Below are 72,089 nucleotides of genomic sequence, written 5' to 3'. Positions count from 1 at the left end.
TGGAGCCCTTGTTGTCGACTTTATGAAGGCTTTTGATGTGATTGATCATTCTCTCCTCCTGAAAAAACTAAAGATTTATGGTTTGTCTTTGAATACATTAGAACTTATCTCATCTTTTCTCTCTGAAAGAAAACAACTTGTGTCCACAAATGGTTCAAAATCAATGTTATTACCAATTAACTATGGTGTACCTCAAGGTTCTGTTTTGGGACCTATCTTATTTTCTGCATATATTAACGACCTACCCTTATCTATCAAGACACCATGTGAAATGTTTGCTGATGACACCACCATTCATACTAGTCATACTAACCTATGTATCGTATCTCTTTCTCTTCAGGAAAGTATTGACCGATTGATTGAATGGTCCGAACTAAACCACATGTGTCTCCATCCTAAAAAAACAAAATTCCTAATAATCACAACAAGACAAAAACGTCAAAATATATCCATAAACTGTTCGCCTATTTTCATCAAAGGTGACAAGATTGAAGAAGTTGACCACCATAAAATCCTTGGCATCACTATCGATAATAATTTGTCATGGTCACATCATATTTCTCTGTTATGCAAACAGGTATCAAAAAATATCTATCAACTGTCTAGAATCAAACACTTTTTGGATCTTCACTGCCGAAAACTATTTGTCAGTACTTATATAGAATCACACATTAACTATGCTTCGACAGTGTGGGATTCGGCGAGTGACAGTATTATAAAACCTCTATTGAGTCTGCATAGAAGAGCTGTAAAATTGATTCTTTTAAAATCTTCATCATTGACTGTATCTGATTATAAAGCTCTCGATATCCTCCCACTGAAAACAAAACTTCTATTTAACAAAGGTCTATTTATGTTCAAAATCATGTCTGGATTTGCTCCCCCCTCGCTGAAGAATAAATTTGTAATCAACACTCATCGTCATCTTCATAAAGTTATGGTACCACTTCCAAGGATCGATCTTTTTAAATCTAGTCTGTCTTATTCAGGGGGCTGTTTATGGAATGAATTATTATCCTGCCTCAATGTAAACACTGTAAAAAGCATCCCTAACTTTAAAAACATATATCGTGCACATTTATTGAAAAACATGTGATTATGTGACACATATCAATTATAAACAAAAAATCATGTATAGATTGTCAATATATATACGCCTCTCTCCTCCCCTGTCAGTCTCTATGTCTCTCCACTGTCACTGTCACTATATCTGTCTGTTGTCAGCCTCCCCTGCCTTCTTTACTCTTCCTCTTGTCCATTCTTCCTTCCGCTCTCCACCACGCCCCTACCCTATTGTCCTCGTTGTTATTCATCTATCGCGATATTGTATTGTACATACGTTCTATGTTATGTTTGCACATGCTTATGCAATTTTGACGTTGATGTTGTGAATTGACTCTCGCTTTTTTTCTTTTTTTTTTCTTTTTTTTTTTTTTTTTACTTTGTTGCTTTTTTTCCAATTATTATTCATGCCCAGAGGGCTGGATGTAAAAAAGTACTTTGTGCTTACTCCTTTACCCTCGTAAAATAAAATTTCGTTCGTTCGTTCGTTCGTTCGTTCGTTCGTTCGTTCTCTCTCTCTCTCTCTCTCTCTCTCTCTCATTATCTATACTATCTAAACCGTTAGAGAATCATTTAAGGCGGAAACATATACTCAACAATTTCAATGAATTTAGTCTGTTTCACCCAAATCGATCAGGATTTAGGCCTAACCACTCCTGTCATACAGCACTAACCAACCTCGTCGATCAGTGGCTTACTAATATTAACAACGAAATAACAGGTGTTCTTTTTGTAGATTTTGCAAAGGCATTCGATGTTAATCGCACTCTTCTTATCAGAAAACTAAAAGCATATGGGTTATCTTACAATACTTTAAAGCTAATGTTTTTGTTTTAGTCTGACAGAAAGCAAATGGGTTCAGTTGATAGTCAAATCCCAGCTTTTACCCATAAGTTACGGTGTTCCCCAAAGTTCTGTTCTAGGACCTTTTTTATTTTCAATTTACATCAACGATTTACCCCTATTTATTGAACCACCTTGTGAGTTATTTGCAGATGACACAACGATACACACTAAGCATCATAGAATAGAAAGAGTATCATCATCCTTGCAACAAAGTATTAATGATATCGTAACATGGTCTGAACTTAATCATATGCGCTTACACCCGAAAAAGACGAAATACATTGTCATTACCACAAGACAAAAGCGCCAAAACTTTCTGCCCACTCGTTCTCCATTGTATATCAATGGCGTAATGATTGAGGAAGTCAGTCATCACAAAGTACTTGGTCTCATTATTGACAATAACTTGTCATGGTTTCAACATGTTATGATGACTTGTAGAACTTTCTCCAAAACGATTCAACTTTCTAGAATCAAGCATTTCTCAAGTTAAACAAGCATTGCCGTAAATTATTTTTCCATGCTTATATCGAACCACATGTAAATTATGCCTCAACAATATGGGATTCTGCCAGTGAAAATGTTTTAAAACAACTTATGAGTCTACATAGAAGAGCCTTAAAGCTGATACATCTGAAATCTTCGTCATTAACTGTCTCTGATTACAAAGATTTAGGTATTCTGCCATTGAAATGGAAACTCATTCATAATAAGGCGCTTCTCATGTTTAAGAAAATGTCTGGTTTTGCTCCTCCATATCTAAAACAGCGATTCTTTACAAGTACAATACGTAACAAGAAGAAGATCATGGTACCACTGCCACGAATTGATTGATTTAAATCGAGTTTCTCTTACTCTGGCGGTTGCCTCTGGAACAACATCTTAACTAGTTTTCATGTTCATACAAGTTTCACTGTGTTCAAGAAAAGGTATCATGAATAGCCTGATGGAAAAAAATAGTAAATTCTGCCTAGTATACCATATTATGTTATGTCATAGATATTGTATTTCACCACATCTTACTCTGTCTCTTCATCTCATCCTCTCTATAAATATCATCTCCTCTCTCTTCTGTCGTCTTTTCTTTCCCCTCTCTCTCTTGCTCCGCATTTTTATGAAATACGTGTTGTTTCTTATAAATATGATGCTTATTATGATGTTGTTTCTCTTCTCGTTTTTCTATGAATTTGTTAACATTTACTCATTTCTTGAGTTCTTCTTCATACCTTTTCTTTAGACATTTTTCCCTTTCGAGGGCTGCCAGGGGAGAAAGTGATTGTTTGCTTACTCTGACAGAAATAACATTCATTCATTCACTCATTCATTTACTCTCTCTCTCTCTCTCTCTCTCTCTCTCTCTCTGTCATTACTATATTCATATACATTGTTGTCATGAATGCAGGTATCATCAGTGATTATGTACTTGTAAATGCTTACTGTGCAGTTGAGTGTATTTGAATGTCATGTACTTATTTCTATATCCTTTTGTTATCTTGTGAACATTTTGATTTCATTTTTCTTTGCCCTGAGGGCTGGATGTAAAAAATATTTTTAAAAAATTTTAAGCATATACATGCTTATTCCACTTCCCTCATCAAAAAAGACTCTCTCTCTCTCTCTCTCTCTCTCTCTCTCTCTCTAATATTTTCCTTTTCTTTTCGCAGAGCTTGAGAGGAAGCTGGAAAAAGCAGAAAAACGTCTGCTGAAAATCTTGTTTCGAGACGGCAAGTCCTGGAAACTGTCACGAGACGAGAGGAGAGTGCTGCGACGTCTCCAACGCGAGCAGAAAGCGGGACTGCTCATGCGCAGAGACCGGAAGTTCCTCGTGCAGACGATGACTCGAGAGCGAGGTCACCTGAAGAAGAAGTACAAGAAAACGTTACGGCGCTACAAGAAACTGCTGAAGAAAATGAGAAAGGCCAAAGTGCCCAAGAAACCAAAGAAACGAGCGTTCGTCTAGCGAGAACCATTGCATCGGACAGTGTTGAAAAACGAACAAAAAACAAGGGAGTTGGCAGAGAAATCCAGTTGTCATGGAGACGTGATGCGGGCATCCTGGAAATGTTTTGTTCTGCATATCTGACGACGGAAAAGTCACCATGAGGCCCTGCTCTGTTCAGCCTAGTCTGCAGAATGCAAGGATCGGGTGGAGAAGAAACACACCTATTTCATGAAAGCAAAAGCACTCATGTGAAAGACTGTTAAAACTATTGGTTGAAAGCGACACTTGTTGCTCCCACCGATGAGTTGGTTGAGGACTGCTGGAGAAACGTCCAGTCTGATATGTGATTGAGGTCACAGCTCATTCAGCAAGAGGGTCAGGTTTCCATTTCTTAGTTTGACAATGACTGACTGTACATTTTTTAATAGACATTTTCGTCATTGTTTTGTTCCTTTCTTGCATATCTTTTACGGAAAGATAGGATGTAATTGTTCATTGCTTTTATGAGTACAGTTCATATGTACTGAGAACGCAATAATGTTTCATTTCCGTCATTAAAAAAAATCTTTTTTTCTTTTTTTCTTTTTTTTTTTTTTTTTTTTAAGACGTTATTCTTAACACCATTTTTAAATAACCTCTATAAACTTTATTACTTTTTTGCTTTAAAATGTTTTTAACAAGGAATAGGTGTTATTACTCATTATAAGACAAAAGTACATAATTCAAACCGTCATTGCCGAAATTTCTGATGTTGGTAACCAAAGACATAATTTAATGACCTGGGATGTTGTGTGGTCTGTGCCAGACACTGACAGACACTGTTCAGACGTGTGCCAACAGCTGCAGGAAACCGGAGTGGCTGTGGATACTGTCAACTCTGTTTTGAACAAATCAATCAATCTTCTTCATCAAAGTCGGCCACCACCTCTGGTTCGCAGGCTGTGCTGATGCCAGATATTTTTTGGCAGGTTGTTAGGAGTGGTACCAACATAGGTTGTTGGAAGAACTGTGGTGACATGGTACCAGACACACCCCAGTGAGCGGGGGGGGAGGTTCCAGTCCCAGTGGGGAGTGAGGGGGGCTTGTGGACATCGTTGACTGTGTAAACTACCTCTTCACCAAGCTTCGTGTGCTTCTTTTGCTTACTATTGCTACTACTACTATTACAGCTACGGGTTTGTGAGACCTTGTGCAAGGAGGAGAGCAGGGGAGGGGGTATGAGATAACGAACGTCAAGCACCATGTGTTTTGGGGATACTGGTTTGTTCTGTGTGTGTGTGTGTGTGATTTAACCAGGCAACTAGTTTCAGTTCTCGTTGGTGTTCGTGTTTGTGTCATGACATAAGAGGTGTCAATGCCTAGTCTGTTATTGATCAGCTCATATTGATTTATTTCTTAATTTATCAATTTATTTATTTATATTGATCATGCACTTGGCACGTAGTTAATGTTTGTGTTGGCCCAAAGATGCAGCCTGTTGTTAATGAAAATAATTACATTTCTTTTGTGGGTTTTCTCTTTTGGTGGGGCGGGGGGGTCTTTCTCTTTAACATGATAGACAAACCTCACATCATGCATGCAGTCTACAGCAGTCAAAGCTTTTTTTCTTCTTTTTTGTCCTCTCTCTTTTCTTTTTTAAATTGGCCATGGTGACAGCTTGATCCTTTTGAAGTTAAAGATTAAAGTTTAAGGATTCAAAATGGCATTAAGCAAGGAACTTGTAGGTGTAATGGACCAAGCTTTGGGCTTCTTCTAGCAACCACATCTTCATCAAACTTTGGTAAGCAATTGGTTATGGTGAAAGCAACAACAGCATAATTATGAGATGATAATGATGATAAAAATAATAACCATTGAAGTCAAGGTAAGAGGTTAGAAGTCAAGGTCACAATACAGCCTGAAAATGTTTAGCCAATTATGATAGAGCATTGGTTCTGTACTAATGTTACTTTACCCCTCTCTCTCTCTCTCTTGGCTTTGCCTAGAACACTGGTGCCTTCCTGACACAGTCACAGGTGAAAGCTGGAAGGTCCACAGTATATGCTGTCATAGATACCCTGCTCTGAAGATATTCCTTAGCTTTGCAGTATCACCAACCCCCTCACCGAACCCCACTCTTTAAAGTCTTTTGCTGTTGTTGTTGCTTAAGTTACTTGCTTTCAGATGCACACTTTTCATGTGGGACAGGTTGTGAAAGGTTTCTGCAGTATTGCTTCTGCAGACCATCATGAGACTTTAATTATTTCCATGTGTGTGTAGCTTTTCCAATGGCACACATGGTGGAAATAGTTTGAACATGCCAGTAACTTGAACCTTAATGAGAACATTTTGGTTTAAACAATTCCGTGGGTGGGGGGGAGGGGAGGGGAGGGGAGGGGGGAAATTTCTATCATACCAGTACCCTGAACCTTACTGAGAACATTTTTGTTAAAACAATTCAATTGGGGAGGGGACGGGGTGGGGTTTGTTCTTACATGCCCGTAACTAAACCTTACTGAGAACATTTTGATTTCAGTAATACAATGGTTAAGGTGTGAGATTGATAAGATCTAAAAGAGAGAGAGTAAAGAAAACCTTCGCTTTCTGTTTGCATCTTTGACATCCCAATCACAAACATGGCCTGTGGAATCTGGTGAACACAAGTACTAACGACAGCTGAAACTGTTGCCATGGAATCGATGTGATAGAGAGAGAGAGTGTGTGTGTTTCTCAGTTACACATAGAGACTGCACTGGCTGTTCTTGTATTACTGTTGTTGTCACAGACCATGTGTGTTACTGCTGTTACTGTTGTTGTCACAGACTATATGTGTTACTCTTGACACATTGTCACAGACCATGTGTGTTACTGTTGTTGTCAGAACCTGTGTGTTACTGTTGTTGACACAGACCCTGTGTGTTACTGTTGTTGTCACAGACTATACATGTTACTCTTGACACATTGTCACAGACCATGTGTGTTACTGTTGTCACAGACCCTGTGTGTTACTGCTGTTGTCACAGACCCTGTGTGTTACTGTTGTTGTCACAGACCCTGTGTGTTACTGTTGTTGTCACAGACCATGTGTGTTACTGTTGTTGTCACAGACTATATGTGTTACTCTTGACACATTGTCACAGACCATGTGTGTGTTACTGTTGTCACAGACCATGTGTGTTACTGTTGTTGTCACAGACCCTGTGTGTTACTGTTGTTGACACAGACCCTGTGTGTTACTGTTGTCACAGACCCTGTGTGTTACTGCTGTTGTCACAGACCCTGTGTGTTACTGTTGTTGTCACAGACCCTGTGTGTTACTGTTGTTGTCACAGACCATGTGTGTTACTGCTGTTGTCACAGACCCTGTGTGTTACTGCTGTTGTCACAGACCCTGTGTGTTACTGCTGTTGTCACAGACCCTGTGTTACTGTTGTCACAGACCATGTGTGTTACTGTTGTCACAGACCCTGTGTGTTACTGTTGTCACAGACCCTGTGTGTTACTGCTGTTGTCAAAGACCCTGTGTGTTACTGTTGTTGTCACAGACTATATGTGTTACTGTTGTTGTCACAGACCCTGTGTGTTACTGTTGTCACAGACCCTGTGTGTTACTGTTGTCACAGACCCTGTGTGTTACTGCTGTTGTCACAGACCCTGTGTGTTACTGTTGTCACAGACCCTGTGTGTTACTGCTGTTGTCACAGACCCTGTGTGTTACTGTTGTCACAGAACCTGTCTGTTACTGTTGTCACAGACCCTGTGTGTTACTGTTGTTGTCACAGACCCTGTGTGTTACTGTTGTTGTCACAGACTATGTGTGTTACTGCTGTTGTCACAGACCCTGTGTGTTACTGTTGTCACAGACCCTGTGTGTTACTGCTGTTGTCACAGACCCTGTGTGTTACTGTTGTTGTCACAGACCCTGTGTGTTACTGTTGTTGTCACAGACTATATGTGTTACTGTTGTCACAGACCCTGTGTGTTACTGCTGTTGTCACAGACCCTGTGTGTTACTGCTGTTGTCACAGACCATGTGTGTTACTGTTGTCACAGACCATGTGTGTTACAGACCCTGTGTGTTACTGCTGTTGTCACAGACCATGTGTGTTACTGCTGTTGTCACAGACCATGTGTGTTACTGTTGTTGTCACAGACCATGTGTGTTACTGCTGTTGTCACAGACCATGTGTGTTACTGCTGTTGTCACAGACCATGTGTGTTACTGTTGTTGTCACAGACCCTGTGTGTTACTGTTGTTGTCACAGACCATGTGTGTTACTGTTGTCACAGACCCTGTGTGTTACTGCTGTTGTCACAGACCATGTGTGTTACTGTTGCCACAGACCCTGTGTGTTACTGTTGTCACAGACCATGTGTGTTACTGCTGTTGTCACAGACCATGTGTGTTACTGTTGTCACAGACCATGTGTGTTACTGTTGTTGTCACAGACTATATGTGTTACTGTTGTTGTCACAGACCCTGTGTGTTACTGTTGTTGTCACAGACCATGTGTGTTACTGCTGTTGTCACAGACCCTGTGTGTTACTGTTGTTGACACAGACCCTGTGTGTTACTGTTGTCACAGACCCTGTATGTTTCTGTTGTTGTCACAGACCCTGTGTGTTACTGTTGTTGTCACAGACCATGTGTGTTACTGCTGTTGTCACAGACCCTGTGTGTTACTGTTGTTGACACAGACCCTGTGTGTTACTGTTGTCACAGACCCTGTGTGTTACTGTTGTTGTCACAGACCATGTGTGTTACTGTTGTTGTCACAGACTATATGTGTTGCTGTTGTCAAAGACTGTGTGTTACTGTTGTTGTCATAGACCATGTGTGTTACTGTTGTTGTCACAGACTATGTCTGTTGCTGTTGTCACAGACTGTGTGTTACTGTTGTTGTCACAGACCCTGTGTGTTACTGTTGTCACAGACCCTGTGTGTTACTGTTGTTGTCACAGACTATATGTGTTACTGTTGTCACAGACCATGTGTGTTACTGTTGTCACAGACCCTGTGTGTTACTGTTGTTGTCACAGACCATGTGCGTTACTGTTGTTGTCACAGACTATATGTGTTACTGTTGTTGTCACAGACCCTGTGTGTTACTGTTGTTGTCACAGACCCTGTGTGTTACTGTTGTTGACACAGACCCTGTGTGTTACTGTTGTTGACACAGACCCTGTGTGTTACTGTTGTCACAGACCCAGTGTGTTACTGTTGTTGTCACAGACCCTGTGTGTTACTGTTGTTGACACAGACCCTGTGTGTTACTGTTGTTGTCACAGACCCTGTGTGTTACTGTTGTTGTCACAGACCATGTGTGTTACTGTTGTTGTCACAGACTATGTGTGTTACTGTTGTTGTCACAGACCATGTGTGTTACTGTTGTTGTCACAGACTATGTGTGTTACTGTTGTCACAGACCCTGTGTGTTACTGTTGTTGACACAGACCATGTGTGTTACTGTTGTCACAGACCATGTGTGTTACAGACCCTGTGTGTTACTGTTGTTGTCACAGACCATGTGTGTTACAGACCCTGTGTGTTACTGTTGTTGTCACAGACTATATGTGTTACTCTTGACACATTGTCACAGACCATGTGTGTTACTGTTGTTGTCACAGACTATATGTGTTGCTGTTGTCACAGACTGTGTGTTACTGTTGTTGTCATAGACCATGTGTGTTACTGTTGTTGTCACAGACTATATGTGTTGCTGTTGTCACAGACTGTGTGTTACTGTTGTTGTCACAGACCCTGTGTGTTACTGTTGTCACAGACCCTGTGTGTTACTGTTGTTGTCACAGACTATATGTGTTACTGTTGTCACAGACCATGTGTGTTACTGTTGTCACAGACCCTGTGTGTTACTGTTGTCACAGACCCTGTGTGTTACTGTTGTTGTCACAGACCATGTGCGTTACTGTTGTTGTCACAGACTATATGTGTTACTGTTGTTGTCACAGACCCTGTGTGTTACTGTTGTTGTCACAGACCCTGTGTGTTACTGTTGTTGACACAGACCCTGTGTGTTACTGTTGTTGTCACAGACCCTGTGTGTTACTGTTGTTGACACAGACCATGTGTGTTACTGTTGTCACAGACCCTGTGTGTTACTGTTGTTGTCACAGACCCTGTGTGTTACTGTTGTTGTCACAGACTATGTGTGTTACTGTTGTTGTCACAGACTATGTGTGTTACTGTTGTCACAGACCCTGTGTGTTACTGTTGTTGACACAGACCATGTGTGTTACTGTTGTCACAGACCATGTGTGTTACAGACCCTGTGTGTTACTGTTGTTGTCACAGACCATGTGTGTTACAGACCCTGTGTGTTACTGTTGTTGTCACAGACTATATGTGTTACTCTTGACACATTGTCACAGACCATGTGTGTGTTACTGTTGTCACAGACCCTGCGTGTTACTGTTGTTGTCACAGACCATGTGTGTTACTGTTGTCACAGACCCTGTGTGTTACTGTTGTTGTCACAGACCCTGTGTGTTATTGCTGTTGTCACAGACCATGTGTGTTACTGTTGTCACAGACCCTGTGTGTTACTGTTGTTGTCACAGACCCTGTGTGTTATTGCTGTTGTCACAGACCATGTGTGTTACTGTTGTCACAGACCCTGTGTGTTACTGTTGTTGTCACAGACCCTGTGTGTTATTATTGTTGTCACAGACTATATGTGTTACTGTTGTCACAGACCCTGTGTGTTTCTTTTGTTGTCACAGACTATATGTGTTGCTGTTGACACAGACCATGTGTGTATTTGTTGTTGTCACAGACCATGTGTGTATTTGTTGTCACAGACCATGTGACATATTGAATAGTTTATTTGTGTATAGATTGAGATTTCATTTTGTATGGTGTTGACCTCATAGTATGTCGTTTATTTGTTTTGATTAATAATGAAAATATAATGGCAGTGCTATAGCTAAATGTGATTTATATATGTCAGTATATTTCAGTGTGTCATTTTTTTCCCTTCAGTCGCACATGGGTGAAGAAGGCAAACTAGTTTAACATGGAGGAATGAAAAGACAGTGTAGTGAGGGTGAGGTTAATTGTTCTTCAAAAAGTTCAGCCTTTCACACATCGTGTGTGATGATAATAGTTGCTGTGGTAGTGATCTACTGAGGGAGTCTCTGAGAGTTACAATTTCTGCTCAGTAATTTACTTTTCGGTCACCATTTTTTGTGACAAAGATGTTTTTCACTGTTAGATAGTAAAAGAAGAAATGAGATATTTTGTCAAAATTAACCAACATTAACTTCTGGCCAGTTAAGAATTTGGCACATTTCACAGTTGTTGTTTTTTTGTTTGTTTTATTTAGGTTTTTCTTTTTTTAACATGTGAATAATTAACATGTATGTAAAGAGCGACCATGACTACATTGATGAGGCTGTTGGACTGAATCATACAAAATGAACGGTCGTTAAATAAAACAATTTTTGGGGGGATAGCATGAACGTTAATGATCATTGGAAACACGCAGTTCTTGTTTACAGCAGGTTGTGTGGGGAGACTTAGCGGTTTGGTTTGGTTTCTTGTTGTTGGTTTTTTCTCCTTTTTTTTTTTTTAATTTTTGTTATTTTTTTTGTTTTTTTAGTGTGGGGGTGTGAGGGTGAATGAAAGAAGAGGGGCAGGATGGGGTGTGTTGAATACACAGTGAGGAAGGGGTATCCAGAAGCTCGTCATCTTTTTGGAATATACCTATGGGGAGTTTTCATTTGTTTTGGCGCCTTTCCGTTTTGTGCTTTTTATAAAAATTAGCATTTGTTTTTGTAAAAATTAACATTTGTTTTCATATTTTTTAACAATGCAACCACAACCTGGTTGTGACTTATTTTCATGGCTTTATTTTTGACTGCTGCTCATGTATGGTAGACAACTGACGTGTACAGTTAAGTTTTATGTCCTCTGGAGTTGTCTCCCATGAATCATGTTTTGCGGATGTTGTTCATGAAGAAGCTAGTGAAACCAAAGATGATTGATATTATGGACTAGGAAAGTGTCTGATGGTGAAAGTTAATTCTTAGTGATGTGTACGACGTCTTGGTTACATGTTTTCTTTTTTTTTCTTTCTATTTTGTTTGGGGTCTTGTGTTTGTGTGAGGAGGAAATTATTCAAAACTCTGGGGGTTTTTAATATAAAATTATCTGAATTATCCAGCAGTCTTTAGTAGTACTGTGAGTGTCTATTTATTCATCTATTTATGATTTCCTGCATTTGCCATCTTTGGAATACCAAAGTAAAAGAAAAAAATGCAATTTCCGTATCCTCAGAAATTAGGTTTTACTTCCTGAGTGATGGGTGTGTGTGTCCACATGCTCGTGTATGTGTGTGTCGTTTGTGTGTCTGCATGTTCGTGTATGTGTGTGTGCGTGCAAGATTTTTTCTCTTGCACAATCAACTATAATTTATCTTATGCATACTATCGTTCATGCACGTAATGTATAAACTGTTGGTCGAACATAATGATCCATAATGTATATACCTACAATACTTAGATTTGAATCACATACCTCTGCTTGTTTTTTGCCAAATGCAGTGAATATACAAGGATAGTGTTTACAAGGTGTTTACTGTAATGTGTTTTGATGTGTTGTGTTTTGATCTGTGTTGCTTTGTGCTAGCAGTTAACTATCTGTGGAGGTGGGGATGGGGGTTCCAGATGGGAAACAAAATACATGGTGTATTGCTACCTCAGCTTGCCAGGTGAGGTGTGTGCGCGTGTGTATACATGCATGATTGTGTCTTTAAGAGTACATTTGAGTACAGGAGTGTGAACGCATGCACATGTGTATGTATGCATCGTAGTATATGCGAGCATTTTTTTTTTTTTTTTCATGTAATGAAATACCAGCTGATGCTATTTGTTGATGTGAAAAAGCCTTCATTAGCAGCTTCACAATTTCTGGGGGGGGGGTTTCTCTCTCCATCCCCACCCCTTTTCCCTCTGTCTTTCTTTTCTTTTTTTTTTTTTTTGTTGCTATCCTTCCCTCTTCCTGTGGTCCCCCTCTCCATTCTACTCCCCCCCCCCCCACCTTCTCCCTCTGTCTGCCTATTTTGATATCCATCTTCCTGTTGCCCCCCCTCTCCATTCTGCCCTCACCCCCCACCCACCTCACCCCCCACCCACCTCACCCCCCACCTTCTCCCTCTGTCTGCCTATTCTGCTATCCATCTATCTTCCTGTCGTCCCCCCTCTCCATTCTACCACCCCCCACCCCCCACCCCCTCCACCTGTCTGCCTATTTTGCTATCCATCCATCCATCTTCCTGTCATCCCCCCTCTCCATTCTACCCAACCCCCCCTCCACCTTCTCCCTCTGCCTATTTTGCTATCCATCTATCTTCCTGTCGTCCCTCCTCTCCATTCTACCCCCCCCCCCACCCCAACCACCTTCTCCCTCTGTCTGCCTATTTTGCTATCCATCTATCTTCCTGTCGTCCCCCCTCTCCATTCTACCACCACCCCACCCCCTCCACCTGTCTGCCTATTTTGCTATCCATTTTGCTATCCATCCATCCATCCATCCATCTTCCTGTCGTCCCCCCTCTCCATTCTACCCAACACCCCCCCCCCCCACCTTCTCCCTCTGCCTATTTTGCTATCCATCTATCTTCCTGTCATCCCTCCTCTCCATTCTACCCCCCACCCCCCCCGCACCACCTTCTCCCTCTGTCTGCCTATTTTGCTATCCATCTATCTTCCTGTCGTCCCCCCCTCTCCATTCTAACCCCCCCCCCCCCCCCCAACCTCACCCCCTTCTCCTGTCTGCCAATTTTGTTATCCATCTGGCAGCCTGTCATCCACTTCTCTATTCTGCCCTGTCTCCTCCCTTTTCCCTCTCTACCCATTTGTATGTCTATCTTTCTGTCATCACTCTTTCCTTCCTCTGTCCATCTGGATGCCTGTCCATTTGTCTATCCAACTTTCTATCTGCCTTTAATTCCCCTCTGTCCTACTCTCTCTCTCCCCCTCTGTTCAGTCAGACAAAATGGCATTTTGACCAGTCTACATACACGTTCATCCTAATCAAGTGGATGGGAAACGTAACTCAAAGAATTTAAGATACTGTACCGGCTTGCATTCCCAAGAATAGAAACATGAGGTACTACATAATGCAAATCAACCCATTTGTGCATGTTTACCGTTAGTTTCAAATTAATATGAATTTGTTTCCACAATTTCACATGGTGTGTAACGAGCAAAGTATTGGCATGAAAAAAACGAAGAGTATAGCCCGTTTCAAAACCAAATTTATTTCCATTTTTAAAAAAAAAATGCTTACATCTTGCTTTTCATCAGTTCAATCAATGCCAATCAATATACATGGTTAATATGTCAGTGATGACTTAAAGAAGGTGACAACCACTTCCTAAAATTTCAGAAAAATCATTGCGTGCATAAGCCTTATTTCTCCCTCAAATGACTTTTGTACCAAAATAAAGCACACACAATATATAAGCAGTTTCAACTTGCACACTGTTTATATATATTATATATATGAAGCATTTAACATCATGAAGTCTTTTTTTTCTTTTCTTTTTTTGTGTGTGGATTTTTTTTTTTTTTTTTTTTTTTTTTTTGGCACAAAAATAAAAACTGATCTAAAGATCTCTGCTACTGCAGCAAAAAGACAAAATTTCCAAAAATAAGGCCATGAAAAAAGTGTTTGACATTTCCCTTTGTGCCGTTCACTTAGATGCATACCAAAAATTGTTTGTGGGCAATCATAAGGGAGAAAAAATGAAAATTACAAGGCTGTCTTGTTTTGAAGATGCTGGCACACAATCACGAGGGCAAGCTCTATATACATCACTGAAATGGCCACCCACAGAAAAAAATCGACATCAGGTGGCCTTCCAAACTTTTCACACCGTTCATCCGTCAAGCTCCTCCTCTGCACAACTTGATAATACCTCTTTTGATTACTTATCCACTTGTTTCTCTCATCCTAGTTTTCTGGAAAGACATGATTTCCTTTCTCTCCCCAATGACTTCATCCCACCTTACTCCCCTCCTGTCTTCCCACTGCACAGCTCACACCTCAACATGGAGATCACAGTGAAACAGAAAAAGAAAAAACTCTCCCAGGATATCACACACTATCACAAGAGAGATTCTTTCTCTTCCAACAGCCCCCCGCCACACCCCCACTCCTCTGAACACTCCCGAGTTCCATTCCCACCACCCTGTACCACAACCCCACCACCTTTCCCTTCTAGTGGCTCATCATGATGGATTCACCTGAGAAGAGGTTTATGATTTAATACAGGATGCAAAAAAAAGTTTTCTAAGGAAAAAAGAAAGGCACAACCAACCATCCATCCTAATTCATTACACATGTTCAGAGCTACATAGTTTGAGAGCAGATTGCCACAACCCAGTACATCCTCAAAATAATTAACATTTTATTTCAGTAATGCTTGTTCTCAGTCCCAGCACTATCACAACAGGCTATCTTTCAAAACTGAATCATACTTGTTTTGTTGTTTTTTTCACCCTCCCACATATGATCAGGACTTGACAATATGATTTAAAAATCTGATTAAATTTATGACCTTACATCTTTCCACACTTTGTTTTTCCCTCAGATTGTTGACTGTGATTTAAAATCAGATTTCATTCAGAACTTTACAAATCTCATCACCAGTGGTATACAAAACTTCATTACTTTTTCTTTCCTCCCCACAGCTTCACCTGTATACACTTTCTAACCATTTTCTTCTTCACATGGAGTACAACACATCAAGGAATCATACACATGTGAGACGTTGAACAAGCATGTTACCCTTCAGCAGCAAAATCAACATAGGTTTTTCCCTTGATCATTTCATTTGCATTCTAACCTTCCCTCTGTCTCTCTCCTCTTCCATCCTCCACCTTTTTTCTTTTTCTTTCTGGTGTCAAATCAATAAATTCATGCCAACTTACATTTGTTAGAGCTATACAACATTTGTTTTAATTTTATATTTCATCTTTTTCTGGGTCAGCACCCGAGTAGAAAGATTAAAAATTCATAATAATGAGCATTACCAAACCTGATCATTCCATGCCCTTCACCACTTATCAAGAATCTACATCACCTCACTATCACCTGGCCTCATCAACTTTCAAAAAAGGACTTTTTTTTTCATAAAATTACGTTTAACTAACGTACTTACCGTGACCCACTGGTGCAGACTCCAGCAGGGGTCTGGATTCCTGTCCTGTCCAAACTACTAGTCTGCAGAGAAATCAAGAGAAGCTGCGGCAAATAGCCTCCCTTGGTGGTTACCTCCCTTGTGTTAACGGAAGCATCCTCCTCTGACGGCAGTGTAAAATATAGCATTGTAGCATCCGACACTGAGAAGCGGGGAGGGTGTGTAATGTGGGTCACGGTAAGTATGTTAAACGTAATTTTAGGGAAAAAATTTCCTTATAATTACGCATACTTAGCTGTGACCCACTGGTACAGAATCACACAAGGTGGAGGGTTCGCCTTCTCTATTTTTAGGATGTGGTAACCGTAATGGCCTGCTAGAAAAACACTGTGGCCCTTTGGCCAACGTCCCGCAGGAGTTGTCTCTGAGGTTTCTGCATCTGAGTGTGGCCGGGTTTATTCCAGAGGCCTCGACCCTGATCTGTGGAGTGTTTCTGAGCATGATCAGGTGAATGAATAGGACCATGATCTGAAGCCATGAGCCCTGAACACTGTGTTGTAAGTTGACAAAACTTTAATAGCATACACTGTCCTTCAGGACAGATCACAGCTGCACGTGGAAAACATGACCAGGGTTGCAAAGGACAAATGTGTATCATTTGGGTGATCTATTCTGGGAGACACTTGGGGACCTGAGAAGGCAGAGACGCTGGTGTAGCCTGAGACAAGGAGGGTGGGGGACCAGCTGAATGATCCATACTGGGGCAGTGACTCTGGGTATTTCAGACAAAACGAGGGACAATGGAGATGTCCTGCTAGAAGAGAGGTCCTCAGCGTTATGTCCCACTCTGACCAGCGACCCACTGTGAAGGATAATACTAGAGTTTGATGGCATCGAAGGCTAGGCAATGGGCTTGGCTTGAGCTCAGGGGACTATTGGAATCCAACAAGCAAGGTTCACGCTAAGGGGTCTGAGTTTGAGTGGGTGAGTTGGCGACACCACTCGCCAGGGGCAATAGGGCTCGGAGATAGGGTGTACTGCGTCACCGAAGGATGTTGGTGCGGGCAAAGAAGACTGAGGCCCACAGCTGTATTGTGGGAGAGGTCTGTGGACCACAGCTGTGCTGATAAATGTAGTGCAAAGAGAATCGGGTCAGTGTGTTGAAACCACACTTATTGAGAGCCCTTCCAATCAAAGGAAGGGAAGGAAACACGTACCCTATAGGGTTGCCTCACTTGAGCCTCAATGCAAGGAGGTGCACATGTGGCTTGATCTGATGATTCCACATCGGTTGTGGGCCAATTGGGAAAGTGATCACAGAAACGCACGCACATATGTAGAGAGGAATGTGCATGCACGGATTTGTGTGTGTTTCCTTTTTTTTTCTTCTTTTAAATACACCTTTTTTTATGGAATTATAATACATCATTAATAATAACAAATGTATTATTGTTTGTTTTATTTCACTGTTATTGTGTATATGAAGAAAAGAATGGTAAGTGGATCGGTTCCTTGCAGAGCAATATATGTCTGCAAGTGCTGGGGTGTGAAGAGCCCAAAAGGCTGAGTGGCACACAGCCTGAGAAACAGAGGAAGGAGAACAGAGGTTGTCAGTTGCTGATAGAAGCTGCTGCATAAAGCCCTCAGGTGGGCAGCAAGGTCCTATGAGAATGATAGAAGCTGCTGCATAAAGCCCTCAGGTGGGCAGCAAGGTCCTATGAGAATGATAGAAGCAGCTGCTTAAAGCCCTCAGGTGGACAGCAAGGTCCTATGAGAATGATAGAAGCTGCTGCATAAAGCCCTCAGGTGGGCAGCAAGGTCCTATGAGAATGATAGAAACTGCTGCATAAAGCCCTCAGGTGGACAGCAAGGTCCTATGAGAATGCAAAAGAACATCGCTAATGGTCAGTAAAGGGAGCTGGTGTGACTGGCTGTGTAAGTGCAAGGGAAGTAACTGCATTGCCAACTACCCAGGTCTCAAAAGCGTAGCTGCCTCCCTTGGTGCTGAAAATCAAAATGGAGGGGGCCTCTTCAGTACATATCTCCTTTTGTTACGTTTCCGCGCTGCAGAGGGTGGAATGTCATGCTGCGTGTGGGAGTCTGTGGCCGTAAGGGAGGTAATAATAACATCCCTTGGTGCCGTGGTCGATGCTGAGAGGAGTGCAATTTTTGTGTTGCATGTCCCCCTAGCAGACCACCTTCCTCCCTGAGTACAGGGAGGGCTTCCCCAACCGAATCGGTCGGCACTGGACGTGAGACGGTTGAGGTCATGCCACATGACGGAGCTGCTATCTGTGGCTGTGGACGTCATGTGACAAATATTGAGGGGGGTGCAAGTCCGTCGGCTTGCCTTGGGATGTGCGTCCCCCTGTCGCTGAACTGTGGTCCAACCTCACGAATTGTTGCTCCGAGTGGTGGACCGACCTTTGTGTGTTGACGGATAAATGGATAAACAAGAGCGGCCCGAGCACTACCAAGTGGCAGGCTCACGTTACAACGAAGCACTCCGACGCAATAGTGCCAAAATCAGTCGACGAAAAAAAATTAAAATGAGTAACGTGCTGACCAACCTTTGTGGGGATTGAACCTATCAAGGCTTTGTTGGAGATGGTGCAGGGTACATTGGGAATACACAGATCAACTTAAGTGTCGAGGTGGTAGAGCCAAGGCCATGGTACTGGCAGTGCCCATGGTATGAGGACTACTTGTGCGCTGATCGAGTTCGGTCTGGGCTTATTTTTGGGCCGAGCACCCAAACGATCAACGCAGTCGTGTATCCTGTTTGAAAACATGGTTACATGCAAAGACAAGGAGTCAATGAAAGGACAGAAACGTATAAAAAGCAAAAAAAATTTAGCCGCAAATGCAGGACAGGTCAGGAAATCCAAGATGGCTGCCGGAAAAGAGGACGCTGCTTCCAGGAACACAAGGGAGGTAACTACCAAGGGAGGCTATTTGCCGCAGCTTCTTTCGATTTCTCTGCATAGCAGACTGGTAGTTTGGTCAGGACAGGAATCCAGACCCCTGCAGGAGTCTGCACCAGTGGGTCACAGTTAAGTATGTGTAATTAAAACCTAAAAGAAAGAAAAGGTCAATCAGGATGGGCAGGAGGGCTGACAGTCTGTTCAGTGGCTACCAATGCCCTGCAAATACTGGGATCAAAACCTTCACTGCCTGGCATGTCTATGCTGCTGCATTTAGTACATAAAATAATCTGTTCAGGTCACAAATTAGACATAATCAGAGACCGGGATTCTTTCTCTTATATTTACACACATACACTTTTTGTCAATTAATATGCTCTAAAAATAATAATAAAATTAAAATTTAATATATATAAATAATGTAACCTGAAACAACACGCATATTACCATCCATTCATGAGAAAGAACTAACACACCACAGCATCTGTCTATCACTCTCATCTGTCTATCACTCTCAAACAGCCAATCTCTTACAGCCAACAGGTCAGTCACACATTTTTCACTCCACAATATCTATCACTCTCAAACAGCCAATCTCTTACAGCCAACAGGTCAGTCACACATTTTTCACTCCACAATATCTATCACTCTCAAACAGCCAACAAACAGGTCAGTCACACATTTTCCACTCCACAATATCTTTCACTCTCAAACAGCCAACAAACAGGTCAGTCACACATTTTCCACTCCACAATATCTTTCACTCTCAAACAGCCAACAAACAGGTCAGTCACACATTTTCCACTCCACAATATCTTTCACTCTCAAACAGCCAACAGGTCAGTCACACATTTTCCACTCCACAATATCTTTCACTCTCAAACAGCCAACAAACAGGTCAGTCACACATTTTCCACTCCACAATATCTATCACTCTCAAACAGCCAACAGGTCAGTCACACATTTTCCACTCCACAATATCTTTCACTCTCAAACAGCCAACAAACAGGTCAGTCAAATATTTTCTACACCACATGATCTGTCACAAACTCAGCTATGACGTTTTTATGACAACAGTACCCACATGTCTCACACACACAACTGACATTCTGACAGCACTCACTATTTACACCCAGCTAACTGTGTACACAAGAAGGAGCGCCCAGAGATAGGATGACGGGGCAGGGGGCAGGGGGAGACAAACCACCTCAGACCTAGGGGTCCAACGGAGGTCAAAAGCCGACAACAACAGAGCGCTTGTCACGGTTCTTTGCCCTCGATTGTGTCCGGGCCTTTTCCGCCAGACTGTTGTAGTATTTCTGGAACACACAACGTCAGATATATCTAATGTAGGACAAGGCCTGTAGTATTTCTGGAACACACAACATCAAAGATATATCTAATGTAGGACAAGGCCTGTAGTATTTCTGGAACACACAACGTCAGATATATCTAATGTAGGACAAGGCCTGTAGTATTTCTGGAACACACAACGTCAGATATATCTAATGTAGGACAAGGCCTGTAGTATTTCTGGAACACACAACGTCAGATATATCTAATGTAGGACAAGGCCTGTAGTATTTCTGGAACACACAACATCAAAGATATATCTAATGTAGGACAAGGCCTGTAGTATTTCTGGAACACACAACGTCAAAGATATATCTAATGTAGGACAAGGCCTGTAGTATTTCTGGAACACACAACGTCAAAGATATATCTAATGTAGGTCAAGGCCTGCAGTTCTATCTGGAACACACAACATCAAAGATATATCTAATGTAGGACAAGGCCTATAGTATTTCTGGAACACACAACGTCAAAGATATATCTAATGTAGGACAAGGCCTGCAGTTCTATCTGGAACACACAACGTCAAAGATATATCTAATGTAGGACAAGGCCTGTAGTATTTCTGGAACACACAACGTCAGATATATCTAATGTAGGACAAGGCCTGTAGTATTTCTGGAACAAACAACGTCAGATATATCTAATGTAGGACAAGGCCTGTAGTATTTCTGGAACACACAACGTCAGATATATCTAATGTAGGACAAGGCCTGTAGTATTTCTGGAACACACAACGTCAAAGATATATCTAATGTAGGACAAGGCCTGTAGTATTTCTGGAACACACAACATCAAAGATATATCTAATGTAGGACAAGGCCTGCAGTATTTCTGGAACACACAACGTCAGATATATCTAATGTAGGACAAGGCCTGCAGTTCTATCTGGAACAAACATCGCCAAAGATATATTTACTGGATGATAAGGCTTGCAATGGTCTTTGTCATTATCAGGGTTCATTTCAGTTTTAAGTCACAAAAACCAGCCGTCACAGCATACCATGAACTTATGATGGCCATTTTCTTTACCTATACTGTATACACACCTTCTCTCCGCAGTACACATGTACATCACTGTCACTCTGGCTGTTACCAACATAGCAGCAGCCACCATTAAGTGCCCACTGACACGAGCTGATGATCCTCCCATCCCGAAAAAGATTGCAGTCACCTGTCCTGCACCTTGGACACAGGGAGGATCAACAGGCTATTTCAACTGATTTTCTATATTTTACTGACGACATGCCACACCAATTCTATATTTCAGGACTGGGAGATGAGATATGCTTACCTGTGTGTGTGTGTGTGTGTGTGTGTAGCAGTGAAGAACTGATGATGATGTGCAGCATTAGAGTGACCCTCTAACTGCAGTCGGGACCCTGTAGAATTACAGTATAAGAGTCCCTGAGACACAAAAAGTTCTCAACTGATCATAAGCCCTGCTGGAAGGAAGGGAGAGAATTGTGTGGGCCAGATTATGTCCCTTGCATCATTTGCTGCATGGATGGGCACTGCAGATGTGATCCAAAAGACACAACTGGATCAGTCTCTTTAATAAATATTTTGCTTTTAAATCTAAATTCAGGTGGAACCTTCCACTGCTGTGCCATGACCAAAACCACTGGTGTTTTTCACTGCTGTGCCCTGAGTGATGACCAAAACCACTGGTGTTTTTCACTGCTGTGCCCTGAGTGATGACCAAAACCACTGGTGTTTTTCACTGTTGTGCCCTGAGTGATGACCAAAACCACTGGTGTTTTTCACTGCTGTGCCCTGAGTGATGACCAAAACCACTGGTGTTTTTCACTGCTGTGCCCTGAGTGATGACCAAAACCACTGGTGTTTTTCACTGTTGTGCCCTGAGTGATGACCAAAACCACTGGTGTTTTTCACTGCTGTGCCCTGAGTGATGACCAAAACCACTGGTGTTTTTCACTGCTGTGCCCTGAATGATGACCAAAACCACTGATGTCCAAAACCACTGGTGTTTTTCACTGCTGTGCCCTGAGTGATGACCAAAACCACTGGTGTTTTTCACTGCTGTGCCCTGAGTGATGACCAAAACCACTGGTGTTTTTCACTTTGCTGTTTTCGTCATTTCCTGTTTGGTTTTTCAACAAAGAAAGCCAAAACAACCTTGGTCATTTTTTAACACTTTAGATGACTTTAAAATGGCAAGTTATTTTTTCAAAATTTTCTAAAACTTTCAAAACCTATAAGAACCCTTGACTTAAAAGATGCTTTAAAACATGTCTTGGTGTCAAGTCTTAGAATGAGATAAAAATAAAATTATTATTAAAAAAAAAAAAAAAATATATATATATATATATATATATATATATATATATATATATATATATCACTATCAAATATTCAACTTTAGTATAAATTAAATTGTGTGTCTCACTGCAACCTGTGTCTGTCAGAACAGTCCAGCAGACATGACGGTGTGCAGTGACAGTGGTTCCTGTTCCTCCCATCCCGAAAAAGACTGCAGTCACTGCTCATGCACCTCGGACACAGGGAGGGTTCCACTCCACAACCATCACTTACTTTCACATGAAGTCACCCACATAATGTAATCACTTTCTTCTGCTCTCAGCACTGTAACATGTGCATTACCGTAACTCTGGTTGCTACACATCACAACAGACATAATCAAGTTTACAGTGTCACAGGAGTTCATATTCCTCCCATCCCAAAAAAGACTGCAGTCACTTGTCCTGAACCTTGGACACATGGAGAACTGACACACATCACATGGCACACAGTACACATCATCCTGACACACTCCATCAGGAGGGAATAGGACTGACACACATCACATGGCACACAGTACACATCACCCTGACACACTCCATTAGGAGGGAATAGGACTGACACACATCACATGGCACACAGTACACATCATCCTGACACACTCCATCAGGAGGGAATAGGACTGACACACATCACATGGCACACAGTACACATCATCCTGACACACTCCATCAGGAGGGAATAGGATTGACACACATCACATGGCACACAGTACACGTCACCCTGACACACTCCATTAGGAGGGAATAGGACTGACACACATCACATGGCACACAGTACACATCATCCTGACACACTCCATTAGGAGGGAATAGGATTGACACACATCACATGGCACACAGTACACATCATCCTGACACACTCCATTAGGAGGGAATAGGACTGACACACATCACATGGCACACAGTACACATCATCCTGACACACTCCATCAGGAGGGAATAGAACTGACACACATCACATGGCACACAGTACACATCATCCTGACACACTCCATTAGGAGGGAATAGGATTGACACACATCACATGGCACACAGTACACATCATCCTGACACACTCCATCAGGAGGGAATAGGACTGACACACATCACATGGCACACAGTACACATCATCCTGACACACTCCATCAGGAGGGAATAGAACTGACACACATCACATGGCACACAGTACACATCATCCTGACACACTCCATTAGGAGGGAATAGGATTGACACACATCACATGGCACACAGTACACATCATCCTGACACACTCCATTAGGAGGGAATAGGACTGACACACATCACATGGCACACAGTACACATCATCCTGACACACTCCATCAGGAGGGAATAGGACTGACACACATCACATGGCACACAGTACACATCATCCTGACACACTTCATCAGGAGGGAATAGGACTGACACACATCACATGCATGGCACACAGTACACATCATCCTGACACACTCCATTAGGAGGGAATAGGACTGACACACATCACATGGCACACAGTACACATCATCCTGACACACTCCATCAGGAGGGAATAGGATTGACACACATCACATGGCACACAGTACACATCATCCTGACACACTCTATTAGGAGGGAATAGGACTGACACACATCACATGGCACACAGTACACATCATCCTGACACACTCCATTAGGAGGGAATAGGACTGACACACATCACATGGCACACAGTACACATCATCCTGACACACTCTATTAGGAGGGAATAGGACTGACACACATCACATGGCACACAGTACACATCATCCTGACACACTCCATTAGGAGGGAATAGGACTGACACACATCACATGGCACACAGTACACATCATCCTGACACACTCCATTAGGAGGGAATAGGACTGACACACATCACATGGCACACAGTACACATCATCCTGACACACTCTATTAGGAGGGAATAGGACTGACACACATCACATGGCACACAGTACACATCATCCTGACACACTCCATTAGGAGGGAATAGGACTGACACACATCACATGGCACACAGTACACATCATCCTGACACACTCCATCAGGAGGGAATAGGACTGACACACATCACATGGCACACAGTACACATCATCCTGACACACTCCATTAGGAGGGAATAGGACTGACACACATCACATGGCACACAGTACACATCATCCTGACACACTCCATTAGGAGGGAATAGGACTGACACACATCACATGGCACACAGTACACATCATCCTGACACACTCCATTAGGAGGGAATAGGACTGACACACATCACATGGCACACAGTACACATCACCCTGACACACTCCATCAGGAGGGAATAGGACTGACACACATCACATGGCACACAGTACACATCATCCTGATACACTTCATCAGGAGGGAATAAGATTGACACACATCACATGGCACACAGTACACATCATCCTGATACACTTCATCAGGAGGGAATAGGATTGACACACATCACATGGCACACAGTACACATCATCCTGATACACTCCATCAGGAGGGAATAGGATTGACACACATCACATGGCACACAGTACACATCATCCTGACACACTCCATCAGGAGGGAATAGGATAGACACACATCACATGGCACACAGTACACATCATCCTGACACACTCCATCAGGAGGGAATAGGATTGACACACATCACATGGCACACACAGTACACATCATCCTGACACACTCCATCAGGAGGGAATAGGATTGACACACATCACATGGCACACAGTACACATCATCCTGATACACTCCATCAGGAGGGAATAGGATTGACACACATCACATGGCACACAGTACACATCATCCTGACACACTCCATCAGGAGGGAATAGGATTGACACACATCACATGGCACACAGTACACATCATCCTGACACACTCCATCAGGAGGGAATAGGATTGACACACATCACATGGCACACAGTACACATCATCCTGATACACTTCATCAGGAGGGAATAGGATTGACACACATCACATGGCACACACAGTACACGTCACCCTGACACACTCCATCAGGAGGGAATAGGATTGACACACATCACATGGCACACAGTACACATATTCCTGACACACTCCATCAGGAGGGAATAGGATTGACACACATCACATGGCACACAGTACACATCATCCTGATACACTTCATCAGGAGGGAATAGGATTGACACACATCACATGGCACACACAGTACACGTCACCCTGACACACTCCATCAGGAGGGAATAGGATTGACACACATCACATGGCACACAGTACACATATTCCTGACACACTCCATCAGGAGGGAATAGGATTGACACACATCACATGGCACACAGTACACATCATCCTGACACACTCCATCAGGAGGGAATAGGATTGACACACATCACATGGCACACAGTACACATCATCCTGACACACTCCATCAGGAGGGAATAGGATTGACACACATCACATGGCATACAGTACACATCATCCTGACACACTTCATCAGGAGGGAATAGGATTGACACACATCACATGGCACACACAGTACACATCATCCTGACACACTTCATCAGGAGGGAATAGGATTGACACACATCACATGGCACACAGTACACATCATCCTGACACACTCCATCAGGAGGGAATAGGATTGACACACATCACATGGCACACAGTACACATATTCCTGATACACTCCATCAGGAGGGAATAGGATTGACACACATCACATGGCACACAGTACACATCATCCTGACACACTCCATCAGGAGGGAATAGGATTGACACACATCACATGGCACACAGTACACATCATCCTGACACACTCCATCAGGAGGGAATAGGATTGACACACATCACATGGCATACAGTACACATCATCCTGACACACTTCATCAGGAGGGAATAGGATTGACACATATCACATGGCACACAGTACACATCATCCTGACACACTCCATCAGGAGGGAATAGGATTGACACACATCACATGGCACACAGTACACATCATCCTGATACACTCCAACAGGAGGGAATAGGATTGACACACATCACATGGCACACAGTACACATATTCCTGATACACTCCATCAGGAGGGAATAGGATTGACACACATCACATGGCACACAGTACACATCATCCTGACACACTCCATCAGGAGGGAATAGGATTGACACACATCACATGGCACACAGTACACATCATCCTGACACACTCCATCAGGAGGGAATAGGATTGACACACATCACATGGCATACAGTACACATCATCCTGACACACTTCATCAGGAGGGAATAGGATTGACACATATCACATGGCACACAGTACACATCATCCTGACACACTCCATCAGGAGGGAATAGGATTGACACACATCACATGGCACACAGTACACATCATCCTGATACACTCCATCAGGAGGGAATAGGATTGACACACATCACATGGCACACAGTACACATATTCCTGACACACTTCATCAGGAGGGAATAGGACTGACACATATCACATGGCACACAGTACACATCATCCTGACACACTCCATCAGGAGGGAATAGGATTGACACACATCACATGGCACACAGTACACATCATCCTGACACACTCCATCAGGAGGGAATAGGATTGACACACATCACATGGCACACAGTACACATCATCCTGATACACTCCATCAGGAGGGAATAGGATTGACACACATCACATGGCACACAGTACACATATTCCTGACACACTTCATCAGGAGGGAATAGGACTGACACATATCACATGGCACACAGTACACATCATCCTGACACACTCCATCAGGAGGGAATAGGATTGACACACATCACATGGCACACAGTACACATCATCCTGATACACTCCATCAGGAGGGGAAAACAGGTCATCCAGAAAAATCAACTTCAATGTCATTACAACTATGTGTTGCACATGCAATGATAATTTTCTTCAATTTTTCTTCACTTCTCTCTGCACTGTAACATGTATGTAACAGTAACACTGGCTGTTACACGTCACAATAGACATGACCAAGGTGCACAGTGACATAGCACATCATCTCCCTGTGAATGAACCTGGTCATGCACTGAGGATTATCCCAGCAAAACTCCAGTCACACAGGAATATCCCAGCAACACAATGCCTATCAAATGCAAGAGAATAAAAAATCAATCTTGACAGACAACTTTTTAACTTGCAACATGTTTTGTTTTTTGCCACTCCAATTTTTGCTTTTATCTGTGACCAGACATTTACATGTATAACTATTTCTACTGACATTTTGGCAGCCATATTCTATATGTTCAAGGTTACGCACGCTGGCTATGTTCACAGTATTTCCACAACCTGCACTAAACATTCAGTGATACTGATTACCGGATAACCTGCATGTTCAATCTTCTGCATGCGTATTCACACAAAGGGGGTTCAGGCACTAGCAGGCCTGCACATCAGCTGACCTGGGAGATGCGAAAATGTCCACAAGACAGGTGTGTTTCACTATGCCTCAGCTGACCCGGGAGATGAGAAAATGTCCACAAGACAGGTGTGTTTCACTATGCCTCAGCTGACCTTGGAAATCAGAAAATGTCCACAAGACAGGTGTGTTTCACTATGCCTCAGCTGACCTGGGAGATCAGAAAATGTCCACAAGACAGGTGTGTTTCACTATGCCTCAGCTGACCTGGGAGATCAGAAAATGTCCACAAGACAGGTGTGTTTCACTATGCCTCAGCTGACCTGGGAGATCAGAAAATGTCCACAAGACAGGTGTGTTTCACTATGCCTCAGCTGACCTGGGAGATCAGAAAATGTCCACAAGACAGGTGTGTTTCACTATGCCTCAGCTGACCTGGGAAATCAGAAAATGTCCACAAGACAGGTGTGTTTCACTATGCCTCAGCTGACCTGGGAGATCAGAAAATGTCCACAAGACAGGTGTGTTTCACTATGCCTCAGCTGACCTGGGAAATCAGAAAATGTCCACAAGACAGATGTGTTTCACTATGCCTCAGCTGACCTGGGAAATCAGAAAATGTCCACAAGACAGGTGTGTTTCACTATGCCTCAGCTGACCTGGGAAATCAGAAAATGTCCACAAGACAGGTGTGTTTCACTATGCCTCAGCTGACCCGGGAGATCAGAAAATGTCCACAAGACAGGTGTGTTTCACTATGCCTCAGCTGACCTGGGAGATCAGAAAATGTCCACAAGACAGGTGTGTTTCACTATGCCTCAGCTGACCTGGGAGATCAGAAAATGTCCACAAGACAGGTGTGTTTCACTATGCCTCAGCTGACCCGGGAGATCAGAAAATGTCCACAAGACAGGTGTGTTTCACTATGCCAGTGCTTACCCTCTGCACCTTGGACATCTTGTGCACGGGTTTGGTCCCCGATGGGATGGGAGCCCCCAGGTCAAAGAAGTCACGCAGCATCAAGTTTTCCTGCAACAGTGTGGACACACATCATCCTCAACTCAAGCCACATCAGCCAATCCTGCATTTCTTACCTTTCAAACCTTATTCCAGCCATGAACAGCAGCGTGGGGACATGATACACGGCACAAAGACAACAGGGGAACTGGCCACATCACATTTCCTATTTCCTATTTATTTTGCATATTCCTCTTTATCCGTGTGAATGTAAAAAATGCATACATCTTAGCTATGAGTGATAATTGAATCAAATAGTTCAATGGTAATGTGTGCACTGTATTTTGCATTTTATTCTTTCACATGTAATCTGTTTACCTCCCTTTAGTTTCTGTTCCATGCAGTGTGGATGACTGGACACAGCAGAACATGGGTGGTGTGACCTTTGCTGTGTTGGCCTTGTCTCTACCATCAGTGGGTGGTGTTGGAATGTGGGGTGTGGACACACTTTGTGTTGTTCTGTGTAGCTGATGCATGTGTGGCCTTCATGTCAACTCTTTCTCTCGAAGAGATAAAGGAGTACTGTTGTGTGTTGTACCTTGAGGTGTTAACTCTCTAAGAGATAAAGGAGTACTGTTGCGTGTTGTACCTTGAGGTGTCAACTCTCTAAGAGATAAAGGAGTACTGTTGTGTGTTGTACCTTGAGGTGTCAACTCTCTAAGAGATAAAGGAGTACTGTTGCGTGTTGTACCTTGAGGTGTCAACTCTCTCTCTCTAAGAGATAAAGGAGTACTGTTGTGTGTTGTACCTTGAGGTGTCAACTCTCTAAGAGATAAAGGAGTACTGTTGTGCGTTGTACCTTGAGGTGTCAACTCTCTCTCTAAGAGATAAAGGAGTACTGTTGTGTGTTGTACCTTGAGGTGTCAACTCTCTCTCTAAGAGATAAAGGAGTACTGTTGTGCGTTGTACCTTGAGGTGTCAACTCTCTAAGAGATAAAGGAGTACTGTTGTGCGTTGTACCTTGAGGTGTCAACTCTCTCTCTCTAAGAGATAAAGGAGTACTGTTGTGTGTTGTACCTTGAGGTGTCAACTCTCTCTCTCTAAGAGATAAAGGAGTACTGTTGTGCATTGTACCTTGAGGTGTCAACTCTCTCTAAGAGTTAAAGGAGTACTGTTGTGTGTTGTACCTTGAGGTGTCAACTCTCTCTCTCTAAGAGATAAAGGAGTACTGTTGCGTGTTGTACCTTGAGGTGTCAACTCTTTCTGTCTAAGAGATAAAGGAGTACTGTTGTGTGTTGTACCTTGAGGTGTCAACTCTTTATGTCTAAGAGATAAAGGAGTACTGTTGTGTGTTGTACCTTGAGGTGTCAACTCTTTATGTCTAAGAGATAAAGGAGTACTGTTGTGCGTTGTACCTTGAGGTGTCAACTCTCTCTCTCTAAGAGATAAAGGAGTACTGTTGTGAGTTGTACCTTGAGGTGTCAACTCTCTGTCTCTAGAGATAAAGGAGTACTGTTGTGTGTTGTACCTTGAGGTGTCAACTCTCTCTCTCTAAGAGATAAAGGAGTACTGTTGTGTGTTGTACCTTGAGGTGTCAACTCTCTCTCTCTAGAGATAAAGGAGTACTGTTGCATGTTGTACCTTGAGGTGTCAACTCTCTCTCTCTAAGAGATAAAGGAGTACTGTTGTGTGTTGTACCTTGAGGTGTCAACTCTCTCTCTCTAGAGATAAAGGAGTACTGTTGTGTGTTGTACCTTGAGGTGTCAACTCTCTCTAAGAGTTAAAAGGAGTACTGTTGTGTGTTGTACCTTGAGGTGTCAACTCTCTCTCTCTAGAGATAAAGGAGTACTGTTGCATGTTGTACCTTGAGGTGTCAACTCTCTCTCTCTAGAGATAAAGGAGTACTGTTGCATGTTGTACCTTGAGGTGTCAACTCTCTCTAAGAGATAAAGGAGTACTGTTGCGTGTTGTACCTTGAGGTGTCATCTCTCTCTCTAAGAGATAAAGGAGTACTGTTGCGTGTTGTACCTTGAGGTGTCAACTCTCTGTCTCTAGAGATAAAGGAGTACTGTTGCATGTTGTACCTTGAGGTGTCAACTCTCTCTCTAAGAGATAAAGGAGTACTGTTGCGTGTTGTACCTTGAGGTGTCAACTCTCTCTCTAAGAGATAAAGGAGTACTGTTGTGTGTTGTACCTTGAGGTGTTAACTCTCTAAGAGATAAAGGAGTACTGTTGCGTGTTGTACCTTGAGGTGTTAACTCTCTAAGAGATAAAGGAGTACTGTTGCGTGTTGTACCTTGAGGTGTTAACTCTCTAAGAGATAAAGGAGTACTGTTGCGTGTTGTACCTTGAGGTGTCAACTCTCTAAGAGATAAAGGAGTACTGTTGTGTGTTGTACCTTGAGGTGTCAACTCTCTAAGAGATAAAGGAGTACTGTTGCGTGTTGTACCTTGAGGTGTCAACTCTCTCTCTCTAAGAGATAAAGGAGTACTGTTGTGTGTTGTACCTTGAGGTGTCAACTCTCTAAGAGATAAAGGAGTACTGTTGTGCGTTGTACCTTGAGGTGTCAACTCTCTCTCTAAGAGATAAAGGAGTACTGTTGTGTGTTGTACCTTGAGGTGTCAACTCTCTAAGAGATAAAGGAGTACTGTTGTGCGTTGTACCTTGAGGTGTCAACTCTCTCTAAGAGATAAAGGAGTACTGTTGTGTGTTGTACCTTGAGGTGTCAACTCTCTCTCTCTAAGAGATAAAGGAGTACTGTTGTGCATTGTACCTTGAGGTGTCAACTCTCTCTAAGAGTTAAAGGAGTACTGTTGTGTGTTGTACCTTGAGGTGTCAACTCACTCTCTCTAAGAGATAAAGGAGTACTGTTGCGTGTTGTACCTTGAGGTGTCAACTCTTTCTGTCTAAGAGATAAAGGAGTACTGTTGTGTGTTGTACCTTGAGGTGTCAACTCTCTCTCTCTAAGAGATAAAGGAGTACTGTTGCATGTTGTACCTTGAGGTGTCAACTCACTCGCTCTAAGAGATAAAGGAGTACTGTTGTGTGTTGTACCTTGAGGTGTCAACTCTTTATGTCTAAGAGATAAAGGAGTACTGTTGTGTGTTGTACCTTGAGGTGTCAACTCTTTCTGTCTAAGAGATAAAGGAGTACTGTTGTGTGTTGTACCTTGAGGTGTCAACTCTCTCTCTCTAAGAGATAAAGGAGTACTGTTGCATGTTGTACCTTGAGGTGTCAACTCTCTCTCTCTAAGAGATAAAGGAGTACTGTTGTGTGTTGTACCTTGAGGTGTCAACTCTCTCTCTCTAGAGATAAAGGAGTACTGTTGTGTGTTGTACCTTGAGGTGTCAACTCTCTCTAAGAGTTAAAGGAGTACTGTTGTGTGTTGTACCTTGAGATGTCAACTCTCTCTCTCTAGAGATAAAGGAGTACTGTTGCATGTTGTACCTTGAGGTGTCAACTCTCTCTCTCTAGAGATAAAGGAGTACTGTTGCATGTTGTACCTTGAGGTGTCAACTCTCTCTAAGAGATAAAGGAGTACTGTTGCGTGTTGTACCTTGAGGTGTCATCTCTCTCTCTAAGAGATAAAGGAATACTGTTGCGTGTTGTACCTTGAGGTGTCAACTCTCTGTCTCTAGAGATAAAGGAGTACTGTTGCATGTTGTACCTTGAGGTGTCAACTCTCTCTCTAAGAGATAAAGGAGTACTGTTGCGTGTTGTACCTTGAGGTGTCAACTCTCTCTCTAAGAGATAAAGGAGTACTGTTGTGTGTTGTACCTTGAGGTGTTAACTCTCTAAGAGATAAAGGAGTACTGTTGCGTGTTGTACCTTGAGGTGTTAACTCTCTAAGAGATAAAGGAGTACTGTTGCGTGTTGTACCTTGAGGTGTTAACTCTCTAAGAGATAAAGGAGTACTGTTGCGTGTTGTACCTTGAGGTGTCAACTCTCTAAGAGATAAAGGAGTACTGTTGTGTGTTGTACCTTGAGGTGTCAACTCTCTAAGAGATAAAGGAGTACTGTTGCGTGTTGTACCTTGAGGTGTCAACTCTCTCTCTCTAAGAGATAAAGGAGTACTGTTGTGTGTTGTACCTTGAGGTGTCAACTCTCTAAGAGATAAAGGAGTACTGTTGTGCGTTGTACCTTGAGGTGTCAACTCTCTCTCTAAGAGATAAAGGAGTACTGTTGTGTGTTGTACCTTGAGGTGTCAACTCTCTAAGAGATAAAGGAGTACTGTTGTGCGTTGTACCTTGAGGTGTCAACTCTCTCTAAGAGATAAAGGAGTACTGTTGTGTGTTGTACCTTGAGGTGTCAACTCTCTCTCTCTAAGAGATAAAGGAGTACTGTTGTGCATTGTACCTTGAGGTGTCAACTCTCTCTAAGAGATAAAGGAGTACTGTTGTGTGTTGTACCTTGAGGTGTCAACTCACTCTCTCTAAGAGATAAAGGAGTACTGTTGTGTGTTGTACCTTGAGGTGTCAACTCTTTCTGTCTAAGAGATAAAGGAGTACTGTTGTGTGTTGTACCTTGAGGTGTCAACTCTTTATGTCTAAGAGATAAAGGAGTACTGTTGTGTGTTGTACCTTGAGGTGTCAACTCTTTCTGTCTAAGAGATAAAGGAGTACTGTTGTGTGTTGTACCTTGAGGTGTCAACTCTCTCTCTCTAAGAGATAAAGGAGTACTGTTGCATGTTGTACCTTGAGGTGTCAACTCTCTCTCTCTAAGAGATAAAGGAGTACTGTTGTGTGTTGTACCTTGAGGTGTCAACTCTCTCTCTCTAGAGATAAAGGAGTACTGTTGTGTGTTGTACCTTGAGGTGTCAACTCTCTCTAAGAGTTAAAGGAGTACTGTTGTGTGTTGTACCTTGAGATGTCAACTCTCTCTCTCTAGAGATAAAGGAGTACTGTTGCATGTTGTACCTTGAGGTGTCAACTCTCTCTCTCTAAGAGATAAAGGAGTACTGTTGTGTGTTGTACCTTGAGGTGTCAACTCTCTCTCTAAGAGATAAAGGAATACTGTTGCGTGTTGTACCTTGAGGTGTCAACTCTCTGTCTCTAGAGATAAAGGAGTACTGTTGCGTGTTGTACCTTGAGGTGTCAACTCTCTGTCTCTAGAGATAAAGGAGTACTGTTGCATGTTGTACCTTGAGGTGTCAACTCTCTCTCTAAGAGATAAAGGAGTACTGTTGCGTGTTGTACCTTGAGGTGTCAACTCTCTCTCTAAGAGATAAAGGAGTACTGTTGTGTGTTGTACCTTGAGGTGTCAACTCTCTCTCTAAGAGATAAAGGAGTACTGTTGCATGTTGTACCTTGAGGTGTCAACTCTCTCTCTAAGAGATAAAGGAGTACTGTTGCGTGTTGTACCTTGAAGTGTCAACTCTCTCTCTAAGAGATAAAGGAGTACTGTTGCATGTTGTACCTTGAAGTGTCAACTCTCTAAGAGATAAAGGAGTACTGTTGTGCGTTGTACCTTGAGGTGTCAACTCTCTCTCTAAGAGATAAAGGAGTACTGTTGCATGTTGTACCTTGAAGTGTCAACTCTCTAAGAGATAAAGGAGTACTGTTGCGTGTTGTACCTTGAGGTGTCAACTCTCTCTAAGAGATAAAGGAGTACTGTTGTGTGTTGTACCTTGAGGTGTCAACTCTCTAAGAGATAAAGGAGTACTGTTGCATGTTGTACCTTGAGGTGTCAACTCTCTCTCTCTAAGAGATAAAGGAGTACTGTTGCGTGTTGTACCTTGAGGTGTCAACTCTCTCTCTCTAAGAGATAAAGGAGTACTGTTGTGTGTTGTACCTTGAGGTGTCATCTCTCTCTCTAAGAGATAAAGGAATACTGTTGCGTGTTGTACCTTGAGGTGTCAACTCTCTGTCTCTAGAGATAAAGGAGTACTGTTGCGTGTTGTACCTTGAGGTGTCAACTCTCTCTCTCTAAGAGATAAAGGAGTACTGTTGTGTGTTGTACCTTGAGGTGTCAACTCTCTCTCTCTAAGAGATAAAGGAGTACTGTTGCGTGTTGTACCTTGAGGTGTCAACTCTCTCTAAGAGATAAAGGAGTACTGTTGCGTGTTGTACCTTGAGGTGTCAACTCTCTGTCTAAGAGATAAAGGAATACTGTTGCGTGTTGTACCTTGAGGTGTCAACTCTTTCTGTCTAAGAGATAAAGGAGTACTGTTGCGTGTTGTACCTTGAGGTGTCAACTCTCTCTAAGAGATAAAGGAGTACTGTTGCGTGTTGTACCTTGAGGTGTCAACTCTCTCTAAGAGATAAAGGAGTACTGTTGCGTGTTGTACCTTGAGGTGTCAACTCTTTCTGTCTAAGAGATAAAGGAGTACTGTTGCGTGTTGTACCTTGAGGTGTCAACTCTCTCTGTCTAAGAGATAAAGGAGTACTGTTGCGTGTTGTACCTTGAGGTGTCAACTCTTTCTGTCTAAGAGATAAAGGAGTACTGTTGCGTGTTGTACCTTGAGGTGTCAACTCTCTCTAAGAGATAAAGGAGTACTGTTGCGTGTTGTACCTTGAGGTGTCAACTCTCTCTAAGAGATAAAGGAGTACTGTTGCGTGTTGTACCTTGAGGTGTCAACTCTTTCTGTCTAAGAGATAAAGGAGTACTGTTGCGTGTTGTACCTTGAGGTGTCAACTCTCTGTCTAAGAGATAAAGGAGTACTGTTGTGTGTTGTACCTTGAGGTGTCAACTCTCTCTAAGAGATAAAGGAGTACTGTTGTGTGTTGTACCTTGAGGTGTCAACTCTTTCTGTCTAAGAGATAAAGGAGTACTGTTGTGTGTTGTACCTTGAGGTGTCAACTCTCTCTAAGAGATAAAGGAGTACTGTTGCGTGTTGTACCTTGAGGTGTCAACTCTTTCTGTCTAAGAGATAAAGGAGTACTGTTGTGTGTTGTACCTTGAGGTGTCAACTCTCTCTAAGAGATAAAGGAGTACTGTTGCGTGTTGTACCTTGAGGTGTCAACTCTTTCTGTCTAAGAGATAAAGGAGTACTGTTGTGTGTTGTACCTTGAGGTGTCAACTCTCTCTGTCTAAGAGATAAAGGAGTACTGTTGCGTGTTGTACCTTGAGGTGTCAACTCTTTCTGTCTAAGAGATAAAGGAGTACTGTTGCGTGTTGTACCTTGAGGTGGACGAAGATACCGGAGTGCAGGGCGCTGCAGAAGGCGTTGTACTGAACCTTGGTGGACCAGTCCTCCAGCATCAGGGTCTCCATGCTGCCCATCTTCACCAACACCTCCTCCACCACCCCATCCTGCACACACACACACACACACACACACACACACACACACACACATGACCTAACCATCCTGAGCAACATTACCTTCATTACACTATCCTCATTTCACACACACACATAAAAGAAGTGTTTCTGCCCCTAAAATCATGTTTAAGATGTTGGACTCTACATCAACCCTGTGCTAACCACTGCTCCTAGTACTGCCTTCAGCATACACCTTTGTTGTGCCTTGTCACATCTTGATACCATAGTGCAGCCCTCAGCATGCACCTTATTGTGCTTTGTCACATCTTGATACCATAGTGCAGCCCTCAACATACACCTTATTGTGCTTTGTCACATCTTGATACCATAGTGCAGCCCTCAGCATACACCTTCATACCATAGTGCAGCCCTCAACATACACCTTATTGTGCTTTGTCACATCTTGATACCATAGTGCAGCCCTCAACATACACCTTATTGTGCTTTGTCACATCTTGATACCATAGTGCAGCCCTCAACATACACCTTATTGTGCTTTGTCACATCTTGATACCATAGTGCAGCCCTCAACATACACCTTATTGTGCTTTGTCACATCTTGATACCATAGTGCAGCCCTCAACATACACCTTATTGTGCTTTGTCACATCTTGATACCATAGTGCAGCCCTCAACATACACCTTATTGTGCTTTGTCACATCTTGATACCATAGTGCAGCCCTCAACATACACCTTCATACCATAGTGCAGTCCTCAGCATGCACCTTATTGTGCTTTGTCACATCTTGATACCATAGTGCAGCCCTCAACATACACCTTCATACCATAGTGCAGTCCTCAGCATGCACCTTATTGTGCTTTGTCACATCTTGATACCATAGTGCAGCCCTCAACATACACCTTATTGTGCTTTGTCACATCTTGATACCATAGTGCAGCCCTCAACATACACCTTCATACCATAGTGCAGCCCTCAACATACACCTTATTGTGCTTTGTCACATCTTGATACCATAGTGCAGCCCTCAACATACACCTTATTGTGCTTTGTCACATCTTGATACCATAGTGCAGCCCTCAACATACACCTTCATACCATAGTGCAGCCCTCAACATACACCTTCATACCATAGTGCAGCCCTCAACATACACCTTCATACCATAGTGCAGCCCTCAACATACACCTTCATACCATAGTGCAGCCCTCAACATACACCTTCATACCATAGTGCAGCCCTCAACATACACCTTATTGTGCTTTGTCACATCTTCATACCATAGTGCAGCCCTCAACATACACCTTATTGTGCTTTGTCACATCTTGATACCATAGTGCAGCCCTCAACATACACCTTTGTTGTGCTTTGTCACATCTTGATACCATAGTGCAGCCCTCAACATACACCTTCATACCATAGTGCAGCCCTCAACATACACCTTATTGTGCTTTGTCACATCTTGATACCATAGTGCAGTCCTCAGCATGCACCTTATTGTGCTTTGTCACATCTTGATACCATAGTGCAGCCCTCAACATACACCTTATTGTGCTTTGTCACATCTTGATACCATAGTGCAGCCCTCAACATACACCTTATTGTGCTTTGTCACATCTTGATACCATAGTGCAGCCCTCAACATACACCTTATTGTGCTTTGTCACATCTTGATACCATAGTGCAGCCCTCAGCATACACCTTATTGTGCTTTGTCACATCTTGATACCATAGTGCAGCCCTCAGCATGCACCTTATTGTGCTTTGTCACATCTTGATACCATAGTGCAGCCCTCAACATACACCTTATTGTGCTTTGTCACATCTTGATACCATAGTGCAGTCCTCAGCATGCACCTTATTGTGCTTTGTCACGTCTTGATACCATAGTGCAGCCCTCAGCATGCACCTTATTGTGCTTTGTCACATCTTGATACCATAGTGCAGCCCTCAGCATGCACCTTATTGTGCTTTGTCACATCTTGATACCATAGTGCAGTCCTCAGCATGCACCTTATTGTGCTTTGTCACGTCTTGATACCATAGGACCAAAAGCTCAGGTACCCACATACCATGTCCCACAATACAGTGTTTCAAAGGACCAACAGCTCAGGTACCCACATACCTTGTCCCACAATGCAACGTTTCAAAGGACCAGAACCCAGGTACTATATAACATGTCCCACAAAACAATGGCTTCAGAACAGCTCAGGTACTATATATAACCATGTCCCACAATACAATGGCTTCAGAACAGCTCAGGTACTATATACCATGTCCCACAATACAATGGCTTCAGAACAGCTCAGGTACTACATACTGTGTCCCACAATACAATGTTTCAAAGGACAGTATAGCTCAGGTACTATATACCATGTCCCACAAGACAATAGCTTCAAAGGACAGAACAGCTCTGGTACTATATACCATGTCCCACCAGACAATAGCTTCAAAGGACAGAACAGCTCAGGTACTACATACCATGTCCCACAATACAATGTTTCAAAGGACAGAACAGCTCTGGTACTATATACCATGTCCCACAATACAATGTTTCAAAGGACAGAATAGCTCTGGTACTATATACCATGTCCCACAATACAATGTTTCAAAGGACAGAACAGCTCTGGTACTATATACCATGTCCCACAATACAATGTTTCAAAGGACAGAACAGCTCTGGTACTATATACCATGTCCCACAATACAATGTTTCAAAGGACAGTATAGCTCTGGTACTATATACCATGTCCCACAATACAATGTTTCAAAGGACAGAATAGCTCAGGTACTATATACCATGTCCCACAATACAATGTTTCAAAGGACAGAACAGCTCTGGTACTATATACCATGTCCCACCAGACAATAGCTTCAAAGGACAGAATAGCTCAGGTACTATACACCATGTCCCACAATACAATGTTTCAAAGGACAGAACAGCTCTGGTACTATATACCATGTCCCACAATACAATGTTTCAAAGGACAGAATAGCTCTGGTACTATATACCATGTCCCACAATACAATGTTTCAAAGGACAGAATAGCTCTGGTACTATATACCATGTCCCACAATACAATGTTTCAAAGGACAGAACAGCTCTGGTACTATATACCATGTCCCACAATACAATGTTTCAAAGGACAGAACAGCTCAGGTACTATATACCATGTCCCACAATACAATGTTTCAAAGGACAGAACAGCTCAGGTACTATATACCATGTCCCACAATACAATGTTTCAAAGGACAGAACAGCTCTGGTACTATATACCATGTCCCACAATACAATGTTTCAAAGGACAGAATAGCTCAGGGACTATATACCATGTCCCACAAGACAATGGCTTCGAAGGACAGAACAGCTCAGGAACTACCATTTCACTAAGCAACCATCAACAACTTTTGGGAAGGGCCACAACTGCTTGAGCAGTTACCAGTTACCATAAACTCTTCAGAATCAGTTCCAAAGCCAAGATCACAAAAGATGCTTTCCACTAAATTTAATCCTATGAATCTGATTATCTCATACATACAACAAAAATGCATGCCACAAGGACCATTAACTGTAATGTTGGATTTTCTTTTTTTGTTTATCAATGATTATTTACTCAATTCAGTGCATGTATGTATGAGTGTATGTGTGTGTGTGTGTGTGTGTGTGTGTGTGTGTGTGTGTGTGTGTGTGTGTGTGTGTGTGTGTGTGCATGCATGTACCCAGTTTCAAATTGTGCATCATGTGGACGATGGCCAAGAGGTAATGCCCTGACTAGGAAGTGGGTATCTGTGGCTTCCAATCCATGTACCTACAGGGATTTTAACTCTTCCCTCCACCAGACCCTGAGTGGTGGTCTGGGTGCTAGTCTTTCAGATAAGGCAATAAACCAAGTCCCATGTGCAGCATTCATATTGTGCATGTAAAGGAACCTGTGGCAACAATCGGGTTGTACATGACAAAATTGTGCAGAAAAAAAATCCACTAATAGCAAACCAAATACACTTGCAGAGAGAAAAAAAAAACATCCAACAAACATTACAGTGGTGCTGCACTTTGGGGGCCATACACTCCAAGGGGACAGAAAAAAACATCCAACATTACAGTGGTGCTGCACTTTGGGGGCCATACACTCCAAGGGGACAGAAAAAAACATCCAACATTACAGTGTGCTGCACTTTGGGGGCCATACACTCCAAGGGGACAGAAAAAAACATCCAACATTACAGTGTGCTGCACTTTGGGGGCCATACACTCCAAGGGGACAGAAAAAAACAACAAACATTACAGTGGTGCTGCACTTTGGGGACCATACACTCCAAGGGGACAGAAAAAAATATCCAACATTACAGTGGTGCTGCACTTTGGGGGCCATACACTCCAAGGGGACAGAAAAAAACATCCAACATTACAGTGGTGCTGCACTTTGGGGGCCATACACTCCCAGGGGACAGAAAAAAACATCCAACATTACAGTGTGCTGCACTTTGGGGGCCATACACTCCAAGGGGACAGAAAAAAACATCCAACATTACAGTGTGCTGCACTTTGGGGGCCATACACTCCAAGGGGACAGAAAAAAACATCCAACATTACAGTGGTGCTGCACTTTGGGGCCATACACTCCCAGGGGACAGAAAAAAACATCCAACATTACAGTGGTGCTGCACTTTGGGGGCCATACACTCCAAGGGGACAGAAAAAAACATCAAACATTACAGTGGTGCTGCACTTTGGGGGCCATACACTCCAAGCGGACAGAAAAAACATCCAACATTACAGTTGTGCTGCACTTTGGGGGCCATACACTCCCAGGGAACACAAGCCTTTATTTCACCTTTTTTCCCCTTTTTTTTGTAAGTTTGTTGGTTTCCTATCAAAGTGTATTTTTCTCATGAATTTGGCCAACCTTATGTTGCCGAGGGGTTGTGTATATTCACTAAGTGCATGCCAGACACAGGACCTGGGTTTATCATCTCACACACCTGACGCATGCAGAGCACCCATCAAGGCCTGGTGGAGAGGGAGAAAATACTGACAACTATCACATTTCATTCCCTGTGCCAACATTCTCTCACTAATGAGGTGGACACGTTACAACACGGCCACCACGCCTCCACATGCCACACACAGCACAGCACAACACAGCATGGAACAGTGCAGCCACACACAGCACAGCACAACACAGCACGGCACAGTGCAGCCACACACAGCACAGCACCGCACAGCACAGCACAACACAGCACAGCACAACACAGCACGGCACAGTGCAGCCACACACAGCACAGCACCGCACAGCACAGCACAACACAGCACAGCACAACACAGCACGGCACAGTGCAGCCACACACAGCACAGCACAGCACAACACAGCACGGCACAGTGCAGCCACACACAGCACAGCACCGCACAGCACAGCACAACACAGCACGGAACAGTGCAGCCACACACAGCACAGCACAACACAGCACGGCACAGTGCAGTGCAGCCACACACAGCACAGCACAACACAGCACGGAACAGTGCAGCCACACACAGCACAGCACGGCACAGTGCAGCCACACACAGCACAGCACAACACAGCACAGCACAGTGCAGCCACACACAGCACAGCACAACACAGCACAGCACAGTGCAGCCACACACAGCACAGCACAACACAGCACGGAACAGTGCAGCCACACACAGCACAGCACAACACAGCACAGCACAGTGCAGCCACACACAGCACAGCACAGCACAACACAGCATGCACAGCACAACACAACACACACAACATAGTACAAAACGCACAGCACAACACAACACAACAAACACAGCACAGCACAGTGCACACAACACAACACACACAGCACAGCACACAACACAGCACAACATAACACACACAGCACACAACACAACACACACAGCACACAACACAACACACACAGCACACAACACAGCACACACAACACCACACGGCACAGATAACATAACACAGCACAGCACAGATAACATAACACAGCACAGCACAGATAACATAACACACCACACAGCACAGCACAGATAACATAACACAGCACAGCACAGATAACATAACATAGCACACACCACACAGCACAGCACAGATAACATAACAGCACAACAATGGATCATCCACCTGGACAGTCTGCAGGATGTCCCTGAAGCGTGCACGTTGCTGACGCAGAGCGTTGCGGGCCTTGTGTTTGGTGCTCTCTGTGGACAGTGTCTTCAGCTGATCACACAGCAAGTCCGTGTCCTCTCGGCTCTCATCAAACCCCTGCCCACACAGCACCTCACATTGTATCATCGTCACACCTCTGCCCACACAGCACCTCACATTGCATCATTGTCACACCTCTGCCCACACAGCACCTCACATTGTATCATTGTCACACCTCTGCCCACACAGCACCTCACATTGTATCATTGTCACACCTCTGCCCACACAGCACCTCACATTGAATCATCGTCACACCATCACCTCACATTGTATCATCGTCACACCATCACAACACAAACCTCTGCCCACACAGCACCTCACATTGAATCATCTTCACACCTCTGCCCACACAGCACCTCACATTGCATCATCGTCACACCATCACAACACAAACCTCTGCCCACACAGCACCTCACATTGCATCATCGTCACACCATCACAACCTCTGCCCACACAGCACCTCACATTGCATCATCGTCACACCATCACAACCTCTGCCCACACAGCACCTCACATTGTATCATCGTCACACCATCACTACACATTGTATCATCGTCACACCATCACCACACATTGTATCATCGTCACACCATCACAACCTCTGCCCACACAGCACCTCACATTGCATCATCGTCACACCATCACAACACAAACCTCTGCCCACACTATCACCACACATTGTATCATCGTCACACCATCACAACACATTGCATCATCGTCACACCATCACAACCTCTGCCCACACAGCACCTCACATTGCATCATCGTCACACCATCACAACCTCTGCCCACACAGCACCTCACATTGCATCATCGTCACACCATCACAACCTCTGCCCACACAGCACCTCACATTGAATCATCGTCACACCATCACAACACAAACCTCTGCCCACACAGCACCTCACATTGAATCATCGTCACACCATCACAACACAAACCTCTGCCCACACAGCACCTCACATTGTATCATCGTCACACCATCACACCATCACAACCTCTGCCCACACAGCACCTCACATTGTATCATCGTCACACCATCACAACACAAACCTCTGCCCACACAGCACCTCACATTGCATCATCGTCACACCATCACAACACAAACCTCTGCCCACACAGCACCTCACATTGCATCATCGTCACACCATCACAACACAAACCTCTGCCCACACAGCACCTCACATTGAATCATCGTCACACCTCTGCCCACACAGCACCTCACATTGTATCATCGTCACACCATCACAACACAAACCTCTGCCCACACTATCACCACACATTGTATCATCGTCACACCATCACAACACATTGTATCATCGTCACACCATCACCACACATTGTATCATCGTCACACCATCACAACCTCTGCCCACACAGCACCTCACATTGTATCATCGTCACACCATCACAACACAAACCTCTGCCCACACTATCACCACACATTGTATCATCGTCACACCATCACAACACATTGTATCATCGTCACACCATCACAACACATTGTATCATCGTCACACCATCACCACACATTGTATCATCGTCACACCATCACAACCTCTGCCCACACAGCACCTCACATTGCATCATCGTCACACCATCACAACACAAACCTCTGCCCACACAGCACCTCACATTGTATCATCGTCACACCATCACAACCTCTGCCCACACAGCACCTCACATTCAATCATCGTCACACCATCACAACACAAACCTCTGCCCACACAGCACCTCACATTGTATCATCGTCACACCATCACAACACAAACCTCTGCCCACACAGCACCTCACATTGTATCATCGTCACACCATCACAACCTCTGCCCACACAGCACCTCACATTGCATCATCGTCACACCATCACAACACAAACCTCTGCCCACACAGCACCTCACATTGTATCATCGTCACACCATCACAACCTCTGCCCACACAGCACCTCACATTGCATCATCGTCACACCATCACAACACAAACCTCTGCCCACACAGCACCTCACATTGCATCATCGTCACACCATCACAACACAAACCTCTGCCCACACAGCACCTCACATTGCATCATCGTCACACCATCACAACACAAACCTCTGCCCACACAGCACCTCACATTGCATCATCGTCACACCATCACAACACAAACCTCTGCCCACACAGCACCTCACATTGTATCATCGTCACACCATCACCTCACATTGTATCATCGTCACACCATCACCTCACATTGTATCATCGTCACACCATCACCACACATTGTATCATCGTCACACCATCACCACACATTGTATCATCGTCACACCATCACCACACATTGTATCATCGTCACACCATCACAACCTCTGCCCACACAGCACCTCACATTGTACATGTACCATCATATCTGACTATGACCACCCCTACCCACAATGCATACTTTTACTGTACCTGTACTCTCTGACACACTCTGGAATCTCTCTCACACAAACATCACATGGTATCACACTCTACGACTGTCCAGACCTCATCAATGTAGCGGTTCAGGTCGAACAGCAGAGCAATGGCCTCTCCTGCAGCGATGCGGAGCTCAGTGTCTGAACTCTGCAACAGATCTCCCAGCAAGCTGATGTGCCTGAAACAGACAACAGTTCAGTGTCTGAACTCTGCAACAGATCTCCCAGCAAACTGATGTGCCTGAAACAGACAACAGTTCAGTGTCTGAACTCGGCAACAGATCTCCCAGCAAGCTGATGTGCCTGAAACAGACAACAGCTCAGTGTCTGAAACAGACAACAGCTCAGTGTCTGAAACAGACAACAGCTCAGTGTCTGAACTCTGCAACAGATCTCTAGCAAACTGATGTGCCTGAAACAGACAACACTCACATCATGAGGGACGGGTAAATACTCTATGCGTGCGTGCATGTAAGCGTGTGAGAGAGAGAGAGAGAGAGAGAGTGTGTGTGTGTGTGTGTGTGTCTCTGTGTGTGTGTCTGTGTGTGTGTGTGTGTATGGTGTGATGTGGTGTGGTGTATGTGTCTCATGCTTGCCTATACATGCAGGAATGTGTCTGGCATGTATATGATTTGGGGGGGGGTTGTTATGGCATTAGTCACAATTTAACACTGTAAACTGTTGGCGTTGTGCCTTACAAGTTACATTTGTCTGACCTGAATGCTTTCCTCACATCTGATGACTGGCATGCACACTGAAAACAAGGAAGGGTGCATGGGTCATTCTTTTTTTCTTTTTTAATTTACTTGTCTCCTGACAAGCATCTGAGTGAGCCAAAAGAAAATGTTCTACCTTTATTTTCTGGTAGTACTCTTTCTGTTTCAGTTCAATGCTTTTTGCTGTAGCCCACTTTTCTTTAAAAACCTCAGAACTATGAGGAAACATCTTGTTACCTGCTTGACTCATGACATGGTTGAATAAAATTTCATTCTGTTTCATTTTAGAACAAAGTCTTTTAAACTGAATGTCACACTACAGCACAAAGCAGTTCACATATCATTCCATGCACCTTTCTACTCCAATACCACAACTGAACCTCTGAAAAAAATCTTCAAAGGCTACACCTATGCTGGTACAAAGCGAGTCCATATTACAGACCTAGCTCACACAATTTCACCAATATTTTCTGAACAAAATCCTTTTTTCTGTTTAACTGCTATTTCTTTCACCCCCTTAAAGATCACAATTAAAGAACAAATAAACAATGAAAAAAAATTCATAAAGGATCATGGATTGGAAACACGAATAAACATAGTTTTATGTCAACATTATACCGTTCTAGGTATGGTAAGGTTCCCAACAAACAAAAAGACACAGTACCTGTCTGAGTAAGTCAGTATTTATTTGGATGTGATGACTACTGTGATGCAGCTATTGTTACAGGGTGTGTGACACCTCCTTGAGGCACTAGTCACGGTTAAGTATGTGTAATTAAATCAGTATTTATTTGGATGTGATGACTACTGTGATGCAGCCATTGCTACAGGGTGTGTGACACCTCCTTGAGGAAACGAAAGTTTTCCAGGATACACTGATTTTTCTTTCTTTTATCTACAACAAGCAATCAAAGACTGTGCAGTGACAGGAAATTGTTTTCAAGGATGCACTGATTTCTTTCTATTTTCCAGAACAAGCAGTCAAAGTGTGTGTGTACTGACGACTGCGCCTTGTCCTGGATGAAGTAGTCAGGGGCCCGGGTCAGCAGCAGACACCAGGCGTCCAGACAGCTGATGCTGATCTCAGTCAGCTGGGGGTTGGGGGGCGGCAGACTGCCGTTGGCCTTGTTGCGGTACGACGTCTTGAACACCGCCTCCATCAGACCCATCCTCGTGCTCAGCTCCTGCACCACCATCAACATCATGTACATCACAGAAAATCAATACGTAATAATTATAATTCATACAAATAAAAAGGTAGCATAAATGTTTTTTTCCTAATGAAATCTAATCACGCTGCCTGTAGCCTAGCCATCCACAAAGAGGACATTACCCATCTCAGTCAATCAAACATGCCTACCACATAACTATCAGCATTGACCGTCCACAAAGGGGACATTACCCATCACGTTCAGTCACACATGCCTGTCACATAACTATCAGCACTGACCGTCCACAAAGGGGACATTACCCATCTCAGTCATACATGCCTGTCTCATAACTACCGTCCACAAAGGGGACATTACCCATCTCAGTCAATCAAACACGCCTGTCACATAACTATCAGCACTGACCGTCCACAAAGGGGACATTACCCATCTCAGTCATACATGCTTGTCACATAACTATCAGCACTGACCGTCCACAAAGGGGACATTACCCATCCCAGTCAGTCACACATGCCTGTCACATAACTATCAGCACTGACCGTCCACAAAGGGGACATTACCCATCCCAGTCAGTCACACATGCCTGTCACATAACTATCAGCACTGACCGTCCACAAAGGGGACATTACCCATCTCAGTCACACACACCTGTCTCATAACTATCAGCACTGACCGTCCACAAAGGGGACATTACCCATCTCAGTCATACATGCCTGTCACATAACTATCAGCACTGACCGTCCACAAAGGGGACATTACCCATCTCAGTCACACACGCCTGTCTCATAACTATCAGCACTGACTGTCCACAAAGGGGACATTACCCATCTCAGTCATACATGCCTGTCTCATAACTATCAGCACTGACCGTCCACAAAGGGGACATTACCCATCTCTCGTCCCCACAAAGGGGACATTACCCATCTCAGTCATACATGCTTGTCACATAACTATCAGCACTGACCGTCCACAAAGGGGACATTACCCATCCCAGTCAGTCACACATGCCTGTCACATAACTATCAGCACTGACCGTCCACAAAGGGGATATTACCCATCTCAGTCAATCAAACATGCCTGTCACATAACTATCAGCACTGACCGTCCACAAAGGGAACATTACCCATCTCAGTCACACACGCCTGTCACATAACTATCAGCACTGACCGTCCACAAAGGGGACATTACCCATCTCAGTCAGTCACACATGCCTGTCACATAACTACCGTCCACAAAGGGGACATTACCCATCTCAGTCACACACGCCTGTCTCATAACTATCACCACTGACCGTCCACAAAGGGGATATTACCCATCTCAGTCAATCAAGCACTACAGCCTCCGAAACTATGGAATAAACCAAAATGATCCAAAACGCCATGTAACAGTTGCTCACAGCCATAGAACAGCACAAATACATACCAGAAAAGAGCACCCAGAAAACCCCAAATAAAAAGCTCTCAACTTGTAGTAAAGCTGCAGACAACACTCGCACTGATTTTTGTCTTTGGTGGTGTTCCACACATATCATCTGTGTCACTGCTTAATCTTTTCAGTGTAACAGTCACCATGTTGTTTGCCTTTTCATTTCACAGCTTTCCAACGTTTCCAGTTTGGACAGAATGCCGGCTCATGCAAGTCTAAGCTGCCATCCCCATCATTTGAAGCAATCAAGTGTGTGTGATTTGTTTCTGAACAGCCACATATTTTCATAGTACGGTGACCTTGCTTGGTTTTGAATAACAAATACAAAGTGGGAACGTAGGGAGTTGTACAAAATCCAATCGGGTCACACTGCTGATATTCCAGCTGTCCACAACAGGGGCTGTTTCAGGGCTGATGACCTCGGTTCTTGGAACCAGTTTAAGATAACCTAAAATAATGTCAAAAGATCACTTAACAAGGCTACAAAGGAGGTGGCCCTGTGCACCACAAGGCACAAAGAGGTTAAAGATAAGAGACTGAAACATTCACTGAAACAAAAACTTTTTTTTTTTTTAACAAAAACAAATCCTGTCTTATCAGCTTCCAATTCTGTCAGCTATCAGGTCCACATTAAAGACAGCTGGATCTTTTCCCCTGTTCTTGTTCTCTTTCCTTTTTGTTCTTTCTCTTCTAGCTTTTTTAAACATTGTTTTTTCACTTGACGTGTGTGTGTGAGTGTGGCTCTGTATGCATCAGTGTTGGGGAGGAATGGGCAGTGTGTGGACGAATGGTGAAAGTGTGTGTGAGGATGAATGGTGAAACAGTGTGTGTGGACAAATGGTGAAACAGTGTGTGAGGACGAATGGTGAAAGAGTGTGTGAGGACGAATGGTGAAACAGTGTGTGAGGTCAAATGGTGAAACAGTGTGTGTGGACGAATGGTGAAACAAGTGTGTGAGGATGAATGGTGAAACAGTGTGCGTGGACAAAAGGTGAAACAGTGTGTGAGGACGAATGGTGAAACAGTGTGTGAGGATGAATGGTGAAACAGTGTGAGGATGAATGGTGAAACAGTGTGTGAGGACGAATGGTGAAACAGTGTGTGAGGATGAATGGTGAAACAGTGTGTGAGGACGAATGGTGAAACAGTGTGAGGACAAATGGTGAAACAGTGTGTGTGGACGAATGGTGAAACAGTGTGTGTGGACGAATGGTGAAACAGTGTGTGAGGATGAATGGTGAAACAGTGTGTGAGGACGAATGGTGAAACAGTGTGTGTGGACAAATGGTGAAACAGTGTGTGAGGACGAATGGTGAAACAGTGTGTGTGGACGAATGGTGAAACAGTGTGTGTGGACGAATGGTGAAACAGTGTGTGAGGACGAATGGTGAAACAGTGTGTGAGGACGAATGGTGAAACAGTGTGTGAGGACGAATGGGACGAATGGTGAAACAGTGTGTGAGGACGAATGGTGAAACAGTGTGTGTGGACGAATGGTGAAACAGTGTGTGTGGACGAATGGTGAAACAGTGTGTGTAGACGAATGGGACGAATGGTGAAACAGTGTGTGTGGACGAATGGTGAAACAGTGTGTGTGGACGAATGGTGAAACAGTGTGTGTGGACGAATGGTGAAACAGTGTGTGTAGACGAATGGGACGAATGGTGAAACAGTGTGTGTGGACGAATGGTGAAACAGTGTGTGTGGACGAATGGGACGAATGGTGAAACAGTGTGTGTGGACGAATGGTGAAACAGTGTGTGTGGACGAATGGGACGAATGGTGAAAAAGTGTGTGAGGACGAATGGTGAAATAGTGTGTGAGGACGAATGGTGAAACTGTGCGTGGACAAAAGGTGAAACAGTGTGTGAGGATGAATGGTGAAACAGTGTGTGAGGACGAATGGTGAAACAGTGTGAGGACAAATGGTGAAACAGTGTGTGTGGACGAATGGTGAAACAGTGTGAGGACAAATGGTGAAACAGTGTGTGAGGACGAATGGTGAAACAGTGTGTGTGGACGAATGGTGAAACAGTGTGTGTGGACGAATGGTGAAACAGTGTGTGAGGACGAATGGTGAAACAGTGTCTGTGGACAATTGGTGAAACAGTGTGTGTGGACGAATGGGACGAATGGTGAAACAGTGTGTGTGGACGAATGTTGAAACAGTGTGTGTGGATGAATGGGACGAATGGTGAAACAGTGTGTGAGGACGAATGGTGAAACAATGTGTGTGGATGAATGGGATGAATGGTGAAACAGTTTGTGAGGACAAATGGTGAAACAGTGTGTGTAGACGAATGGGACGAATGGTGAAACAGTCCGTGAGGACGAATGGTGAAACAGTTTGTGAGGACAAATGGTGAAACAGTGTGTGTAGACGAATGGGACGAATGGTGAAACAGTGTGTGAGGACGAATGGTGAAACAGTGTATGTGGATGAATGGTGAAACAGTGTGTGAGGATGAATGGTGAAACAGTGTGTGTGGACGAATGGTGACAGTGTGTGTGGACGAATGGTGAAACAATGTGTGAGGACAAATGGTGAAACTGTGCGTGGGGACGAATGATGAAACAGTGTGTGAAACAGTGTGTGAGGACGAATGGTGAAACAGTGTGTGAAACAGTGGGTGAGGGCGAATGGTGAAACAAGTGTGTGAGGACGAATGGTGAAACTGTGTGAGGACGAATGGTGAAACTGTGTGTGAGGATGTTTGAAGTTCACAAGGTGAAACTCCACTTGCCAAGATTCATGTAATCCAAACTACATAATCCCCATTGTGACTTATCATGCTATGCAGGTGTTCAAAAAACATTTTTTTCAAAAGTAAGGAATTACTTACCGTCACATCATCATCGTTGGTAATGGCGTTGACGAAGCAGAAAATGCCCATTGTAGAAGCACACTGAAAAAAATCATGAAAATGTCTTTAATATGTCGTCATTCACAGACACACACAATGACACACATACACACACCACACAAAGAGTGAAAACATCACACAATAACACACAATCTCTAACACACACACACATACACACACACACAAACACAGGTCACTCTCCTGAAAGCTGGTCAGCTGAGGATTGGTCACTTTCAAAAAATATTTATTTCCTGGATTTTTTTTTCCTGCCTACTGTTTATGTGCATGTCTTGAAATGTGATGAAATAAACAACAGAAATAACTTTTATTTGCTTTTGTTGCCTTACACACACACACAATAACAACAACAAAAAACCAGGAAACAATCAAATGCCTTCTTGAGCAGTATCAGTATCAGTAGCTCAAGGAGGCGTACCTGCGTTCGGACAAATCCATATACGCTACACCACATCTGCCCAGCAGATGCCTGACCAGCTGCGTAAAAAAACATGAGAAAAAAAAATTAATTAATTTAATTTAATTAAATAAATTAATTAATTATTTTTAAAAATAATAATAAATAATAATAAAATAAAATAAAATATAAATATAAATAAACAAATAAATATTAGATAAATACATTAAAAAAAAAAGAACTACTACTAATAATAATAATACATATAAGGCGCAAAAACTTGATGAAGTCAACTATAAGTGTTAAAAAAAAAATTTTTAATTTTAAATAAAGAAATAAATAAAGATATAAATAAAATAAAATAAATAAATAATAATAATAATTTTCAAAAAAATAAAAACAAAAACAAACACCGCACACATGCATGCACACACACACACACACACACACACACCCTGACCTGTGCGCGGGTGTGAGGGTGAGCGGAGCTGTCAGCGAGGAGTGTGGCGAGTGAGGTCTGTACGTCGCTGTACACCTGGCTCACCTCCTCCCCCAGCTGTACTGCCAGCAGTGACAGACAGCGTGCCGCCAGGGACTGCTCCTCCGCCTTGCCCTTCTTCAGGCACTTCAGCAAGCTGTCCGCCACTGTCTCCTTCCTGCAACAGTCCTCACTGTTTACTGTGTCTGTCACCACAACCACTGTCTTCCTGCAACAGTCCTCAGTCATTGTTTACTGTGTCTGTCACCACAACCAGTCTCCTTCCTGCAACAGTCCTCACTGTTTACTGTGTCTGTCACCACAACCAGTCTCCTTCCTGCAACAGTCCTCACTGTTTACTGTGTCTGTCACCACAACCAGTCTCCTTCCTGCAACAGTCCTCACTGTTTACTGTGTCTGTCACCACAACCACTGTCTTCCTGCAACAGTCCTCATTGTTTACTGTTCCTGTCACCACAACCAGTCTCCTTCCTGCAACAGTCCTCAGTCATTGTTTACTGTGTCTGTCACCACAACCAGTCTCCTTCCTGCAACAGTCCTCACTGTTTACTGTGTCTGTCACCACAACCACTGTCTCCTTCCTGCAACAGTCCTCAGTCATTGTTTACTGTGTCTGTCACCACAACCACTGTCTCCTTCCTGCAACAGTCCTCACTGTTTACTGTGTCTGTCACCACAACCACTGTCTTCCTGCAACAGTCCTCACTGTTTACTGTGTCTGTCACCACAACCAGTCTCCTTCCTGCAACAGTCCTCAGTCATTGTTTACTGTGTCTGTCACCACAACCACTGTCTTCCTGCAACAGTCCTAGTGTTTACTGTGTCTGTCACCACAACCAGTCTCCTTCCTGCAACAGTCCTCACTGTTTACTGTTCCTGTCACCACAACCAGTCTCCTTCCTGCAACAGTCCTCACTGTTTACTGTGTCTGTCACCACAACCACTGTCTCCTTCCTGCAACAGTCCTCACTGTTTACTGTGTCTGTCACCACAACCAGTCTCCTTCCTGCAACAGTCCTCACTGTTTACTGTGTCTGTCACCACAACCACTGTCTTCCTGCAACAGTCCTCACTGTTTACTGTGTCTGTCACCACAACCAGTCTCCTTCCTGCAACAGTCCTCACTGTTTACTGTGTCTGTCACCACAACCACTGTCTTCCTGCAACAGTCCTCAGTCATTGTTTCCTGTGTCTGTCACCACAACCACTGTCTTCCTGCAACAGTCCTAGTGTTTACTGTGTCTGTCACCACAACCAGTGTCTTCCTGTACACAGTCCTCACTGTGTCTGTCACCAGGTTTGAATAATTAGTAGTAGTGGCTGACAGAGTAGTAGGAATCTAATAAAAGTGATTATCTCTTTTGAAGGTAGTAACAGCTCACAGAGTAGCAGGTATCTAATAAAAGTATGATTACCTCTTTTGAAGGTATTAATAGCTGACAGAGTAGTAGGTATCTAATAAAAGTGATTATCTCTTTTGAAGGTAGTAATAGCTCACAGAGTAGCAGGTATCTAATAAAAGTATGATTACCTCTTTTGAAGGTATTAATAGCTGACAGAGTAGTAGGTATCTAATAAAAGTGATTATCTCTTTTGAAGGTAGTAATAGCTCACAGAGTAGCAGGTATCTAATAAAAGTATGATTACCTCTTTTGAAGGTAGTAATAGCTGACAGAGTAGTAGGTATCTAATAAAAGTGATTATCTCTTTTGAAGGTAGTAATAGCTCACAGAGTAGTAGGTATCTAATAAAAGTGATTATCTCTTTTGAAGGTAGTAACAGCTCACAGAGTAGCAGGTATCTAATAAAAGTGATTATCTCTTTTGAAGGTAGTAACAGCTCACATAGTAGGTATCTAATAAAAGTGATTACCTCTTTTGAAGGTAGTAATAGCTGACAGAGTAGTAGGTATCTAATAAAAGTGATTATCTCTTTTGAAGGTAGTAACAGCTCACAGAGTAGTAGGTATCTAATAAAAGTGATTATCTCTTTTGAAGGTAGTAATAGCTCACAGAGTAGTAGGTATCTAATAAAAGTGATTACCTCTTTTGAAGGTATTAATAGCTGACAGAGTAGTAGGTATCTAATAAAAGTGATTATCTCTTTTGAAGGTATTAATAGCTGACAGAGTAGTAGGTATCTAATAAAAGTGATTATCTCTTTTGAAGGTAGTAACAGCTCACATAGTAGGTATCTAATAAAAGTGATTATCTCTTTTGAAGGTAGTAACAGCTCACAGAGTAGCAGGTATCTAATAAAAGTATGATTATCTCTTTTGAAGGTAGTAACAGCTCACAGAGTAGTAGGTATCTAATAAAAGTGATTATCTCTTTTGAAGGTAGTAACAGCTCACAGAGTAGTAGGTATCTAATAAAAGTGATTATCTCTTTTGAAGGTAGTAATAGCTGACAGAGTAGTAGGTATCTAATGAAAGTATGATTACCTCTTTTGAAGGAAGTCAACACAATACTTCTTGCACAGGCCACTCTTCAGCCCCTCCAGAGACTTCTTGCGCTGAGGTGCACTGCACAACAAAGCAAACAAAGCCAGCTGGTCACAGAAAGCGAAACAAGACAGCATGCAGTCCTAGCAATGTGTCAATAGAAATCAAACAGTCAGAGAAATTATTGGACTGATCCAAAGTCCTGCTTTGGAAATGAAGTAGCTTTAAGTCTGAGGGAAAAAGTTCTGACAAGACTATTCAACAATATACAGCGAGGACAGACACATCAGATCATTGCTGGCAGCAAGAAATTTCTCGTTTCATTCTATAGATACTAATTATTGCTGCTGTAGTGTAAAAATATACAAAACTGGACTAACAAGGTGACAATTTTTGTTTTTTTCAGACATGTGAAACTTAGCTTTCAGTTTTTTGTTTCTTTGTTGTGGTGGTTGTTTTTTGTTTTTGTTTTTGATGTTTTGTTTTGCATTGCTTTTTTGTGTGTGGTTGTTATTTTTTCCTTCTTTTTTTTCTTATAAGACTGCTAGCTTTCTTAAATTCTAAATTTTATTTTTCTGCCTGAAAGTAAAAATGTATAAATATAAGACAAGCTCCCTTACTGTACCATTTGTAATATTAGGTATTAACTTACTGTCATGTGTAACAATGCTTTCAGTGTACTGATCCACAATAATTACACAAAGTATATAGAGTTAATACATTTTGCCCAATCCTATCACCACATGTTGGTTACTTGATATTGTGAAACTAAACCAGTGTCGTACATTTCTGAATTACAAGCCATGAAGTGTGGTCTTCTACATTTCTCCTCTCTTGTCACCTCTCTTCCTTGTCCTCCTCCTAGTAAGTTATGTTTATGTGTTTATGTCCTCCTCCTAGTATGTTGTCTGTGTTTATGTCCTCCTCCTAGTATGTTGTCTGTGTTTATGTCCTCCTCCTAGTAAGTATGTTGTCTGTGTTTATGTCCCCCTCCTAGTATGTTATGTTGTCTGTGTTTATGTCCTCCTCCTAGTAAGTTATGTTGTCTGTGTTTATGTCCCCCTCCTAGTAAGTTATGTTGTCTGTGTTTATGTCCTCCTCCTAGTAAGTTATGTTGTCTGTGTTTATGTCCCCCTCCTAGTATGTTATGTTGTCTGTGTTTATGTCCTCCTCCTAGTATGCTATGTTGTCTGTGTTTATGTCCTCCTCCTAGTAAGTTATGTTGTCTGTGTTTATGTCCTCCTCCTAGTAAGTTATGTTGTCTGTGTTTATGTCCTCCTCCTAGTAAGTATGTTGTCTGTGTTTATGTCCTCCTCCTAGTAAGTATGTTGTCTGTGTTTATGTCCTCCTCCTAGTATGTTATGTTGTCTGTGTTTATGTCCTCCTCCTAGTATGTTATGTTGTCTGTGTTTATGTCCTCCTCCTAGTAAGTTATGTTGTCTGTGTTTATGTCCTCCTCCTAGTATGTTGTCTGTGTTTATGTCCTCCTCCTAGTAAGTTATGTTGTCTGTGTTTATGTCCTCCTCCTAGTAAGTATACTGTCTGCGTTTATGTCCTCCTCCTAGTAAGTTATGTTGTCTGCGTTTATGTCCTCCTAGTAAGTTATGTTGTCTGTGTTTATGTCCTCCTCCTAGTAAGTTATGTTGTCTGTGTTTATGTCCTCCTCCTAGTATGTTGTCTGTGTTTATGTCCTCCTCCTAGTAAGTTATGTTGTCTGCGTTTATGTCCTCCTAGTAAGTTATGTTGTCTGTGTTTATGTCCTCCTCCTAGTAAGTTATGTTGTCTGTGTTTATGTCCTCCTCCTAGTAAGTTATGTTGTCTGTGTTTATGTCCCCCTCCTAGTAAGTTATGTTGTTTGTGTTTATGTCCTCCTCCTAGTAAGTAAGTTGTTATGTCCTCCTCCTAGTAAGTTATGCTGTATGTGTTTATGTCCCCCTCCTAGTAAGTTATGTTGTCTGTGTTTATGTCCTCCTCCTAGTAAGTTATGTTTTCTGTGTTTATGTCCTCCTCATAGTAAGTTATGTTGTCTGTGTTTATGTCCTCCTCCTAGTAAGTTATGTTGTCTGTGTTTATGTCCTCCTAGTAAGTTATGTTGTCTGTGTTTATGTCCTCCTCCTAGTAAGTTATGTTGTCTGTGTTTATGTCCTCCTCCTAGTAAGTTATGTTGTATGTGTTTATGTCCTGCTCCTAGTAAGCTGTGTTGTGTCTGTTTATTATGGATCCAAATGAACGGCGCTTAACTGATTGTTATATTTCATTATGTCAATCTTTCTTTTTTAATTCAAATTAGGAAAGAACAAAATAGAGAGAGAGAGACAGAGACAGAGACAGAGACAGAGGAGATAGCAGGCATCAGAATACTCCCAGCAATTAAATACTGATAAAGATGGTGCTGACACTTGTCTGCAGGAGGAGCGAAAACAGAACAAGCCATTTAAGAATGCCCTATATGCACAAAAACGAGCAAGCCATTTAAGAATGCCCTATATGCCCAAAAACAGAGCAACCCATTTAAGAATGCCCTATATGCACAAAAACAGAGCAAGGACAATTTAGGAATGCCCTACATGCAAAAAAACAGAACAAGCCATTTAAGAATGCCCTACATGCCCCAAAACAGAGCAAGCCATTTAAGAATACCCTATATGCACAAAAACAGAACAAGCCATTTAAGAATGCCCTATATGCACAAAAACAGAACAAGCCATTTAAGAATGCCCTATATGCACAAAAACAGAACAAGCTGTCAAACAGAACAAACCGTCAAACACCATTTGATATTAAGATCACGCTCCATAAAAAAAAATTGATTCCACAGCTGCTCGTGCTCAAACTGAAGTCGCCAGTCCACAAATCCTCTGAAATTAGTGGATCCGCAGACCATTCTGATGCCTGATGCATCTATTCTATGTGTGTGTGTGTGCATGTGTATGAAACTTTCCTACCTTTTCACCAGCAGCCCCTCAATGCACTCGCACATGCGATCTTCGAAATTCTCTTGCTCCACATTGTCCTCGCCATCTTGTTGGTCTTCCCCTGAAATGTCACACACTGGGGATACAGACAGTTACACAAAAATAGCTGAACTTGATGTGAAATCTGTATCATCATGTACTAATTCACCGTGCTCAGCATACTAAAACTTTACTCCTTGTTTTTCATTTCAATGGAATATTTTTAAAAGCTCAATGACTTATATTTGTCAATCAATTCTATCATCAAACCATGTTTATGCTGCTTTTTAGCATATCACACTGCAGTCCATCCAATTTTCCATCACAAACTCAAGACTCAAACCCAAAAGACTCAAAACTCATCTCCTCTCAGCAATAAAATTAGACTGGCATGTCCATCCAAACATTATATATCTCCTGTACAAACGTAGCTATTCCAGAACGGTAATCATGTTCACGACAGTGAGTGAGTGACCAACGGCTGAGGAATTTCTCCCCTCACCTGCTTCCCGCTCGGCAGTCAAACCATCGTAGGTGCTGGAGGAGTCAGACAACACACTGGCTGTGCTCCAGTTGTCTCCAGCCGTGCTGTTTTCTTCATCCGTGGGAGGATGGGAACTGGTCGCCCCGGCCCCCTGCCCCTTTCTCTGGGCACCTGCCATAATCATCAACTGCTCATATGTATGTGAGCAAGATCCAACATTCCAAGTCCTCACAGAAGTAAAACCAATAAAGAAATTTTTTAAAATGTATAATTAAACAAGAGCTACGATGCAACGTGTCCACTTTCAGAGACCCACACCTTGACATACAACCGACAGTGCCAATACAGTGTCCATGAGGGTCTGGTTTTGAATCTTACTTCCAAGTATCCCCCTTTCTCTCAAGTTGGACTGGAAAATCAAACTGAGCATCTACTGATCTAGTCACCCAGATAAGTTGATAAACTAAAGTCCTTGTGCAGCACACACTTGGCGCACTGAAAAATTACCCATGGCAACGTAAGTGTTGTCCTCTGGCAAAATCCTGTAGAATAAATCCACTCTATTACAGTATTAGTATTGCTAGCATTAGGTACACAAAGTTACATGAACTCCAGACCTGACTAAATGCATTGGGTTATGCTGCTGATCAGGCATCTACCTAGCAGATTGGTTTAGTGAATCTGGATTTGCCTGAATGCAGTGATGCATCCCTGAGAAACTGAAACTGATCAGTATGCCACACACCAGGAAAGGTCCTGCACTGCTGCCAGGTCTCTCTGGTGGTGTCCAGTAGTGTCTGTTCCGACTTGACATACACAGGACACCACCTTCCAAGACTACTCTAACTTCTAATCCCCGACTGATGACAGTAATCATTTATTCACGGATCAAGACAGTGAGCACCCATGCCCCCTTGTGTGGAAACAAGCCTTCAAAATTTATTTTCATACAAAATGTTATGAGTGTCACCCAGTGGATTTTCAGTAAAAGACAATCTAACTTATTCTAAGCTAAATGTTTATGGCTGATGGTTCAATACTTATATATTTTGTGGGGAGGAATTTTTTAATGACACTTCAATCATGAACTGATGAAGGTACCAAGGGGAGGAGCAGACACTCTCTCACTCAGTTTCATGACCCTCAAGACAAAAAGGATGATTTGGACCAGCTACACAACTGAACAAATGGCAGTTTACATTTCATCCACAGAAGCGCTGTGTCCTCAAGCTGGGAGGGAAAAAATCTTAAGATATTGTATAAGAGTCAGGTATGAAGAAGAAAGCTAATTTGCTATTCACAGCTGATTCTGGCAGACAGCAAGATAGAGAGGGATCTTGGAGTGCTGATCAACAGTCCCTTATCCTTCACTTGGCTTCAGGGAACAGGTGGCACAATCAACACTCAATGCTCTCATGATTAGATCAACAGTCACTTATCCTTCAATTGGCTTCAGGGAACAGGTGGCACAATCAACACCCAGAGCTCTCATGATTAGATCAACAGTCATATCTCCTTCACTTGGCTTCAGGGAACAGGTGGCACAATCAACACCCAGAGCTCACACGATTGTTGGCCTCACCCACAGATCCTCTGAGTTTGACCACCTTTCAAGACAGACTTGTTCATTCACCAGTATGGAGGACAGGACAGTAAGCAAAATTCCATCTTTCAGTGCCCTTGTCCACCCACCGCTGAATGTTGTCAGTGTGTGTGGCAGCCACAGCAGAAAACCCTGTGCATGCAGTGAAATCAGGGCTCCCAGAGACAAGGTTTTGTCATGTAAGGACCTTGTAAGGACCATGTCCTCATTTTGTAAGGACCTTCACCCATTCAAATTCAAAAAATGCAAAGTCAAGCAAGAAAGCTGTTGTCATCTTTGAAGGACAAACTATATCAGGAGAGACCCAGGATCTGAAGCTGCCCAGTTTAGAGCATCAAAGCCATCAAAGGGATATGACCGAGGACCCAGGACCTGAAGCTGCCCAGTTTAGAGCATCAAAGCCATCAAAGGGATATGACTGATGACCCGCGGTGGGCCCGTCTTTTCACTGTTAGCCGCGCGAAATTTGGCCAAGCAGAGCAAACCAATAGGCCTAGTTTGCATCAGTTTGACATGGTACAGTATATGACACCAAACAAAGGGATATGACCGATGACCCAGGACCTGAAGCTGCCCAGTTCAGAGCATCAAAGCCATCAAAGGGATATGACTGATGACCCAGGACCTGAAGCTGCCCAGTTCAGAGCATCAAAGCCATCAAAGGGATATGACTGAGGAAAACAAACACAAAGGGATATGACTGAGGAAAAAAAACACAAAGGGATATGACTGAGGGAAAAAAACACAAAGGGATATGACTGAGGGAAAAAAACACTCCAAGGTTACTACAACATCCAACTGCCAAAGTTGAGTTTGGTTGTGGAAGATACCTAATGAAAACACTTTAAGAAACACTGCCATAGGATCAATGTTTTGGGAAGCTTCCTGTTCTAACCTCTGGCACTTTTTTATGTATCTTTTACTGCATCAGTCATCCCAATACTTCTTCCCACCCCCACATGTGTGTGGGGTTGGGGGTGGGTGATATGGGCGTATGTGTGTGTGTGTTTGTGTGTGTGCGCGCGCCATGGAGGCTACGATGCGTGGCCTGGAAATGAGTGTGTGGAGGAGGGGGTAGAGGAGGTGCAGGGTAATGTGTGTGTGGGAGGGTGTCGGGGGGGGTGTTGGGACTCATGTGCGTTTGTGTGTTTGACTGTGCTTTCATGTCTGTGAAGCTGCATGTTTGGTGCATGTCTGTTAAAGTGTTATGCATGTGTGGGTGTATGTGTGAATGTGTGTCTCCATGTTTTGCATTTGTTTGCTTGCTTGTCATCATTGTTGTCTTTTTTATCTATTTATTATTATTATTATTACTACTTTTTTTAATAATTATTATTTATTTATTTATTTATGTACGCTTATAGTTGGCTTCATCAGGTTTTTGCGCCTTATATATGTTATTAGTAGTGGTAGTAGTTATTTTTTTATGTATTTATCTATTATTTATTCACCTTTTTTTTTCTCAGGGCCTGACTAAGCGCGTTGGGTTACACTGCTGGTCAGGCATCTGCTTGGCAGATGTGGTGTAGCGTATATGGATTTGTCCGAACGCAGTGACGCCTCCTTGAGCTACTGAAACTGAAAACTGAAACCCACCCCCACATCCCAACCCCCACACACGCACACAGATGTACTACCCCCAACACCCCCATTCTCCCGTCTAATATCACATACCAGTGAAAAGATGTAAAACTAAAGAAAGAAAAGAAAAATGAAAAAATTTCACAAACAGGGTTATTTCCATCTGGTACAGCCAGCAAGACAGCATAGTAACTGCACCCTCTGTTACTTCCTTTAACTGCACCCTCTGTTACTTCCTTTAAGAGTCGGCTACAGGAAAAATCTGTCCATCCTGAACCCACCACCATGTCATCAATGTGTAGTTTAAGATACTACATAGTTTTATTTAATTTAAACTACATAGTTTTATTTAATTTAACTTTGTATGCCTGCCACACAATGACACATGTTGCTAAGTACCTCTTTCCTGTACAGCATAACGACTAACAGCCCTTTGGAAGGGGCTTCAAACGGCACACAAGTCAAGTCTCAGACTCACTAGGAATACCGGACATGACCAATAAGTAGCCACAAAGTGTATTCCCATCCATGGGATGTTTGTTGTTGTAAATAGTAATTATCTAATACATTACACTTTTTACAGAAATCTTTTCAGATACAGTTGTCAGCAGCTCTCATTATCTGAATTCTTCTCTTCTTATCTGTAAATACACATCCCTGAAAAGAATGTCTCAGTCTGTTCATCAAATGACCATATGGCAAAACGAAAACTTGGTTCTGAATTGCAGAATACATGCCCATGGATCACATTCAGAACACTCAAATGTCAAGGTCGTCGCTTTTCAATCAACTTTTGACCAACAAACAAGACTTGTTAAAAGACGGGGTTTATAATTCAAAGAATAAACATGAACGTAAACAAACATGTCTGAGTACTCGCTACTGAGTCGCCCTGTATGAATCACAGCATTTCCTTGTAAACACTATTAACTACGCATCACGTTTCATCACCAATGAAAGACGTGTCGCGGCATATTCGCGAACACGTTATAGAAAACGTAATAAGATCCCAATCGGTCTGTATTCAAGCACATCTAACCAGAATTGTATTTCATAATGAACATAAAGTAAGAAGTAGATCACCATATGTTCCACATTCTTTCATTTCCACGTGGTCGAGTCCAAAATTTGTGGCCATATTTGCGCCTATCCGGCTTTGGTAAATAGCGATGTAGGACACTCAACTTACCACGCTTCTTGTTATTCTTCGGCATTATTTCACTTCTTTTCTCTGGTCCCACTTAAATCTATGATGTTCTATCACTCTTTTGTTACATATATGAAAACCAGACTGGTGGCCAACAGCAGTAAGATGAAATTTGTTTCCAGACTGACAATTCATTGCTCATGGAAAAGTGCGCCGTGTGGGATGCACTAAATTGGTTGAGCTTTCCAAAAATAGAATAGAGGTCGGAACAGTGTACATGTCGAAACAATGGTATAATTTTTTTTTTTAAATCAATGGTAGTTAAATACAAACTGTTATTCTCAGTTCTACAAAATAATCATTTTCATTAATAACAGAATATCCACAAGTTTTGTTTATTTTTTAGTGCCATGGTACTGAGGTGAATGACACAAAACCGGTTGCAGTCCACCAATTCAAAAACTCATGGAAAGTGGGCCGACGTGTCCAAGTTTTGCTTTGTTCACTTGACAATAAAATAAACACTTGTCAGAAGTACATCAAGATTAAGTGTTTCAACACGGACTGGACAAAAATAATCAATGTAGAAATTAATGTAAAATAAAACAAAGCATAAACGAAATTATGAGATAAATCTTAACTTCTTTTCTCACCCTTTTAATGAAAATTAACATGTGCACCCCAGAAAAATTCAGAAAAAAAAACAAAAGAACAAAAACAAAAAAACAAAAAAAACAGGAACACACAAAGAAAGAAGAAGAAGCAGCCGGAAATAAAGAAGAAAAATGTCAAGCCTTCATCAAGATGAAACAGAACATTAGAATTCAAAGAACAAAAACAATGAACAACATGAATACACAAAAATAGCAAAAAAAACAAACACGTTTGCAAAAAAAAAAAAACACATTTATATAAATCATTTAAAGTTTCAATGCGTTCACATTTTGAAAATAAGATAAAAAGAAATGAGTATTGTATTATTATTTGTATTATCATACTCTTTGTCACACACAAAAATCCTCTGTGTAAAATCCAGGAAGAATGCATCACTACTGATGCAACAGCACCTTTTTTCTTTTTTTTTAACTTATATATATATGTAATGTAAACAACAAAAACCACACCAACAGATAATATAGGTTTGACCAGCAAGCATGCTGTTTTCTTAGAATGAAAGTAAATAAACATGTTATACATTTATTTATGTTATGGCTTGGAAGCATGTAAGATATGAAAAAAAGGTCTATTGTTTTGTCAACATGTTATTGTTAGATAAAGCTGTCATTATTTTTTGGAAACTGTTTCTAGACAAACCTAGTTCAGTGGTTTATAGTTCTCTTACATCCAACCATAGCTTGGTCCCACCTCTTCAAAGTGTTTCAGAAACTAATGGTGTGACAATGTTACATTATTATTTCTATATTTTGTCTTGTTCAATTTTCTGAACCATGTGGATTTTAAAACTGTTAATATTGTTTTTACTTCTGTTTTCATCATTCATGCTTTGGACAGGTGTTTTTCTGTTGATTTTTTTATGCTTTTGACTAGTTTTTCTGTTGATTTTTTATGCTTTTGACAGTAGTTTTTATGTTGATTTTTTTTCTTGTTTACTATTTTAGATAAGAGCAATTAAAACACAGTTTGCATTGACATTTCCTAAAGGATTTGGCTCTAGTATCCACAAATGTACCAATTTTGAAAAAAAAAAAAAAAAAAAAAAGATTTAATGACTCCAAGACTGTTGTTCTGTTGGCAGTGTTGTGAGTATTTTCATTCCAAACAATGAATAATGTTCTTTTTCATGTAGGTTTTATTCTGAGTAATTTAATACATTTTCAGTTCTTGGAATCAGTATTGAGCCAAACTTCACAGAATTTAAGATTCAGTAGTTTGTCTGAAGGTGTCACATGTTACTGAGTCACTGGCAATATTTTTATGTTTCCAAGCTATAAAGCACCACTTTTTTTCAGCATTTATCAGCAAACCCAGTCCTCTGTTAAATCCATCAAACATTTTCAGTCCAGGTCTCCAATGAATTTCTTCTGCCATCCAAACAGATTTTTGTGTCAATAGTGTATGTATCATTGATGATGTCTTTAACATATGATCATCCTCCTTTACCTGGGAAGCCAAGATTTCAACACAAAGCACTGGTCTTTTTAATGTTGTTTTGATTTACCGTCTCACATCATTTGGGCTCTCTTCAGCTGCCTTCAGCGCTGAAATGGCCCTCAGCAATCAGCTGGGTAATGAATGAAATGGTTTAATCAGATCTGAGATCAGCTGGTTAGAGCCAGTATGAACGCAATGTGAGATCAGCTGGGTTAGAGCCAGTATGAACGCAATGTGAGATCAACTGGGTTAGAGCCAGTATGAATGTGATGTGAGATCAGCTGGGTTAGAGCCAGTATGAATGTGATGTGAGATCAGCTGGGTTAGAGCCAGTATGAATGTGATGTGAGATCAGCTGGGTTAGAGCCAGTATGAATGGGATGTGAGGTCAGCTGGGTTAGAGCCAGTATGAATGCAGTGTGAGGTCAGCTGGGTTAGAGCCAGTATGAATGTGATGTGAGGTCAGCTGGGTTAGAGCCAGTATGAATGTGATGTGAGATCAGCTGGGTTAGAGCCAGTATGAATGTGATGTGAGATCAGCTGGGTTAGAGCCAGTATGAATGTGATGTGAGGTCAGCTGGGTTAGAGCCAGTATGAATGCAGTGTGAGGTCAGCTGGGTTAGAGCCAGTATGAATGCAATGTGAGGTCAGCTGGGTTAGAGCCAGTATGAATGCAATGTTCACCTCTTGAGTTTGAATGCCACTGATATTTATAATCCCCGGTGTTGCTATATTTGACAAGACAGCTTACAACCCCTCCCATTTTCCTTCAGTTTGAATGCCACCCATATTTATAATCACCTGTGTTGCTGTATTTGACAAGACAGCTTACAAACCATCCCTCTTTCCTTCAGTTTGAATGCCACTCATATTTATAATCACCTATGTTGCTATATTTGACAAGACAGCTTACAACTCATCCCATTTTCCTTCAGTTTGAATGCCACTCATATTTATAATCCCCTGTGTTGCTGTATTTGACAAAACAGCTTACAAACCATCCCTCTTTCCCCCTGTCTGATGTCTTTCTCCTTTTTTTTCTCTCTCTCTCTCTTTTTTTCTTTCTTTTCCAAAATTTTGAATTACCTACATTTCACCTATCATAATGTTTACTTTCACTTTTTCAAGATATCACTGTGTTTAGAAAAATCCATATATGTGGAACAGGTAGCCAAAAAAAACCGAAACGTTGGCGTTGCTATGCAAGGATGGGAAGTAACTCCTGTCCATTCCCATTAGACTAACAGGGTTATCCCAAATTCACAATTATTTCGTATGATTTCCTTAAAATATCTGTTTTTATAAAGAAACTTTGGACACCATTCAAAATTTGTAAGTTCTTTCGCGTTCTCATTAAGATATAATGTAAACAGTAAGTCTAGTTTATTAGAAAATCAATATTTCGTGAGCACTGGGGACTGAATCTTTCCTAAATTTACTTCCCAGTCATTCGATCTAAATCCCCATTCGCTGTTCCAAATCTTAGGTCTAGTGTAAAACAAAATATACTCTCAAAGTCTACATTAACTAAGCGTTCTAGTCGTATAAGTTTCCCTCTTTTCATAGTAGTATTAGCCGAATAATAGTCGAATATCTTAAACTACTGACAAATACACCGAAATGGCTTCCTTCGTTCCGCTATTTGTCATCTGTAAATAACTATCGATGAAGGAACTTCGCGATTTCGGTTTTTACTCATTATTAGGTTTTACAACTTCTTATATTAATAATCGCATGCCTTTGACCATTTCGATCGACACTGTGTAACTAAATTCTTCATCGGTGTGCTTAAAATAAGGATTAGACGAAGTTTAGATTTGACTAGATTGTGACAATTTACCCGGGAAAAGTTGTTTTTCGACCAAAAAAAAAAAAAAAAAAAAAAAAAGTTTAGTGGCTGATTTCTCTAGGATAAACTGTACTTGGTGTATGTTTAATATATCATTGGAAAGGTCGTGACTCAGAGTTTCTAGCGATATTATTTATAACTATAACATTAGATACAGTTTGGAAGTTGTGAAAAATAAAATACTACGAAAAGCACGTTAGCGACTCACCAAATGCCTCTTCTTCTTCCATTAATGTTCAGTGGTCATAACTGACCATTACTAACTTTATTTTTTTCGCCTAATAGATTTTTAATAGAATGTGAGGGTTGAAAAATTATAGTACTAGGCGACAGCTGGAATCACACAGAATTTATTGGTATAATTTCTATGTATAATGATGGTTGTATTTTTAAGACTCATGGTACTTTATAAATCAGTTCAAACAGTAGAAATTACCGCCATCTTGGCATACCAAGAGGGGTTTCTAATGTCAACCCATGACGTTGCCTGTGTGGTCCACGCAGACAGTATATAAGCAGCAACATCACATTGTAAAATTGGTCATTCTCTGTGCTGAAGTTAATGAGGAATCACCACTGGCTGCTTGTCTTCACTGTCTTTGCCTTGCCTGGCTGGGAAGCTGTCGCCTTGCTGCTCCTGTCCCTGTCTACACCTCACCTTGCTGTTCCTGTCCCTGTCTACACCTCACCTTGCTGTTCCTGTCCCTGTCTACACCTCACCTTGCTGTTTCCCTGTCTACACCTCACCTTGCTGTTCCTGTTCCTGTCTACACCTCACCTTGCTGTCCCTGTCCCTGTCTACACCTCACCTTGCTGTTTCCCTGTCCCTGTCTACACCTCACCTTGCTGTTCCTGTCCCTGTCTACACCTCACCTTGCTGTTCCTGTCCCTGTCTACACCCCGCCTTGCTGTTCCTGTCCCTGTCTACACCTCACCTTGCTGTTTCCCTGTCTACACCTCACCTTGCTGTTCCTGTCCCTGTCTACACCTCACCTTGCTGTTCCTGTCCCTGTCTACACCTCACCTTGCTGTTCCTGTCCCTGTCTACACCTCACCTTGCTGTTCCTGTCCCTGTCTACACCTCACCTTGCTGTTTCCCTGTCTACACCTCACCTTGCTGTCCCTGTCTACACCTCACCTTGCTGTTCCTGTCCCTGTCTACACCTCACCTTGCTGTTCCTGTTCCTGTCTACACCTCACCTTGCTGTCCCTGTCCCTGTCTACACCTCACCTTGCTGTTTCCCTGTCCCTGTCTACACCTCACCTTGCTGTCCCTGTCCCTGTCTACACCTCACCTTGCTTTCCCTGTCCCTGTCTACACCTCACCTTGCTGTTCCTGTCCCTGTCTACACCCCGCCTTGCTGTTCCTGTCCCTGTCTACACCTCACCTTGCTGTTTCCCTGTCTACACCTCACCTTGCTGTTCCTGTCCCTGTCTACACCTCACCTTGCTTTCCCTGTCCCTGTCTACACCTCACCTTGCTGTTTCCCTGTCTACACCTCACCTTGCTGTTCCTGTCCCTGTCTACACCTCACCTTGCTGTTTCCCTGTCTACACCTCACCTTGCTGTTCCTGTCCCTGTCTACACCTCACCTTGCTGTTCCTGTCCCTGTCTACACCTCACCTTGCTGTTCCTGTCCCTGTCTACACCTCACCTTGCTGTTTCCCTGTCTACACCTCACCTTGCTGTTCCTGTCGCTGTCTACACCTCACCTTGCTGTTTCCCTGTCTACACCTCACCTTGCTGTCCCTGTCCCTGTCTACACCTCACCTTGCTGTCCCTGTCTACACCTCACCTTGCTGTCCCTGTCCCTGTCTACACCTCACCTTGCTGTCCCTGTCTACACCTCACCTTGCTGTCCCTGTCTACACCTCACCTTGCTGTCCCTGTCCCTGTCTACACCTCACCTTGCTGTTCCTGTCCCTGTCTACACCTCACCTTGCTGTCCCTGTCTACACCTCACCTTGCTGTCCCTGTCCCTGTCTACACCTCACCTTGCTGTCCCTGTTCCTGTCCCTGTCTACACCTCACCTTCCTGTTCCTGTCTACACCTCACCTTGCTGTTCCTGTCCCTGTCTACACCTCACCTTGCTGTCCCTGTCCCTGTCTACACCTCACCTTGCTATTCCTGTCCCTGTCTACACCTCACCTTGCTGTCCCTGTCTACACCTCACCTTGCTGTTTCCCTGTCTACACCTCACCTTGCTGTCCCTGTCCCTGTCTACACCTCACCTTGCTATTCCTGTCCTCCTCTGCTGTTCCTACCACCCTGTCTTTCCTCTACACCACCTTGTCTCCTTCTCCTGGCCTTACCACACCACCCACCACATATGCTGCACCACACTTGCTAGACAGACGCCTGACCAGCAGCACAATGTACCAAACTCAGTCAGGCTTTGAGTGCATGCACAAGTTTGTGTACCTATAGTGTAAATTTCTTCACAGAATTTTGCCAGAGGACAACATTAACGTTGCCATGGGTTCTTTTACAGTGTACCAAGTGTATACTGCACACAGGACCTCGATTTATCATTTCATCCAAATGATTGGATGTTTCAATAGGGTGAGTCTGGGAATCCAACCCACACCCTCATGGATAGACAGGGAGTCCAACCCACACCCTCATGGATAGACTGGGATTCGAACCACACCCTCATGGATAGACTGGGAGTCCAACCCACACCCTCATGGATAGACTGGGATTCGAACCACACCCTCATGGATAGACTGGGAGTCCAACCCACACCCTCATGGATAGACTGGGATTCGAACCACACCCTCATGGATAGACTGGGATTCGAACCACACCCTCATGGATAGACTGGGAATCCAACCACACCCTCATGGATAGACAGGGAATCCAACCCACACCCTCATGGATAGACAGGGAATCCATCCCACACCCTCATGGATAGACTGGGAATCCATCCCACACCCTCATGGATAGACAGGGAATCCATCCCACACCCTCATGGATAGACTGGGAATCCATCCCACACCCTCATGGATAGACTGGGAATCCAACCCACACCCTCATGGATAGACAGGGAATCCATCCCACACCCTCATGGATAGACTGGGAATCCAACCACACCCTCATGGATAGACAGGGAATCCATCCCACACCCTCATGGATAGACTGGGAATCCATCCCACACCCTCATGGATAGACAGGGAATCCATCCCACACCCTCATGGATAGACAGGGAATCCAACAACCCTCATGGATAGACAGGGAATCCATCCCACACCCTCATGGATAGACAGGGAATCCATCCCACACCCTCATGGATAGACAGGGAATCCATCCCACACCCTCATGGATAGACTGGGAATCCATCCCACACCCTCATGGATAGACAGGGAATCCATCCCACACCCTCATGGATAGACAGGGAATCCAACCCACACCCTCATGGATAGACTGGGAATCCATCCCACACCCTCATGGATAGACAGGGAATCCAACCACACCCTCATGGATAGACTGGGAATCCAACCACACCCTCATGGATAGACTGGGAATCGAACCACACCCTCATGGATAGACAGGGAATCCAACCCACACCCTCATGGATAGACCGGGAATCCAACCCACACCCTCATGGATAGACAGGGAATCCATCCCACACCCTCATGGATAGACTGGGAATCCAACCCACACCCTCATGGATAGACAGGGAATCCATCCCACACCCTCATGGATAGACTGGGAATCCAACCCACACCCTCATGGATAGACAGGGAATCCATCCCACACCCTCATGGATAGACTGGGAATCCAACCACACCCTCATGGATAGACAGGGAATCCATCCCACACCCTCATGGATAGACAGGGAATCCAACAACCCTCATGGATAGACAGGGAATCCATCCCACACCCTCATGGATAGACTGGGAATCCATCCCACACCCTCATGGATAGACTGGGAATCCAACCCACACCCTCATGGATAGACAGGGAATCCATCCCACACCCTCATGGATAGACTGGGAATCCAACCCACACCCTCATGGATAGACAGGGAATCCATCCCACACCCTCATGGATAGACTGGGAATCCAACCCACACCCTCATGGATAGACAGGGAATCCAACCACACCCTCATGGATAGACTGGGAATCCAACCACACCCTCATGGATAGACTGGGAATCCATCCCACACCCTCATGGATAGACTGGGAATCCATCCCACACCCTCATGGATAGACAGGGAATCCATCCCACACCCTCATGGATAGAATGGGAATCCAACCCACACCCTCATGGATAGAATGGGAATCCAACCCACACCCTCATGGATAGACAGGGAATCCATCCCACACCCTCATGGATACTGTCCTGGCAAAATACCTCAACCATTCTGCCACCGTCCTCTCACACTTCTCATTTGTAATCCAGATACTTGGGGGTTGAATGCAGTCAAGAGATGTTGCCTGCAGTATATTCATTGTTTGTCCTTTAGAAGGCATAGCAGCAATATTTGGGTACAGAACAAAATGTTTAGCACTGAGATGTGTCTTTGCCATGCAGAGGTAACAATTATTTACTGTGACTAGTTTCAAGACCAGATTGAATATGTTAAGGTTATTGTGAGGATTTTGAGCAAGGTCCCCTGCAATCCTTACTCCATTGATATCAGGAATACAAACTCTGAAACGTGTACCAAGTCAGTGAATAAGGTTTCAGGTTACCATTAAACTGACGCAGAAGAAAAACAGTTGCTTTAAACACAGGTCAGATCATTGCATTACACATCGCTGCATATGCCTGCGTGAGAATGCGTGTGTATCAGAGAGAGAGAGAGAGAGAGAGTATGCATGTATGTGTGGGCATGGGAGTTCTTTTGTGGATAAGGGCTTTCACTCACTCTCACTGCAGCTTGTTGAGATTTTCAATGCAACCCATACAATATAAGAAAGCAAGAAAATGTTTCCTGTTCTTTTTATTTTTATTATTTTTTTTTACAACTGATTACAGATTTATTGATGTAAGTTCAAATAAATATGTACAAGTACATACATGAAGAATACATCCAGTAAGTTATCATAAAATCATAACAGGTCTTTCATGATTTTGTAAAAATGCTACTCTTCCCAATCAGAGGGATCCTAACAAGAAAAGAACACAACAAATGTTGAAATATAAACAGTTAAAAATCATCACAATGCTCTTAAAAAGAGATTGCTGATAACACATGTCACCAAATACACACTGTGGAGATTCTTGACAACACGCACGTCACAATCACACAATTTGGAGCAGCTTCAAGAACTGTTAGATGAGGCAAGAAACACTTAAACACACATTTGCTCTTTTCCCTGTGTTCCCCTATTCATCCTTAAGTTAATCACCCACACTTCAAAACATCTGATGACTGTTTTCACACTACCATGTAGGCAGCCATACTCTGTTTTCAAAGGGTTAGCACAACAAACTGAAATACAATATCAGGTTGGATTATAAGTCATATAATGGGGGAATACAAAAAAGAGGCACCAATCCCTTCCTTTCTATCAGAATTAAGTCAACAAATAAAAGGATTTTCAATAATCATGATAAACATAAAGCCACCACTGTCAAGTCAGGTATACAAATGATTTCTATGTTCGAGTACATAATCATAAAAAATGTGACAACATGCAGCACATGTTTACATCAAAGGAAAATGTTTGGTTGGTTTTCCAGTGTTAACATAGCTGTCCACTGTGTTTATAATATGCACACAAAAGAAAATCTTATGCACATGTGTACTCCTCACCCAGCCACAGAAACACTAAACCCACACTGACACACAAACATACACATGCAGTCTCACACATCAGCAGGCTTGAAGTGTGTACTCCTCACCCAGCCACAGAAACACTCCACCCACACTGACACACAAACATCACATGCAGTCTCACACATCAGCAGGCTTGAAGTGTGTACTCCTCCCCCAGCCACAGAAACACTCCACCCACACTGACACACAAACATACACATGCTGTCTCACACATAAGCAGGCT

At 42.9% G+C, this 72,089-nt stretch overlaps 2 protein-coding genes across 2 annotated transcripts in view; one reads left to right on the top strand and one right to left on the bottom strand.

Annotated features, from left to right (window-relative positions):
• Nucleotides 1-6,265, top strand: part of LOC143299878 (uncharacterized) — a 163,887-nt gene extending 157,622 nt beyond the window's left edge. The window contains exon 10 of the mRNA XM_076613371.1: nucleotides 3,573-6,265. Coding sequence (XP_076469486.1) covers nucleotides 3,573-3,868 — 296 coding nt within the window. The 3' untranslated portion in view covers nucleotides 3,869-6,265. The remainder of the gene's footprint in view (nucleotides 1-3,572) is intronic.
• Nucleotides 6,266-14,128: 7,863 nt separating this feature from the next.
• LOC143299746 (interferon-related developmental regulator 2-like) lies at nucleotides 14,129-62,342 on the bottom strand. Its single transcript, XM_076613129.1, has 12 exons — nucleotides 62,157-62,342; nucleotides 57,802-57,954; nucleotides 57,291-57,381; nucleotides 54,346-54,426; nucleotides 51,864-52,059; nucleotides 50,968-51,030; nucleotides 46,533-46,714; nucleotides 44,885-44,993; nucleotides 42,300-42,440; nucleotides 36,061-36,192; nucleotides 28,924-29,013; nucleotides 14,129-20,236 (listed from the first exon to the last, which is right to left on the bottom strand). Exons 1-12 carry the CDS (start codon nucleotides 62,179-62,181, stop codon nucleotides 20,150-20,152), a joined length of 1,350 nt encoding a protein of 449 aa, XP_076469244.1. The 5' UTR covers nucleotides 62,182-62,342; the 3' UTR covers nucleotides 14,129-20,149.
• Between the last annotated feature and the right edge of the window lie 9,747 nt (nucleotides 62,343-72,089).

This window comes from Babylonia areolata, chromosome 25 (assembly GCF_041734735.1).
Source record: "Babylonia areolata isolate BAREFJ2019XMU chromosome 25, ASM4173473v1, whole genome shotgun sequence".
NCBI lineage: Eukaryota > Metazoa > Mollusca > Gastropoda > Neogastropoda > Buccinidae > Babylonia > Babylonia areolata.
Note: the sequence above shows the minus strand (reverse complement) of the source record. Positions and strands in the feature narration are given on the sequence as shown.

Coding starts and splice junctions, on each gene's coding strand:
- LOC143299746 (XM_076613129.1), bottom strand. CDS start 62,181: ATGCCGAAGAATAACAAGAAGCGTG. Junction 57,382..57,801: donor GACTGCCGAGCGGGAAGCAG/GTGAGGGGAGAA, acceptor GTGACATTTCAG/GGGAAGACCAACAAGATGGC. Junction 52,060..54,345: donor GTTGACTTCCTTCAAAAGAG/GTAATCATACTT, acceptor GGACTGTTGCAG/GAAGGAGACAGTGGCGGACA.